General features: G+C 48.4%; 2 protein-coding genes across 2 annotated transcripts; one reads left to right on the plus strand and one right to left on the minus strand.

Annotated features, from left to right (window-relative positions):
• The first annotated feature begins 30,557 nt into the window (after positions 1-30,557).
• On the plus strand, positions 30,558-33,829 carry LOC119391693 (uncharacterized protein K02A2.6-like). Its single transcript, XM_037659354.1, has 2 exons — positions 30,558-31,176; positions 31,737-33,829. The coding sequence occupies exons 1-2, from the start codon at positions 30,558-30,560 to the stop codon at positions 33,827-33,829; spliced, it is 2,712 nt and encodes a 903-aa protein (XP_037515282.1).
• A 436-nt stretch (positions 33,830-34,265) lies between these two features.
• On the minus strand, positions 34,266-56,107 carry LOC125758322 (uncharacterized). The gene is made up of 4 exons (XM_049415373.1): positions 56,071-56,107; positions 55,327-55,466; positions 35,663-35,755; positions 34,266-34,409 (listed from the first exon to the last, which is right to left on the minus strand). The coding sequence occupies exons 1-4, from the start codon at positions 56,105-56,107 to the stop codon at positions 34,266-34,268; spliced, it is 414 nt and encodes a 137-aa protein (XP_049271330.1).
• Between the last annotated feature and the right edge of the window lie 15,982 nt (positions 56,108-72,089).

Genomic DNA, 72,089 nt, shown 5'->3' on the forward strand with positions numbered 1-72,089 from the left:
ACGTCTCGGGGTCTGCTTACGTTGAACCGCGACACTGGTGGAGGTGCTGGACTGCAAGCCTGCCGATGCTCTACACCCCATCTGGGAGCCGTTCATCAGTCCCGACACGCAGTCACCTGTACGACACCAGTGCACCGCTTCAGTCAGCGGTTGCTAGGCCTCTATCTCTGAGCTGACCTCCTTGGACGAAACATTCACCAGGCATTTCTTACCTCTGCCAATGGCCTCCGCCAGCCAGCCACAGGTGGTGCAAGGGATACAAGGCAGCCCCCGTTCCAATCCAGCCCAGGTAACGCTTCTTCAGCCACTTGTACCTAATCGCTTCAGTGGTGCCCCACGTGAAGACGTTGAAGATTGGCTCGAACATTACGAACGTGTTGCCGACATCAACCAGTGGAATGATCAACAGAAGCTCGCCCGCACGTACTTCACCTCGATGACAGCGCTCACCACGGGCTTGAGAATCGAGAAGGCCGTATATCGACATGGGATGGTTTCGTCAGCAGCTGATTGACACCTTTGCTAGCGTCGACCGTCGAGAGCGGGCTCAGCAGTTGCTTGAGTTAAGACTTCAGAAACCTAACGAAACTGTGGCAATGTTTGCTGAAGACGTGACGCGCTGAAGACGCGCTGATCCCAGTATGTCGAGGAAAAGAAGTGCGCTACCTTATGCGCGGCGTGAAGGAAACTGTTCGCCGGCCTTGTGCGCAATGCCCCAACTACCGTGGCCGATTTTATAAGAGAAGCCACTGCCATGAGCGTGCTCTGCACCAAAGATCGATGGGCAGTATGATCGCTCGTCCAATACCACCCCAATCAACGCCGCTTCAGTGACTCTGGACAATCAGGGCTCCCTACGAGACCTGATCAGATGTTGTTCGCGAAGAACTTCAGAAAGTTTGGACTCCGCCAGTGGATACACCAGTGACCGCCGTTGCCGCATTCGTTCGTGATGACTTAGGCACGCTTTCTCAGCAGCTGATCTCGGTCGCGAGCAGCGTCAAATGAGGTTACGCCGACGCTGTCCGCGTCTCACCACCGTCCCGCCTATCACGTCATACTACCAGCCACCTACAGCCGCACCTTTGTCGTAACCTTTGCAGGAGGCTTTCAGACGTCGGACCATGTCTCCGCTGTCTTCATGCCACCAGCCATCACTTGCCGCGCCTTACTCAACACCACAAGAGGACACGGGACGCCCACAATTTCGCAGAACGGACGCTTGGCGCACTGTCGATCAGCGCCCCCTCTGCTTCAACTGTGGTGGTGCCGGCCATATAGCTCGCTATTGTTGGTACCGCGACACATCGCTTCGCCTATCTCGGCCAGGGTACGACGGTCGCCGTGCCAATGCCGACTATACTGTTCACCATGACGACGCTGGTTTTCGAGGACCTCCAACGACGTGTTCTCCATATCACGAGTCGCTTCCCAATCGCCAGCCCAACTCCGCCCACCGGTCACGCTCTCCATCCCCTACACAGACATCGTCACCGAATCGACGTACTTTTGCTGACCTTCGGGGAACAAGGTCGCCCAGCCCTTACCGGGGAAACTAAAGGCGGCGACCTCTCGGGGTAAGGTCGCAGCCCGACCACAAGACGATAAAAAGTCCCCAGTACTGCCGCTACAGAACGACGCGACGTCGACGAATATTAACAGCGACGAAACGGTGAGCGCCGACCTCAATGTACTTATTGATGGAGAGCAAGTGACGGCTTTAGTCGATACGGGTGCTTATTTTTCCATAATAGTCACAAGCTGGCCGATCGTCTTAGGAAAGTAAAACGCCGTGGACAGGACTACATATAAGAAGAGCGGGTGGTCAATTGCTGCTCCCTGCTGAAAGATGCACAGCAAGAATCAGCATAGGAGATTCCTCTTTCGTCGCGACTTTCATCGTTCTCCTAGAGTGCTGCAAGATTTAATTATAGGAATGGACTTTCTCAGGGAGCATGGCGCCATAATCAACATCCCGGAACGCGTGGTTTCGTTTTACGAGAAGTGCTCGTCTGCCTGATTCTTCATCACCAGAACACAATCCTTTCGTCTCAGAGACACGACATAGTTGTGCCGCCTCGATCATGTACCCTCGTTTCAGTAGCATGTGACGTACCGTTCGACGGCGAAGGAGTCGCCGACCAACAAACCTCAGCTGGCTTTTCACTCACGGGATTTCAGTAGCACGAGGAATAGTCAATGTCACCGACGGCCGAACGAACTTGCTGTTGACCAATTTCACCTCCGAGCGACGGCACTTCCAAAAGGCACAAACTTTGGCATATTTTGACGAGGATAGCAGATGTTTGTGACTGCTTTTCAGCACTCGAAGCAACGCCTACACAAGACCCACATGACCTAGCACCTAAACCTTGACGTCAACCCTACTTTAACTCAGCAACAGCGGGAACGCCTCCTTGCGCTGCTAGCCGAGTTCCACGACTGTTTTGCGTCGACACGAAGTTGGCCGGACGTCCTTGACCAAGCAAACGAATCATCACAGGACACGGCTAGACCAATCCATCAAAATCCCATACCGTGTGGCTTCGAAAGAACGAGAAGCGATAGAACAGCAGGTAACAAAATGCTTGAAGACGACGTGATCAACGTCTAAAAGCCCTTGGGCGTCACCTTTGTTCTAGTCAAGAAGAAGGACGGCAGCCTGCGTTTCTGTGTGGACTATCGAAAGCTAAATCAGGTGACAAAAAAGACGCGTACCCGCTTCCCCGCATAGATGATTCGCTCGACAGGCTTCGAAAAACGCACGTTACTTCTCTTCTATGGGCTTAAAGAGCGGATATTGGCAAATTGAAGTCGACCCAGGATCGTGAAAAAAACCGCTTTCGTGACGCCGGACGGACTGTACGAATTTAAGGTCTTACCATTTGGCTTGTGCTCCGCGCCTGCTACTTTCCAGCGTCTCATGGATACCGTGCTCTCTGGGCTTAAATGGAGAACCTGACTCTCTCTCTCTCTATATATATATATATAGAGAGAGAGAGACTAACTATATATATATATATATATATATATATATATATATATATATATGTATATAGTTAGAGCTGTCCGAATAGCAAAATTTTGAGTGCCAATCGAATCGAATATTTCTAGAATATTTCTTGAATACTTCAAAGCGAAATTGCAGAAAAAAAATTGCAGACGATTCCTGAGCATATTCTGATGAGATAGCAACACGAAAGTGTTTCTTTTCGCTAGGTTTATGAAGCGCTGGCGGGGTGGTGTTTGTTTCATGGTTGTCTTATCAAGAATGAGGCAATGTATAGGCTGAATTGTATTTATGCAGACAGCACTTTACACGTGATAGGCAAAGATGCCATTTCCTCAGCCTCTTCTCCTCTTTCAACTTCTGTGGGAGCCCAACTGATATGGCGGACAAGGGTGTGCTACCTCCAAGTATGGAGTTTTAAGTCTGCCTTGTTCACGTCGATATATAAGAACATCTAAAATTTTGGATGCTGAAAAGCTCCGGCGTCCAATTTTTCGGACTTCCTTCCCAAAATTCAGGTCCAAAATAGCATTAATTGAGCCCCATCTCTGCCACATCTTTCATCTGCATGTTGGAACCAGCATTTTCTTGAGTTAATACATTTGCGACCGTAGCGGAGCTTGAAAGACATATTTGCCGCAGCAGAGGTGTGTATTGAGAAGAAGCAAACTAAAAATTACAGCATATCCACGGGGTGAATGATGATGAGTAAGGCGAAGCTCCGGAAGTCATCATCGGTAAACCGTGAATACGAGTAATTCGCCCCACTAAAGTAAACACGTGAGAAATGCTCAACATCAAACTTTTATTGTTGGTTTCCGTGGTCCCTTCATTATCACTGCTGGACCTCGTCCAGCAGCCTTATCCATCCGACGACTCCGAGTGCGCACCAAGAGCGAGTGCCTTTTATGCTCGCAGGCGTCCAATGGCAGGTGCCATATATGACATCATTCATATTTTCATAACATCACATCTTTTCATCATATTTCATCATACTACAAGTATAGTTTTATAACATCTCGCATCGGCTGCTCAACAGTCACCTGTGAAGCGCCGGCGGTGGCCATTTCTCCTGATGTAGGGCTTGGCTGGAGAAGTTCCAGAGGGATGGCCTCGGGACTAAGGCCTCTCAGTCGGCGACTGTAGCGGTGGACAGGAGTATCCACTGCAGGAAACGGTTGCGGGATCAGACTGGCAGAACCGCTTCGTGAAGTGGTGGTGGGGATCAGGCGCTGAAGTCCGAAGAACCGAAGACCCGAGCGTCGTATTCCTCAGAGAAATCGCGGTTGCTGCTCGAGCTTCCCACTTCGTCGTCTTCAGTTATCTAGCCGGCCTTGAACACGTCCGAAGAAACGAAGACCCGAGCGTCGTCTTCCTCACAGAAATCGTGGTTGCTGCTCGAGCTTCCCACTTCGTCGTCCTCAGTTATCTAGCCGGCCTTGAGCCATGTATTCATCATATACAAGTACCGCCATCTAGCGGACACTCCACGAACTAAACGAGAGGTGGCTACTACATACATCGGGGACGCACCACCCACGGCTTAAGGAGCTTCGTTCCTAAAATCTAGGGACAACTTCCAATCGGACGTTCAGTATGTCTTTGCCAAGTTCGATCGCAACAGAGCTTGAGAGCCAGCTTTGCAGCAATACGAGACTGTAGTGAGGTGAAACATAACAAAAATCTGAAAGGGTCACTTTCAATCGGACGTTGACTGAATTTGTCCTTAGAAGTTCGAATAGTTCGAATAGTAAAATTCCAGTGCGAATTGAATAAAAGACTGCTGTTCACGATAACCGCAATGCAGTGAAGCCAACTATCCCTAGAACTGAACAAATGCCTATAATAAATAAATACATTATAATAAATGAATATACTATTCCCACTGTATTTCTTTCGGGCATTTATTGAACGTGCCAATCTAATCAAGCATTAAATGAAATTATTATGGTAACTATTTTTTAACATTGCCTCGGTATTTAAAGTCTTAAAATATGTGAGCTCAAAGTTGACTCAATGGATGGAAAACCTCAGGCCCGACAATGCCTTATTAACACGAAAATGTTTGATGTCGTGGTCTACCAAGACTTCAGTGACGTATTTCCGTCACGGAAAGGGCGTAAAAAAATGCACACGATCAGACAAAAAAAACCTGAAAAAAGTTGCACCAATGGGAGTTGAACCCAGGATCTCTCAGTAAGCGACAGCAGATGCCCGGCATGCTATCCACTGCGCCACCGTCTTTTTTTGCCTTTATTGCAGGGCTTCACTTTTCAACAGTGACAAAAAAGTACATTCTGTATACAATTGTTTCATATGCAACCGTGATTCCATGCGAGGTACCCGGTTTTCCACTGCGCCACCGTCACACACTCCGAAGTCTTTGCAAATGCGCCTTTTATATCTCACACTTTCCTCTGACAGCGTTCTTGGTCGGCGGTATGGTGTTGCCATCAGGGAGCAATAAAGTGAAGTAATGCATCACGACTGTAGCCTTCGCGATTAGCTCCTGCCACGCGTAGTTGCTACGCGCCCGTCCCATTCAGCGCGTTTCAATAGGAAAAATGCAATTTTAACACACCGCGAGGTGGCGACTTTAGCCCCAGCCTCGGCCTCGCTCATAGCATCGATCCATATTAAAGATAGCTCTGCGACGCCCGCCTGCACCGCGTTGCCCGCTTATGCTCACCCAGAGAAAAATCGCGGCCGCGCTAGAGGCTATACACGACGTGCGTTGCGTTTCCCTGTAGTCCGGCCGTGGTGCTCTGTTTACATTTTAGGAGCGAAGCTCGTTAGGCCCGCACCCCTCCGTCGCCGTCGAAGCTCCCTCCTCTTAAGCATTCGTTTCCGTTGCAGTGGCCGGTGATTTAAGAGGAAACGTTTAGGCCATGAGCGGTTTGGTTCTAGCGCACCAGAAATTCGAGGTTAAAAGAAATAAGCAGTGTGCACAACTAGTTCAAATGGTCGTCTTCACATTCACTACCTTTATCGCGGATTGTGAAATGACAACCATCATTATAGCGCACTACGGGCGCTTTGCCGAAGGTAGCAGCAGACGCTCTCCACACCCGCTCCCCACCCTACCGCCATCATGAAAGCCAGCAGCGAGATCAGGCGCATAGTTGTTTGCGTCTCATTTCGAAGGAGCTTCGCTCATCGTTTGTATTCGTAAACGGAAGAACTGCTGATTTTTAACATGCCGCGTAATGGCGACCTCAGCCGACGCAACACTGTCAATACCCGGAAACACTGCCACTCCGGCGTCCCAAAGAATTACGTCATGATGACGTCACCGACACCATCTTGAATAATTTGCTAGTTCGGCGGCCTTTTAAAAGGGGCCGTAACTGAAGGTGAAATTGGCGCTAGTGTTCATGGAGATTCAAAATTAAAGCAGCCAATGGCAGCCTGCCGCCGTGCCGGCAAAGCCGTGCACCCCGCGCCGGCCGCGGAGGCCGCGCGCGCGCCGCGACGCTAGTTTTGAATTCCTCGAAAGTTCCGTTGTAGCACGAAGCGAGTGCTGAGAGCGGGCACCAGGCTGGCCGTGCAGGGAGGCTATGCTTGGCGGACACCTGCAAGTCTCCCGTTGTGGTTAGCGGGTCATTGTTCGCTCTTGAGACTTATCGGAGTGGTCGTTATGTCAGCCGTGCTCCGTCGCCGCCATACAGGAGCCCGTCCTAGTCGCCGGCCTTGATATGAAGTTTCGTGATGATCCGTTACAAGCGAGCTTTGGCCGGCGTGTGGAGTTTTCGTGGTGTTTGCGTGTTGTGCGCTCTTGCCGCCGTGGTGGTTGACGGCACACACCATTCGTACATACATCATGGAACGGTGCACGGATACTTCAAGACCGGCCGAGTTCCGCAAGATTCTTCGAGGTTCCGAAAAACTAAAGGTGAGCATGCGGCTTGCGTTCGCAGCCACACATTTACGAATTGCAGTTGGACAACACAGTTATTGTTTTTTAATTACGGCTGAATCGTGAAAAGCACGATGTTGCAGTTAATATCGCTGTTCCTATAGAAGGAATGGAATTAAAGAACTTGAGGCTCATAGTTTAATTTTTGCGTCTATGACAGAACTGCGTGATGGAAGTGCGTTTTGCTTTTTTTGCCTGTTTATCACTCGCCATCGTTTAAATACGCGTTCCTGGGACTCAATAGGCAGTTTTAGAATAGCGTACGAAAAGCTTTGCGTTGGCTTTTCGCGCAACTGTCATGCGTCGTACGCTATGCTTGCGGGCTCCCGCAGTGACGGAAATAGCGAGCCGCAAACGCTAAAATAGCGTACGCTATTCTAAAACTGCCTAATGTATCGCAGCTTGCACTGAGCCGAGACGACGAAACTACGTTTGCTTCATGCGACTGCGTAGTTTGTATCGTTGGAATTAATAGTTTTCAATTGCTTTATTTCAGGACGGAAACGTTTTCGTAGTATTCGAGAAAGCAAGAACTGATGCGTTTGCCCAAGGAGGGGTTAACAGCTGTAGAATCAGCGCTCTGCGAAGTCTCGATCCGCAACTCAAGTGGACCAGCTTTCTACACTGCCCCCAGTGCTTCTTCTCGGTGCGTGAATATGCTATGTACTTACGACTGAAGAAGTAGTTTGTGTGTTTATATATTGTCTCTGTTATTGCCTATGGAAAAACCGCTCTAAGGATTCATGTGTAGGCATGAGACATGTCCTATATGCAGAATTTTACTGTTTGTGTTTATCACAATGAAGTGCTCAGTGTACCCAACATGACGTCCTCCCTTCAGTGGCGTTATATTCAGCTAGGCATTGTATTCGCGGTGAAAGAAAGCTGCGTATAGGCTTATTTCACCTGGTCGTTGAGTAATACGCTTTTCTTCGAATGTCATGTGCTGCTGCATAAACTGACCATGGCCTGCACCCCGTTGCCACCAACTAACTTTCAAGTAGTGTTCAAGTACCATATATTGTGTCTTGCTCTTTTTAGCGCAATGTACTACTTACTGTGCTAAATCTTATCTTTTTCATTTTGTTTATCTGGTGAAGGTGTCCAGCATTTCATGTATATTTGTGCAAAATCTGAGCAAATATGTAAGTGGTTGTTTTGTGTTTCGTATCATTTCAATGGGTAATAAGTAAATCATTCCAATATTATTTCATATTTACATATTTTGCGCTTCGTTATGTTTTTGTCATGCACTGACATTTCTTTAAACTACATGATTACCTCTCATCAGAGGCTCCTCTGCACTTTGCTCGTGTATTGCACCAAATCAAAATCGTGTTTCTTATATGTGTGTACGTCAAAGGGCCTACACTTTCCAATGTGTTCGATTTTTTAATTTCTAAATTTTACAATGAACTTTTGTGTTTAGTCATGCACACACTGTGAATTCTTCCCTTCTGTTCTCCTGAACTTGTATCGTGCCCCATTACATGCAAATCTTGAGTTTCGGAAACAGAACAATAAAAAGAGGTAACAGAAATGTTGTAGGTGGATTCATCCTTCATGCTCTAGCACATGCTGGCTGCGGGCAAACGCGAATGCGCGGCCAAGCACAGCACGCGCGCGAGCGCGCGCGAACAACAAAAAAAAAAAATCCCGGCGCGGGGCATAGGAGAGGAGAAAAAGCAAGCGTACAAAATAAAAAACGGTGCGCGGCATGGGAGAGGAGGAAAAGCAAGCGCACAAAAAAAATAGAAAGAAAACGGCGCGCGGAGAGGGAGGAAGAGGGGGTGGAGGCGAGCGGCTGTTGTTACTGTTGCCCTGACGACGTAAGCAACGTAATCGCTACGTCATCGCCCTTTGAGCTTGGCGGCCTTCTGCAAGGGGCGTAACTCAATAGCGCTCTCGGCGCTGTCGGCGCTTGCGTCGGCGGAGCGTTTGAATTTCGCGTCCTATGTGAGGTATACGAAGAAACCGACCCTTGACACTGTGCCGAGGCGCTTCTGGCTGTCACACCGCTTCTTCTGATTATGCTCTCACCGTTAACTACTACAGCTACCACAAAGATTTGTCTAATCGTTGATCGTGGACGTTAGTCGTCGCGATGGTGATGTGCCACCAAGCGTCAGCTTGGGTGCATTCACGTTAAACGGTGCTGTAGCTGCCAAACACCAAAACATATTGTGCAAGCTTTGGGATATCAACGTACAGCAAACATTCAACCACTTCTTTAAGGACACGATTTACTTTCGTGGTATACCGATTCCTGTGACGGAGGGATCAACCATTCTTTTTATTAAATACGATAGTCTTTCTTGGGATAATTGAACGCAAAAATTTTGGTCTGTCTGTCTGTCTGCATGTCGGTCTGTCTGTTACGATTCAGCCACCCGGCCAAAGTTTAAGCGTTTGCTGAACGCCCAGCCATCTTGAACTGGTAGCGGCGTTCATACTTGTGAACATTGTCGATAAGAATGCACATATTACGCTTATATGAGGGGCAACATCAATACGTAAGTATTAGGTGGCGTGTTCCTTTACTTGAAAATACATAGATACGTAATTCTAAAGACTCCATAGTGTTTCTTAGGCTGCGCCGAAAATGCTGTTTCTTAGGCTGCGCTGAGAATGCGACGCTAGGAGCCAGATACGGCGATTCAACATACAGAAAAAGGACTCATATTGTACGGCCGGCAGAAGACTATCGTCTTTGGACGAGATTTGCAGCGAAGCACGCAGATACGCGGCCGAGTTTTTCATACCTACTTGCCTAAAGAAGTAGGCAAACTACATACGTCTCTGGATTTACAGTACACTTGTAACGCACAACTAAAAGAATGAAAATTGAGTGGTAAACATAGGGGACTAAGGTGAACCATTACCAATTCACGGGCACGTAGCTTCACGCTCAGGTGCCTCGTGAAACAGTACGCCGTGCCAAGAAGCTTTGTCGAACAGGGTGGTGACTAATGGTTTCAAGAGGCGTTGCTCGTGGTGTTCGGTGTCTCAGTGAATTGCATTCAGCAGTACGACGATACCTGTATTAATCTGGTCTGCTGACGCCGCATCAACCAAATAATCGCGAATAAACCATTATTTAGAGTACATATCAAAATTTCAGAGTAAAATTTACCCGCACAAAGCACTACTGCCAAAAAAATCAACTCCAGCACTTGTCCAATGGGTGCCGCAGTGCCACACTCGGACTGCCGAGGGGGGGGGGGGAGGGGGCACCCCCTCGCCCCCCCTGACTTTAAGCCCTGACTGCATTCTTAAGGTTCACAGCTTGAAACCTTAAGTATGCACAACCAACTAGACCAGTCAGCCACTTTATTAACTGACTACATTGTCTGTAAATCGTAGGTTGTTAAAGTTGCTAAGACATTCTCCGTTATTTCCATTTCTTCCCAATGATATCGTTTGAATACTTCTAAGCATGCAGTGAACATTGGAGATATCGTATCTCCTGGTTGAACCACAATCTCTGCTGCTTTTAATTTGCTTTTCGTATGTAGAAGTAAATTAGCTGTGCAATCTTTGTAGATGTTGGATAAAGTGTTTATATCTATTCTAAGTACTCATTCGTGACGCAATTCTTCGAAGAGCGCAGATACGTGTAACGAGTCAAATGTATTTTCAGTCTATGAAAGCTATATAAGGGGATTGGCTGTTCTCAGCTGTTTTCTCCTGGTGTTTTTTTACGCGCCGTCACGCTGTAGTAAGGGCGCCTAGATTAATTTAGATCGCCTGGGGTTCTTCATGTTTGAGCACATGTGTGTTCCTGTCATTTACAACCATCGAAATACGGCCGATGTGTCCGAGAATCGAACCCGCGCCCCCGGCAGCGCGACGCCTTACGTGTTAAGCGACCCCGGCGGGTTCAGCGGATTTATCAAATATGTGCTTGATCACAAGGCTATGATCCATTCTAGGGTACTCCTTCCTGAAACCGCATTGTTCCTTAGTACGGTTTTGTTGTTAATCTTTCTTACCCATATATATCCTGCGCGTTTTTTCTAACAAACATTCAATTGTTAGACAGCGCTTGTGTCATCGTTTCTTTTTCTCGCCCGTGTTCCGTTTGCGCTGGCCGTCATGAGTATTTTCCAACTCGCCCAACTCGCTACCCTATTACAATAAAATGTTTCATGTTTCACTCACCGCAGTCAACGCTGAGACGCTAGAAAGGTTCACGACGTTGCCTGAAATGAAAGACGCATGTAAATATATATAGGGAGTGTGTCCAGATGGGAATACACACACAGAAAGACATATATATATATATATATATATATATATATATATATATATATATATATATATATATACATGGAGTGTGTTCAGATGGGAAAAACGCAGGGTTGACGACTGATTGTAATTTTCACCGAAGTTGTTGCAAGATGTAGCGCAGCGAAAGCTGTCACACATAGCGCGCTTGTTTTCTCAGCGCACGCCTTTGTTAGTGCATGAAAAAAAATTCACCAATTCAACTCTGCGAAGGTGCTTGATCAGCGAAGCTGATGTGGCGGTTGGTGCAGCTTTGACTAAACACAAATGCGTGGCAGGGAAGACATCTTTCCCGGGGCAATATAAGCTGTGGTTTATAAAAATATAAAGGCTTCTACGTCTTTTATTAGTACTTTATTTGTTTATTACAGTTATTGATTAGCCGCATTCGCTCCGGGAGCATAATAAAGGGGGCTTATATTATATACACAATTTATATACACAATATCATATTATTACAATACACAATGTTATATTATATACACAATATTATATACCCAATTACACATTTGTGAATGTAATTGAAAGTCGGCGTAACACAATGCGAACAAGACAAAACAGACACTCAAACAACAGTAAAATATCGCCAGATCGCTAATTAACGTACACATATAGTAGAAAATACGTATTTGATCACACGAAAGCAACGCCAGAGATCTTCAACACACACATAAATCTGAGGATTCGATACGATGCTTGCATCAGTTGCAGGAAGCTTTTAAATGCGAAGCATTTCTTAGCGAACCTTTGGTAATTTGAGCGTTTCTATCTATCTATCTATCTATCTATCTATCTATCTATCTATCTATCTATCTATCTATCTATCTATCTATCTATCTATCTATCTATCTATCTATCTATCTATCTATCTATCTATCTATCTATCTATCTATCTATCTATCTATCTATCTATCAAGCCGCCTACGGTCTGGGTGCTCTCATGATCGCCTCCTTAACTTGGTGTCGACCGAAATTGACATGGAAGGGTAAAAAGATTTCACGAATATGACTTCCGGGTCATGACATGAATAACGTGAAAATCCAGACGCGTACGTCGTCAAACCGTTTCCTCCGGACACGTGTGGCAGATACCCGTTTATCATGGGCAGCGGTATGCGCCACAGGTGATTGACAGTTTATATCTACCCAGGAACGGCAAGAAGAGACCTTGGTACTTTAAATGCGAGAATGTTAAGAAAAACCGACATCGGCAGCGTTGACTCGAAGAATGGAAAGACTAGAAATTAGGATCCCAGGAGTATTCAAACCCAAGCATTCTGCGTGGCGATCAGGTATTCTACCACAGAGCCATGCCGGGTCTATGAACTGGTTTGGAAAAACAGTCAATGCAGGCGTAATGTTGGTGCAACTTCAATTGTGGTTGAGGTTCTGGCTATCTAATTTTTAAAGGAAGCAACTAACACGATATATATATTACTACGATGCAGGCCTCATATCATATTAATGTCTGTCGTTCCAGTGTTGGCTCCGCTTTTATAGCAGTCTAATATACATTGCATTTGTATTCCTATGATTCGGCAAGCTATATTGAATCATTGCTCGACCCCTGAGTAATATATTAACGAAAGTTGATGTGATATTCACATGTTTGCACCGTCAAGTGCACTTATATTCGATAATACTGACGTAGTTACTGTAACGTGAGGGCTGACGTTACGTCGCACCAAAAGTTACACTTTAACGCAAGTGTTGTCGACGTGCCTGGTAAGTCCACGATGTGCACACAGCTCCTGCACTTTTCAAACACGTCGATTCACCTCGTAATGCTTGGCTAAAAGCTATTTAATACAGCATAGAAATACTCGCTGAATGCGTCGCATTCCCACAAGGTGTGGAATCTGCCTAATATTTTTCATTGAGATGTTCGATCAAAAAATAAATACTGCAGGAAGTTCTTTTTTGCAGTCGTCTCTCGAACTTTATGGTAGTGGCGATTCGAAATTTCATCATTTTTTCAATGCAAGATATTTATATGTTTATATATATTTATATGGTTGTATTCACGTTTTGTAAGCGTGGTTTTGTAGCGTAGTGGTTAACATGCTTGTCTTCGGTGCATAGGAACCAGGGTTAAAACCTGACTGTCGAAGCCACCTGAATGTCGAAGTGATATGGATTCAGCATTTAGCGCCAGCCCCAACAATAAAAATTCGGCAGATTCCACGTACCGTGAGAGTCGACGTTATGCGAAGCATGCGGCAGGAAAGTGATTGTGGCGTAAGTATTTTTTACTGAGCGACACGTACAAAATGACGCTAAAGATTTGTATAAATTTTATACGCGCACATATATGTTGAACAGCCGCATATCTGCTATATAACCAATTTACGGTTGGGTAACCTTGCCAATGGCAACGCGGGTATTACCAACACCAGAAGCGGTAAGATTATTGTAGTGCTTATACCTGTCCCGAGAACGCACGCACGTTTCACGAACCCGTGTGCATGTGCGGAAGAAGTTCTTGACAGTTCTTGAACAAGGGCATCATCACCGTGGTCAGAGAGCACCAGCAACTGGTCATGACTTGTTATAGGATCCGGTCGTGATCGTCGTGACGAGGGGTCCATGTGTAGTGAAGTATGTGGTATAGTATAGCTGTTGGAATTCGTGGATGCCTGTCATTTCGTCGACAATTTGTCTGTCATAGAGCCGGCGACATGACGGAACCTGAAGTCACCCTTCGCGTTGGTGAGGTAGCACTATCCAGGCCTACCAGCCTCGAGGCTGGTAGGCCTGGATAGTGCTACTTAGACCAACATCAGTGGGTGGTGCTTGTCGTATTCGTAGACTACCTGGGCGTATGTGGCCTACGTAGCCTAGTCTACAAAGCGTCTGTCAATCTATCTAGCATCATCCTCGGTCATCATAAGACCATCGCCCAGCCTCGTAAGAAATGAAGAGGACACTGCGTCGTTCTGGCGGACGAAGCGCACTTTACGGTGCGGTGATGTGGATATCATATGTAACTTTCGTTGCTGTATTCCTCCGGGATCGAGCAATGCTTCAATATAGCTTGCTGAATCATAGGAATACAAACGTAATGTTTATTAGACTGTTATAAAAGCTGAGCCAACACTGGAACCACAGACGTTAATTCGATATGACGCCTGTATTGTAGGAGTACACATCGTAGGACTATCATGTAGCGTTTATTGCTTTCTTGTAAAATTAGATAGCAAGCACCACAGCCACAATTGACGTTGCACCGATATTACGCCTGCGTAGGCTGTTTTTCCAAACCAGTTTATAGACCTGGCGTGGCTCAGTGGTAGAATACCTGATTGCCACGCAGAATGCTTGGGTTCGATTCCTGCTGGGATCTTAATTTTCATTCTTTCCATTTTTCGAGTCAACGCTGCCGATGTTGGTTTTTTCTCAACGCTCTAGCAATTAGGTTACCAATGTCTGTTATCGCCGTTCCTGGGTAGATATAAACTGTCAGTCACCTGTGGCGCATACCCGTACACCGCGGCCCATGGTAAACGGGTATGTGCCACACGTGTCTAGTGGAAAGGGTTTGACGACGTACGCGGCAGGATTTTACAGTTATTTATGTCATGACCCTGCAGTCATATTCGTCAAATCCTCTTACCCTTCCATGCAAATTTTGGTCTACACCAAGTTAAGGAGGCGATCATGAGAGCATCCAGACGTAGGCGGCTAGATAGATAGATACGTAGATAGAAACGCTCAAAGTGCCAAAGGTTCTGTAAGAAATGCTTCGCATTTAAAACCGAAAGTGCAGCTATTACTTCGGTTGACATGGAGCATGCTTACACACCGCCAGTAAATTATACTGAGGCCACCAACAGTGTATACTCAGTCAGCGATGAACTTCATAAATTTCCGCAGCAGCATGCGCAATGCCAGCAAAAGCAAATCGACCAATTTAAGCAAGTACGAGTACTCCGACAAGGCCAACTACAACGCTCGGAAGCACATTCGCGGTGTAGAGAGACTTTTGAAAGCGAGTCAATTGAAGCGAAGAAATATTCGAGATGTCTCGGTCAAGAGAAATTTAGGATTTCTCGCTCAAGACAAACATGATATCAAACTGGAAACATATCCGAAGCAAGAAACACTACCAGAGACTCTTTCAATACTGTGCCTTCGAATATAATATATGTGACCACACCGCAAAAAACAATGAACAAGGCGCAAACCCATTCCCTTTCATGTGCGAGAACACAAACAATGTCCCATCAGTTTCGTTCAACGTACACACGAACTGGAAGCACCGCATGTGTAACGGTCACAACAAACCAGTCTTGGACATCCAAGCTGCGGCGCTGCGAAGTGTTCCAATACGTCTCGTTTGTGACTTGTCTGCCAGCAGTGTCATTACCAGCGTACACATGCAGCTCTTGCTTATATGTATATTATCGCATGCGGAACCGCCAGCCTCGTCCTCCAGAGTTTTTCAAGACATCACCGGAATGCTGAACTCTGAATGTTCTGATGAGGTTATGAACTTCGTTTAGACACGGTACTATCTGCCTATTTGGACATTTTTCGCGTATAGGACTCTCTTTGTCCATATTTTGATGATTGTGACCCGTTCCACCTTTCGTAGGGAAGGGGAAACGTGTGACGTAACAAGCGATAACAGGTGAAGATGAGAAGAAAGAAGGAAGTGTGCGAGCAACGGAATAAAAGCATGGCGTATGAACCGCTGCACGTATACCATTAATAGTGATATATATATATATATATATATATATATATATATATATATATATATATACATACATATATATATATATATATATATATATATATATATATATATATATACATACATATATATATATATATATATATATATATATATATATATATATATATATATATATATATATATATATATTGTTTGTTTGGTGCGCTTTCATTGTATTTGTGCCCATGCTTAGCAGCACTGTTATTTCAAATGAAATGAACTCAATTGTCTGCGACAGGGTCCAAGAAAAGAAAGGAATGTTTCGTTTTGCACAAGAGGCTCAAGCTCGCAATAAGCTAGCATAGCAATTACGCCTTGTGTATCGTCCCTATATATTTTTTCTCACAAACCTCCTTGTTACAGAGCTGGTATGTTTATATTTTAAATATTGTTACGCACACTTTGGTAGATCTCAAATATAGCTCCAACGCTTTCGTAGATGCTTTCTCCTAATAATTAGTTCTAGGGGGCGCGAGAGAAGCAGCGCAATCGCAATTTGTGGCATAACGGGATGGGTAGCCTTCGGCCACTATGCCGAGGCCCTGGAAAACAGGTTGAACAGTATACCCTAACCGTTGTTCTATACGGACTGCATGGTATATGGGGTGTAAGGTACATAGCTTGTAGTCGGGAGCGAATACATCCACCCAGCGGTTAGCAGTACTGTCCGCTACATACTTTCGCTTTATAATTCTTTTTCGCTTTTTTCTAATGTGCCATTGGCTGTTGTGAAGAGCTACGCCAGTATTGCACGGTACACATACTTTATTTATCTGTTCTTTGTTGTCCGCTGATGATGATGATGATGATGATGATGATGATGTTCGCTCACAGCCTGAGGCTGTCTGCGGTGGAGTAATGCATAGGAGCGTCACTTACGTTTATCACCGCTCTTGGAAACACTGTATTTATGCACGTACCGGTGGTATAATGAAGTATATCTGTCCAGAGTTCTTCACTCCTAAACATGCATAGATATTGGTCATATGGTCTGGCGTTACTCAGCGTTACGCAGCACTAAAACAACCCTGAAGAGCTGCAGTCTCTCGCAGTAAAAGAACAGCTATGGGCAGTGCAACGGGGCCGCGAAGTGGCCGGAAGGCTATGCCTTTCGGTCCCAACGTGGGAGCGGCACGCTTCGTGCTAGGAAACTAGCGCGAACTAAAGGACCTCGATAAAGTTTTTTAACACGAAAGTGTTTTATGCCGGGGTCCACCAAGACTTCAGTGACGTATTTCCGTCAGGGAAATGACGTCAAAAATTTAAACGATCAGATGGCAAAGAAAGAAAGTTCCGTCAACGGGCATCGATCCCACGACCGCTCGTTCCGCAACAGCAGATGCCGGGCACGCTATCCACTGCGCCACGCTCACAGACTCTAGAGGCTTTACAAACGCGCCTTTTATATCTACCACTCTCCCGGTAGCCGGGGTGGTGTTGCCCTCTCGGCGCGTTAAAGTAAAGTAATTCGTCATTACTGTGGCTTCCGCGATTAGCACCTGCAACGCGTTACACGCCTGTCCCATTCGGCGCGTTTTCAATAGAAGTTCAACTTTTTCAATGCCTTAACACACCGCGCGAGGTGGCCATCTTAGTCCAAGCGTCGTAAAAGCGTTGGCGTCGCTCATAGCATCATACTAATCCGAACCAAAAATAGCTCTGCGACGCGCGCCTGCCTCACCTGGCTGTAACACCGCGTTCCCCGCTCACGCGCTCGCCCCGAGAAAAATCGCGGCCGGGCTGCCGGGGCGGCGCGACGCGCTTTGCGTTTCTAAGGTGCGTTTCCCTCTAGTCCGGCCGTGGTGTTCAATCACATTTTAACATGCCGTGGGATGGCGACCAAGTTCTGCGCAATATGCGACGCTTTAGCCACCATAGCGACGCTCTTGTGGCTATCACACCTCGTTCTCTGATTACGCTTTCACCGTTTACTACAGCTACCACAAGGGTTTTTTAATAATTTAACATGGACGTTAGTCGTCGGCATGGAGATGTTCCACCAAACATCAGAGTGGGTGCATCCACGTTAAAAGGTGCTATAGCTGCCAGACATCAATATACATTGTGCAAACTCTCTTATATCAATTTACAGTAAACATTCAGTTACTTCTTTAAGGGCACGCTTTACCTTCGTGTTATTCCGATTCCTATGATGGAGGAATCAACTATCTTTTTTCCGCCCATCTATTCATTGATAGCTCGAATAATACAACAGAAAGCGTACCTTTGGTTTGACGTAAGTAGGGTATAGCGTTTTTCATCAGGCAGAGGGGACCGCGGAAGTTCGTCTTCCAAGCTTTGTCCAAATCTTCCATTGAAGCGCTTTCAAGAGATCCTCTAGCGCGAATTGCAGCATTGTTCACCTGAAAAAAGAAACTCTCCGGCTGCAGCAAGTAATATTATTATCTCTTTTTATACGCCTAGTGCGCGCCGACGGAAGCGCCATAGGCTGCGAACTCAATCATTGCTCTCGGGAAAGCAAGCAGACGGCGGCCGTGGTTTCCTACGTCGTTGTACGTGTGTTTCCGCATTGTTCACGTTTCCGCAGTGAAATAAGCAACGTTCGTCGTATGTGTGGTGACCGAAACTTCGAGGGATGTCGAATAACAATTGCTGTGGAGTGGAGTGCTCAAACACCTACAAAAACGCGCCCGGAACACGGTTTTACTCACTTACCGCAAGGCCTCCTGAGCAAGAGCGACGGAAGCAATGGATCGCCGCTGTTCATTGGCAAAGACGAGCCGCTTCGTCATTGTGCGGGTTAACACGTCGCTTCTTGTTCTAATGCTTTCGTTCTGTCATATCGGTGCTCGCTGGATGCACTCGATCATGTTGACACTGGTAGACGACCAATGTTATCAGCCTGAGCATGCGTTGGTTCGGTTCGACCGCCGTGCAGGGCACTTCGCTCAAACGTTCTATATTTCAGAAGTGTTGTAGTTCGGGCGAGTTGGTCATCCACGAACTTAGCTTGTACTAGCGCGGTACAAGCTAAGTTCTATATTTATTATTTACAGAAAGAGAAATGCAGCAATGGTTGACTTCAGAAAGAACAAGAAGTGATTGAGACGTCACCTTTGTAAACAAAACAAAGCGGATGTTCACCACGAGCTGCACCTCATAGCTGGATCTTGTTACGCTGGTCTGCGCGACGCACCTTTGATATTCACCGGCATGACGATTCACTCCACGCGGACGTTCGTTCACCTCCGCAGTCAGTCATCACATGTCTTTTCGGCGACCCTCTTGAAAACTTGTCACTGTCATCTCTTGATACTTAACTCACAGCGCTAGATCATCAAACAACAAGTCTTCTGCGGTCGAGCGAACGATGCTATCACTAGAATGACATAACTTCGTCGCCGACTAACTCCTCACTGACTGACTCTGCCCTCGCGGCCCCGCGCGCTTGCTGCTCTTGCATCAATTGCCTGTATCGGCTCGCGCCGGGGTTCGGGAAGGTGCGTCTGATTCGTCTGTGCGTAGCACAGCGAAAGCTAGGGAAAGGGCGAGATCCTCTCACCGATTCTTCTGCGGAATCAGACGGCGCCGCTGGCTCGGCTAGCTCGGCTTTGCTTTCTGAATATCCCGATCTTTCGCGTTCGTTGGCTGTGTCGGTGGCGTCTTCTGCGGAGAGGGTAAGAGGCGCGTGGGCGCGCTCCCGGCGCCTTTTTATACTTAGGTCTCTTCGATTTGGCTTGCACTGCCTGCACTAGCTCTGGAAAGTGCCGTGGCGGTGCGAAGCGGTGCTGCGCCGGTTCAGCGCTTGCACCCTGACAAAACGAGGGAACCGGTGCAGAGGGCGCGCGCGGCACCAGCAAAACGAGGAGGACGGTGCTGCAACCGTTGAACTGGTGCCGCCGGTGCAGCCAAATCGAAGAGACCTCTTGTTTTTTCGATGCGCGCGCTCTGTCGCGCACGAACCGTCGGCGCCAGGCTTTCGTACCGTCGTCCGAAATCGGTGACGTGCGCTTAGTTAAGCGCTCGTTCGTGACAAACATCGTGCACAAGTCCACTTTCGTAGAGGCCCGCGCCTTTCCTGCAGCTGCCAGTGCAGAATTAGTTGGCTGGCACCCTCACGAAGGGGAAATAGCAGCCGCGAACTTCATTGATCTCCTCACAATAAAGCTGTACAAAGCGCTGTCGTCTGCTCGGTTTCCGGCACGTACTGTCGGCGGCGCCCGCTAGGTGGCCATCAGTGGCGCCTCTATAGGCGGTGCACGAGGCGTATAACCGCCACGCTACGCTCGCCACACTAAGACTACTGGCTATGCACACATGCGCCTGTTCATCTTTGATTGCACACTACTTCTTGTCGCTGCTGCCCATGAATCTCAGTCTGCTTCATTTAAGTTAGTTTTGGTTCATCCGTTTTTCATGGCCACAAGAAACATGAGGTGATTGTCGGCATATGAGGATCGTAAAAACAGCGCATACACAACGGACGAACACGAAGGGACATACAGCGCTGATATCCAACTGGTGAATTTGCCCCTGAAACACAGACTTTGTAGCAGTGACGTTACATGGAGCACAGAATTAGTGCGCAGAAATTGCCCATTTTTTTGCAAGAAGAAAAAAACCTGGGGAGGGAGGAAGCATGTAGGGAAGGGTGTTTCAGCTCCACTAACGTGACACATGGGGAGGGGCAAAGCATGCAATGTGCACCGGTGTTTCTCACAGCAAAATCGCTGCGAATGGGCAATGCGAGAAAGAAGAAGGGCCTGGCCGAGGTAATCCGCCACATTGTTTTGAAAGAGATTTCTTTGATGAAGCACTAGTGGTGCCAAACCTGAAACCGGGCATGTAGAGAAGGGTGTTTTAGCTCCACTTACGTCTTCGGATAACTGCATTGGAATGCAGCTTATCATAAGGTGCTTCTTGTTCTTGTTGTTCTTCTCCTTCCCTACCTGCCCGGTTTCAGCTCCCTACGACATGTAGGGAAGGGTGTTTCAGCTCCAATAACGTCGTCGACTATTTCTTGGGCTAGTTTTTGCCCTCTTCATTTTTAGTGGACCGCTGGCGAGTAAAGCCCCATCACTTTGCAGATACGTTTCAAGAAGTGGTGTTTAAAATAGGTGACTTTACCGTAGAGATCCACGTTTCTGTCACTGATTTTAAATAAGACACTTGAGCGCCTTGGTAAATTTCTTCGGGTGTTCTACACCTCTGCTAAACCAGGCCTAATATCTTAGGCAATAACCACGAACGTTTAACTCATAATATGCATAGAATGGACCGGTGGTGAGCAGTCGGATTCACCTAATTTTCATTGCGCGTACCTGTTTATGATGGACCGTGACGACGGCATGACACGCCGACAAGCAAAAACCATAAAGTGCTTCGCCCCTAAAATTGAAGGGGTGCTTAGACAGCGATCACCAAGTTTGTCTGTCATGTCGGCTTCCATAATCTCTATCATATCGGCTTCCAGGAATACATTAAACGTGAGATAATGAAAACTGACATGCGAGACAAACATATTGATCACTGAGTAATCACCCCTTCAATGTTCCTTCCTGACAAGGAAAGCGGATTTCTGCGCATGCTGTAATTCTGTGTTCCTCGTGATGCCAGTGCTATAGTTCTTGTGTTCCTGGGAAATATAATCCAGTTGGTAGTGAGCGCTCGTATGTCTCTTTATGTTCGTCCGTTGTGTGTTCTCTCCTTTCAGGAGAATGAACAACCATATAGCCCGAATTAACGCCCTCGTGAGGCCACGCCAAGTGTTAAAAGAACGTTATGTGCGGCAGGCATCAAGATTTTTCTCATCAAACTAGGTTGAACTACATAGACGGAGCTATTGATAAGGCTTCACCATGGAAAACAAAACGCGTGCAAACACGGACACGAAATAAGGAAGCAACGCAAACGCCATTTTCTTGGCGAAAAGAACAATTTTAAGGTTGGGCAACTTAACCTTCGCACAAAAATAAAATAAAAAGTCACAGTTTGCCGCAACGGCGAAGCAATGAATGCGATAGCAAGAAAAGTGGCTCGTGATAGACGCGCTGCTACGCTGCAAAAGCATCTGCCCCCCGGCAGCAACTACCGCGGGAGCAGAGAGCGGAAGGGCAAGGTTCTCCCTTCGTAAGTATTAGAAGATGTGAGCGAGCTGGCCGACGACTTTTGAATGTGCACGTTGCCCTCTTCGCGCCATATCGCTGGTAATGAAGAGACGCTTATAAGAGCTTGCCGTCTCTAAGTCCTGCCAGGCGTAAAGGGTGTGCATATAACGCTCGTCGTTAGCTTCCTGAAGGATCTGCGCTTTGTAGCGGAGTGGTTAGCGCCTGCGCTCGCTGCGGAGTGAGAAGTCGCTGATTCGATTCCGCACTTCGGGAGCATTTTTCTGAACTATATTTCTTCTGACTTTTATATATATATATATATATATATATATATATATATATATATATATATATATATATATATATATATATATACGGTGCATGATGGGGGCGACGGTGACGGCAATAACTAGCCGAGACTGTCCATATAATTGCTGTCGCAATAATATAAACGGCGTTCGCGCTATCTCCTTCTCTTCCCTTCCCTATTTAAAATATGTGCATCGTCCATCACCGTAATTCACCGTAATGATGGAATGTCTTTTGCCGTCACGGTGGACATTGTAGCGGACATGGTAAATGCATGGTTGGTGATATTTTGTCCCCTTCCGAGCAAGTGAGGAAACTTTACCTCTCCCTCCGGTTCGCTACCCTGAAATGGGACTAAAAATTGCAATGGCTTAGCTCGGCGATACCTGGATATAAGTAGCGTGTGCTAAGGTTGAAGTGATTATTCTTAGCTCTCCTGGTTGTCTAGAATTATCTTTATTATCATGCTTACTGCTGCTTCAATGACGCACACACGGTATACGCATTATGTGACACATGTATATTTATTCTTTGCTCAACGCCATTTCTCTATTGCCGCAAAGACGGCTCGGTGGTCAGTGTAGAAACGCGCTGGAGTCTCTGTGGCCCCAACACTCGTCAGAGCGCCAGACGGGCGCGCCCTAGCTGTGCGCAGCGGAGGCGCACAGCTGGGCGCGCGCCGGCGCCAGTATGTCTGCCGGTCTGCCGCGACTATGATGTCACTCTTCTGGAATGCGCAGATCGGCGAGGCGCGCGCGTCGGCGGCTCCGGTGCGCCAGCTGTGCACCGTGTGACGTCACTGATCCTCGCGCATGCGCAGCACGGCTCTTGTACGTGTTATGAGTGAAGTGCGCGAGTGTGGTGCGTCCGATGGTTGGAGCAGCAAAAACGACGAGGACGACGTACAACGTGCTACTTGCGCGAGCGCGCCGAACATCGAAGCATGGAAAAAAACTAGGGGTGTGCGAATATTCGAAAGTTTCGAATATTCGTCGAATATTACATTCAAAATATTCGTATTCGATTCGAAAATCGTGTATTCGAAAAATTTCGAATACTCGTAAAATTCGAATATGCGATTGGATTATCAAGCATAAAATAACTCGTCTTCCACATTTCTGCTGCGTTCGTATAGCTAAAAACGTTGCCGAGAGGAGCGATACACATCGTAAGTACACGGAAGCACGATATCTGCCTGCGACGAGCGCCCCAATACGTATGATTTATTGCTGTGCATCTCCGACGTGCAGCGCTATTGGCGACCATGTAACCGTACATTTTCAATATTATGCGGCCGTAACGTGCTGCACTACCACTCGTTCACTATGCGGGACCACTTCTGAAGAAAGACAGTGACCCATGTGACTGGTGGCGGACTGTAGGCACCTTCAGATACCCCAGTCTGGCAAAGCTTTGCCCCATGTACGTCCCTATACCAGCCACTTCTGTTCCAAGCGAGCGTGCCTTTTCAGTGGCAGGGGGGTGCGGGTTGTCTCTCTTAGAAGGGAGCGCCTGCTGCCTGATCATGTGGAGCAACTCATATTTCTTCGTGATAACATGTAGTCATTACTTTCATTGTGCCGTGATATTTGCTTGTGTTGTGATGTGCATTGTGCTAGCCTGGACATTGTGTTCTGGAGATAGCAGTGTATGTTATGTTGCCAGTCAGGCTCTTAATGTTTTTTTTTTCAAATAGCTACATGTTAAATAAAATGTTGTTACTGTGGAGACATTTTTTCTTTGATATTCGATATTCGATTCGATATTCGAAGGTGGATATTCGTATTCGATTCGTATTCGAAAAATTTGATATTCGCACACCCCTAAAAAAAACGAAAAATAAGGAATCGCCAAGAGCCACTGCGCCGAAAATGAGAAAGAAGAAGAGCTGTGCTGGCGGTCCGAGTTACATGGCTAGAGTGCGGAATGCGAGCTTGTCGGGCGCTTGTACCCGGGCTCTGAAGGCGTCCACCTAGCCGGCGCAGGCCTGCACGCGGACCTGGCGACCATTCTACCGGCGTGGCTTTTGCTGAGGCCCCGGCTTGGCGTGGTTGTGGTGCTCGGGCTGGAGACAGCACCGCCGATGACGGCTTCCACCGGGAGCGGAAGTGAGCCGTCGGGCTGAGGGCCCGAGCTTGGAGACTTCCACCACCGCGTCCTCCTCACCTGACTGCTTGGTTGTCCAACCCGTTGGTGATCCGTCCTACTCTGTTGCCACATCAGGACTTTCTTGACGCCAGTAGCGTGTGAACTTGCACGACTGTTAAATAAGATTCCCTTATTTAAGGAGAACTCTATGTATTTGTGGTCAGGCTGACGCTTGCTAGTTTACCTTTTGTTCATTCTTGTGTTTCCCTTTCGTTTATTTTCTTGTGTGTGCAAATATATGTTCATTTGTCTGAAAATCAAACGCTCACCTCCGTGTCTTATTCAAGAATAGTATTGCACAGCTGATTCAACTGGCTTTATTAAGCGAACCTGTCACAAATTGGCGTCCGCGCGACAGGACGTGAGCGTTTGACACCCACTTCTCAGTTTTCGCAACGGTAAAAAGAAAATGAGCACGCGAGAGTTGATGGCGCTGGCAGAACACATGGGGTTGGAAGGAGCGGAGTTGCAGGCATGGTTCGACGAGCGAGAAGCGCGAGCGCGCGAGGAACGAGCGGCGGAGAGAGGCAGAGAAAGAACAGCTCGAGCTAGAGGGCCGCAATTTACAGCTGCGCCTTCAAGTCGCAGAAAAGGAGAGCCAAAGCGGAGAGGCAAGCCAGCGACGCTTGGAAATTGAAAAACGGACGCTGCAGCTGCGCCTGAGAGTAGCTGAGACCGGTGTCGGGGAGCCCAACGTGGCTGACACTGGTATCCAATGGAGCGCGTCTGCGGTTGTGAACCCGCATAATTTTATACCAGTTTTTAACGAGGACCGAGGCGATCTCGATGGCTACCTGAAGAGATCTGAGAGGGTGGCGATCGGTCAAGACTGACCACGAAGAAAGTGGGCAACCCGCTCTTAGCTTGTGCCTAAGCGGAGAGGCTCTGAAAGTATTTGGGCGATTGTCACCTGACGATTCTCTATCGTAAGACAAGGTCAAGTTGGCTTTGCTCCAGCGTTTTCGCTTCACGGCTGAAGGCTACCGGGAGAAGTTCCGGCAGACCACGTCTGAAGACGGCGAAACTGGAAGGCAATATGCCACAAGGCTCCAAAGTTTTTTTGACCGATGGATAGAAATGTCCCATACAGGGAGGGACTTCGATTCTGTCCGTGACTTGATTGTGGCCGAGCAATTCATGGTCAACTGCAACAGTCAGCTGGTGCTCTTCTTACGGGAGAAGAACTGCAAGACTCTGGAAGCCATGGTAGATGCGGCTGATATTTTCATTTAGGAAAAGCGACTCAAAAACTTGTTAACAGTTTGGGATAAGTATGAAGACACAAGTGTCAAGGCTGAAGGCAGTTCCTCGAGCCCAAGAGCAGAGGTGCAATGTTTCGTTTGTGGCCGTACGAGGCACAAGGCTTCTGACTGTCGTACTAAGCCGAAGCAATTATATTGCACATAGTGCCGTAGGTCGGGACATGACTTTAAGGATTGTGTGAAAAGGAACAGCACATCAAGGTCAGCTACCTCTTGTTTCCTGTTACCTAACGACGAGGCTATTCCACAACAACCCACGGACGATGGCAAGGAGTCAAAACAAGATGACGATGTCATTGGCACGGTGAAGACGCAACCGCTGGGTAATACTTGTGACATGCCAGTGTTACCAGGCGAAGTCAATGGACAAATGGTACGGGTCCTAAGGGACACCGGCAGTAACATCTGGGATGTACGCCAATCATTAGTACCACATAAAGCGTTCATTGGCACTACGGCTACTTTGTGGCTGGCTGATGGGAGCACCATTGTAATCCCTGAGGCTGAGGTGCACATCAGATCTCCCTACTTTTCCGCGACGGCCATTGTCAAGTGTATGGCATCGCCACTATACGATGTCATAGTAGGCAATATACCTGGGTCACGTGATGCCACCCTGACGACTGCTGGCAACTTTGATTCTCGAGATGAATCCAGCAAAAGAGAGGTTCATTCTGCGACCGAAGATAACTGGCCAAGTTCGCTTATGGTTGGAGTAACAGGCCCCAAGAGCTCACGAAGATTCAAAACCGCTAAATTCCCTGGGTAAATATCTCAGAAGTCTCAGAAGAGGTAGCACGACCGCCGCAGCAAGCAACGAGAACTGAAAGCTGGCGATCAGGCTCTGATCCTGCTTCCAACAAGCAATAACAAGTTACTAATGAACTGGAAAGGGCCGTTTACCGTAACAGGGAAGAAAAGCGACTATGACTATTGGCTGGACCTAGGACACTGCAGAGAACTCTTTCATATTAATATGCTGAAGAAATATGAAGAGCGCCGTCAAGAAGAGCTTCCCCAAACGTCCTCTTTTGTCGTCGTGGAGGAAGAGGAGTCTGAGAAGCCGTTACCTAGCTTCAAGGCCCAAGACAGCTGTGGTATTAACCCAGGCAGGAATGCAATAGTATCCTCCACCCGGTGTCGTATGCCACTCGCCAAATTCAACCTCGCGAAAAGAGATACTCCTCAGTCGAGCGGCAATGCCTGGCGTTGGTTTGGACGATCGAGAAATATCATGCATTTCTCTATGGAACAAATTCGTCGTACAGACCAATCACCAGCCACTGCAGTATCTCTTAAGAACTAAGCACCTGAACAGCAGGATATTACGGGGGAGCCTTGCATTGCAAGAATATTCATTTCGGGTCAAACACATTACAGGCTCTGAAAATGTTGGGCGGAGTATATAAGCCGGCTGTGAGCTTGTAATAGTTCCCTAAACACAAGCTCACTTCTGTGTTTTCTTTTTCTTTGTTTGTTAGAGATGTTCTGTGTATGGACGACACTTAGTGATTTGTCGCGCACTCAAATGCAGTTTATTTTTCTCCGAAAAACAAACTCTTTCAAAAGGGGGACTCTTGTTATGAGTGAAGTGCGCGTGTGGTGCGTCCGATGGTTGGAGCAGCAAAAACGACGAGAACGACGTACAACGTGCTACGTGCGCGAGCGCGCCGAACATCGAAGCATGGAAAAAAACAAAAAAAAATTGGCCGCGTATCTGCGTGCTTCGCTGCAAATGTCGTCTAAAGACGATAGAAGAGGCGCTGCGTGAGATATGGACGCCATCTGGCAATACTTTGGGAAAGACGAGTGCTGTGTTGCGGGCTGGTAGTCCCGGCGCAGCGGCAGGCGAAGACCGGCGGTGACCAACGCGACCGGTGGGGACGCCGGCCAGCCCGAACACGCTGTTTGGCGCGATGCGCCGAAGGAGAAGAAACGTCCGCACTCAAGGAGTACTCTCCACAAACTCTCTTACTTACACGTCGCCTGGGTAAAACAGGAATGCCAGAGCGGCGCCCCCTGTCATTCGTACAATGCAATACTGAACCGAAACCGAAACACAACATGAGCTTGTGCAGAGGGCACGGAGGAAGACAAGTTTCAGCGCAGTCGCATTTTCAGCGCACCTTAAGAAACTAGGGTTGTAACATTGTAGGCCGTGTAGGGCCACAAGGACCGTCACGACGAAAACGTGCCTCCTCAGTCGTATTCGCCTGGAACGTTGGTGTGGCTTCGCGTTCCCTCCTCCGCTCCTGGCCTTTCCACAAAGCTACTGCCTAAGTACGAAGGCCCCTACCGCGTCCTACGTCAAGCATCCCCAGTTAACTATATGATTGAGCCTGTTCAATCATCTACGGACCGCCGTCGTCGCGGCCGCGAGACTGTTCACGTCGATGGACTGAAGCCGCCTTATGACCCACCAGTTGTACCTGTTTCTTAGGTCGCCAGGATGGCTCCTTTTCCGCGGGGGAGTGATTTGTAACATGGTAGGGCGCAGACAAGAACGCCTGCGAAAGAAGAACACGAAGACGGTTGTTGTTAGCGCTCGCGCTTGCTCGGCTTGGACCGCTGATCGCTTCAGCTGTGGCAATCTTTTAATAAACGCGTTACTGTCTCAACGTTAAACGCATACCATCAAGGTCTTTAAAATTGAGTATCTATGTATTTTCTGTTAAAGGAACACACCGCTGAATACTTACCTAGTGATGTTGCGCCTCAGATATGCGTAATGTTTGCTTTTTGATCAACAATGTACACAAGTATGAACCTAGTCAGCCGTTCACGATGGCTGGCCCTTGGGCAAGTGGTTCAACTTTGGCCGAGTGGCTGAATCGAGGGACGTGCCGACAGACAGAAAGACAGACAGAAGGACAGACAGAAAGACAGGCCAAAATCTCTGCGTTTAAGTTCCCCAAGAAAGACTATCGTCTTTAATAAGGAATCGCCGAGAGCCACTGCGCCGAAAAGAAGAAGAAGAGCTGTGCTGGCGGTCCGAGTTACATGGCTAGGGTGCGGAATGCGAGCTTGTCGGGCGCTTGTACCCAGGCTCTGAAGGCGTCCACCTTGCCGGCGCAGGCCTGCACGCGGACCTGGCGACCATTCTACCGGCGTGGCTTTTGCTGAGGCCCCGGCTTGGCGTGGTTGTGGTGCTCGGGCTGGAGACAGCACCGCCGATGACGGCTTCCACCGGGAGCGGAAGTGAGCCGTCTGGCTGAGGGCCCGAGCTTGGAGGAGGAGGAAGTATCTTTATTCAGAAAAATAAAAAATAAATAAATAAAAAAATTAAATAAAATGCAGGCAGTGTGGTCGGGCCCTCAGTCCAGGGCTTCGCTGGCACGAGCGGCTCGCTGGACCTGGTCAAGCAAAGCTATTTGGCTCTGCTTGTCCTCGTGCGCAAGCCATGCCTCCCACTGCCTGTGATACATGTGTGGGCTGTCGATGTATTTGGGCCTCTGGGTGCACTCCCATGTTATGTGGCTGAGTGTTGGTGCTTGTGAACACCACGGACAGGTATCTTTAAACCCTGCGGGAAACATTCTACTTAGATGGTACAAATTGGGAAAGCTATCGGTTTGTATGCGTCTCCAATCCCTGCTTTGTTGGCTATCCAAGTCTTTATGTGGAAGCCCATATTCCCTTCTTTGCTTCCTTTGTTGGAGAAGGATATCACGCGAATTAGGAAGAGGTTCAACGTCATGTCCTGCCGTCCACCGCTGCGTACTCCTCACCTTACTACTTGGTTGTACAACCCGTTGGTGAGCCGTACTACTCTGTTGCCAGATCAGGACTTTCTTGGCGCCAGTAGCGTGTGGAATTGCACGACTGTTAGGCTATATGATAAGATTCAATTATTTAAGGAGAACTCTATGTATTTGTAGTCAGGCTGACGCGTGCTAGTTTACCTTTTGTTGATTCTAGTGTTTCCCGTTCGTTTATTTTCTTGTGTGTGCAAATATATGTTCATTTGTCTGAAAATCAAACGCTCACTTCCGTGTCTTATTCAAGAATAGTATTGCACAGCTCATTCAACTGGCTTTATAAAACAAACCTGTCACAGTACGCGCACGCGAAACCGCTCCGGCTCGGCCAGTGTAGCTAACGCTACAAAAGAACACTTCATGACATCTATAGGTGTACACGGCACGCGTTCCTCCGGCCCAGAGAAGACCCTTACCCTTCCCAGCTGTTACTGTGAACGAATGTTCTTCGCTTTCGCGTTTGCCGAGCCGGTTGGGGGGACGGCTTAAGCCGGATTTATTGGGCCTTCAGTGAGGCACGCATCATCACCTATCATGTCTCCGCCATGTCCTCAACAATAACCACCATTACGTTGGACAACGTTGCATCATAATGGTGGATTATGATAATAGGTGACGGACAAAACATCCAATCGGCTGTGTGCGTGTTTGCAGGAATTATCTTCGTCTATGAGGAGCGCCTAACTAGATGGCTCGATGACGCCGACTGCTTGCGTGGCGAAACCAAATGCCTATTCGAAATATGCCTCCATAAGGCAAGTTCTGACTAGTTACTGTAGAGGTCGCCACATTTCAGCCTTTTGATTAGGCCGCCACTGGGGTGTGGCGCCCCCTGTTACTGCCGTGCATCATACATATGTTCGTGCCCCAATAAAGTCTGGGTTACACTTTCGTCCGAGCGAGCAGCGTGTACGCGTGAGTCTCTGCGTGCCCGTGCCCCTGCGGCACTAACCACGCGACATGGTGTCAGAAGTGGGGTGACATATCGCGTGACAGTAAGTTCGGAGCGTAGGAATAACGCCCCCCAGCCCTAGGCCTTACCACGACGGCACGGCAGCACGATGGACCTCGAGACCGGCCAGCCGCCAAAACTGTACGGCGTGAACCTTCAGCCACCGGCACCGTTCGACTTCGCGAACCCGGCAACATGGTCGACATGGCTCAGCCGCTACGAAGACTTCACCGCGGTTTCAGGACTGACAAAAGCGTCGGAAGACGTGCACGTACGCTCGCTACTGTACTGCATGGGCCCGGAGGCACGTCCGCTCCTCGAGACGTTCTCGCACGACGCCCAGTCGCTCGCCTCGTACCAAGTTGTTGCCGCCCGCTTCACTGAGCACTTCGTGCACCCGGCCAACGAGCTCTACGAGTCGTCGCGGTTCCACAGGCATGTTCAGCTACCCGGCGAAAGCGTCGACACGTACTACGCGGAACTGTGCAGAATGGTGAAGCGCTGCAACTACCAGTCAGCTGCTGTCGCGGAAAGGCCCGTACGCGACCGGTTCGTCGTCGGCCTCCGTGACTCTCGCCTCTCGGATCAGCTGTGCCGAAACGTGAAGCTGGCGCTCAAGGAGGCATGGACACAGGCCCGTCAGTCCGAAGACGCCGACAAAGAGAAGGAGTTGACCCAGAACCGCACCGAGCACGCACGCGAGCTCAACCTCGACGCCGCGAAAGCAAGTAAGTTCGCCTCTCGTCGCCGCTCCGGTGCTAAGCCTACTACGTCGCAGCCGCCAGCCGAGCGCTCTCGCGAGCCGCCCACGTGTGAATTCTGCGGCCGCGCGCCTCACCGACGTTCGGACTGCCCGGCTCGACGCTCCGCCTGCAACTTCTGCAAAAAGAAAGGCCACTTCGCCGAAGTTTGCCGCTCGCGGAAGCACCAGCAGAACAAGCTCGGCTCCGTTCACCTGCATGCCGTGGGCACGCCCGCCGCTGCAAAGTTCGTCGACGTGACCGTTGACAACTACACGGCGCAGTTCAAAGTCGACTCCGGCGCCGAAGTATCTGCTGTACCCAGCGACTTCCCTACGCTGCCTGCCAAGCTCGACCGAGTCGACAGTCTGCTCACCGGCCCTGGAGGACAGCCACTTCGCGTGCTAGGCTCGTATCTGGCACGACTTCGGTGGCAAGGAAAAACAAGCTGCCAGCGCCTATACGTAATCCAGTCACTCACTGTGCCTCTCCTAGGACTGCCAGCGCTCCAAGCCCTGAAAGTTGTGAAATTTCTTGACGAACTCAAGACTCCCAAAGCAACGCTGCACGCCGAGCTCTTCAAAGGATTGGGCACTCTCTCAAGGACGAATACATTATTCGGCTGAAACCCGATGCCGTGCCCTTCTCGCTAAGCGTCCCCCGCAGGATCCCCATCCCGCTGCTCGAGGTCGTCCGCCGCGAGCTGGACAAATTGGAAAGCGCGGGAGTGATCCGCAGGATTGACAAGCCAACTCCATGGTGCTCTGGACTCGTTGTCGTCAGGAAAGACGATGGTTCCTACCGGCTATGCGTCGACTTGACTCAAATCAACAAAGTCGTCCTCCGTGAACGGCATATTTTGCCAACGGTTGAGCAAGTCCTTGGCCTCCTCGGTGACGCAACAGTTTTTTCAAGGCTGGATGCGACCGCAAGCTTCCATCAGGTGAAGCTTTCTGCCGATTCCCAAGAGCTGACGACATTCATCACCCGATATGGCCGATACTGCTTTTGCCGGCTCCCCTTTGGCATCACGTCCGCTCCCGAGTACTTCCAGAAACAGATGGCAAGAATCCTGGAGGGCCAAGAAGGGGTCGCCAACATGATAGATGACATTCTGGTTTTTGGACGCACCCGCCAGGAGCATGACGCCAGACTGAGCCAGGTGCTATCTCGTCTTGCAAAAGCAGGCATCACGTTGAACGAGGACAAGTGTCTCTTTGGGGTATCTGAGGTCTCCTTCCTTGGTGTTGTCGTCTCAGCTAAGGGTATCAGGCCGGATCCAAGCAAGGTTGAAGCGGTCAAGGCTATGGAAGCTCCCACAGACGTCGCCGGTGTTAGACGACTGCTTGGAATGGTGGATCATCTCACCAGATTCCTGCCACACATCTCGGACGTCACAGCACCCATCAGAGCCTTGCTGAACAGGTCTGCGAGTTGGGTGTTGCAGCATGAGCAAGAGGCAGCATTCATGAAAGTCAAAGAGCTCTTGACGTCAGACAGGTGCATGGCAAAGTACCACCCGTCGTATGCCACGACAGTGTCCGCAGATGCAAGCTCTTTCGGACTCGGCGCAGTACTGCTGCAGACTCAACCCTCGGGAGAGCGTCGCCCAGTCGCATTCGCTTCGAGGTCAATGACGAGTACCGAACAGCGTTACAGCCAGACCGAAAAAGAAGCTTTGGCAACGACATGGGCTATCGAAAGGTTCGACGAGTTTGTCCGTGGCATCACCTTCGACGTCGAGACAGACCACCTGCCTCTCGTCTCACTTCTGGGCAAGATGGAACTGGACATGTTGCCGCCTCGTATTCAGAGACTACGGCTCAAGACAATGCAGTACCAGTTTCGCATGCTGCACGTGCCAGGAAAACTGATAGCAACAGCAGATACCTTATCACGTATCACCCACAAGGCAACCAGTCCTGTGGACACGGTGGAACTCTTCGCAGCACAAGTAGTCAGCTGCATGTGGGAAGTCTTGCCACTCCGCCCTGAAGATGTACGACAGGCACAAGAATTCGATGGAGAGTGCAAGGCCCTCATCTCCTTCTGCCAGCAAGGTTGGCCACGAAAGACCAGGCTACCTCTGCATGTGTCGAAGTATGCCTCCGTGGCAGACGAGCTCTCTGTCTGCGATGGTATCCTGCTGAAAGGCCCCCGGATCGTCATCCCATCGTCTCTTCGGCCAGCGGTCTTGACGCTGTTGCACGAAGGCCATCAGGGCACCAACAGGACCAAAGCCCTAGCTCGGGAGTCGGTTTGGTGGCCGGGTATCTCATCAGACATCGCCTCTCTCGTCGCCAACTGCAAACAGTGCGCTTCCACCCGGGTGAACCTTGCAGAACCCCTAGTCTCCACAGCTCTACCTCGACGTCCCTGGGAATTTCTCGGAATGGACTTGTTCCATCTCAATGGCCAGACGTTCCTCCTGGTGGTGGACTACTACTCGAGGTTTCCCGAGGCGGTGACCCTGAGAAGCACTACAGCGCGGGCAGTCATCGATGCTCTCAAAAGCATCTTCGCACGCCACGGAATCCCACAAGACGTCAGGTCGGACAACGGCCCACCGTTCTCGTCGCAAGAGTTTGCGGCATTCGCAGTGTCTTATGGCTTCAACCATGCGACCAGTAGCCCACACTAAGCCCAGTCAAACGGAGAGGCAGAGAGGATGGTACGAACAGTCAAGGACCTGTTCCGGAAGTCCAAAGACCCTCACCTCGCTCTGCTCAGTTATCGGGACACTCCGGGAGTCGATGGCTTCAGTCCAGCCCAGCTGTTGATGGGACGTCAGCTGAGAACCAGAGTCCCGAAGCAAAACTCCCAGCTACGTCCCAACTGGCCGCCTAGGAAAGATGTCGTCGCCAAGGATGTAGCCTACAAGCGTAAGCAGACTGACGACTACAATAGGCATCACGGAGCTCGAGACCTGTCACCTCTCCAAACGGGTCAGCGTGTGTGGGTGCGCCCTGACCAAGTGCAAGCTACGGTCCTCAGTCCGGGGCAAAGGCCAAGAAGCTACGTGGTTGAAACAGACCGAGGTGGTGTTCTACAGCGCAACCGCCGTCACCTAGTGCATTTCATGCCTTCTGCCTCCGGTGAGGAATCGCAGCCGACAGCTGCACAGCAACCATCGCCACTGCAGCAAGTTCCCCTTCAGGAACCTCAGCCTGCCAACAGCGTGGAACCTGCGGTCCCCCAAGGGCAGCCTTTGCAACATTTCCCTGCAGCCAGGGACCGTAGCGATGGTGTTACACGAACACGTTATGGCCGGCGCGTTGTTCCGCCGCGCCGTTTGAACTTGTGACATTGTGATGTGTTTGGCGTCCTCCATCCTCCCATCAGACTTTCTCAAGGGGGGAGATGTAGAGGTCGCCACAATTCAGCTTTTTGATTAGGCCGCCACTGGAGTGTGGCACCCTCTGTTACTGCCGTGCATCATAGATATGTTCGTGCCCCAATAAAGTCAGGGTTACACTTTCGTCCGAGCGAGCAGCGTGTACGCGTGAATCTCTACGTGCCCGTGCCCCTGCGGCACTAACCACGCGACAGTTACCTTGCGAAACTTTTTGAAATTTGTAAAGTACAGCCGGTGAGATAACGAGGCGTACTTACCTGAAACAAATTAAAAAAGAAACAAAGAAAGGATCACAGTATTACGCGAAAAGCGAAATCGCAGTATTTATTATACAACTGGGAAATGCATCGGAACAACAGAGCACCCTTCATTGCCCAAGCCGATTTTATGTCGTAATAATCTGGCAATCTTCTTTGCGTCGTAATGATCTAGCAGTTTTTTATTCAAAAGAACACATTGGTGGGCTAGTCGGTTCATTTAACTAGACCGTAAATGACTATGCTCGTAGAGCGCGCCAAATTAAGCAGGGAGAGGTCAAAGAGAATTCAGCTTGAATTGGAATATTTGAAGTTCTTAAACGGGTCCACTGTGGCCGTGTTCATGATTGCATTGCAGCTGACATGCTTCGTATCTTTATAAAATAACTGATATTAAGAAACACTCAATTCCAGCACCTGAACCTCAAGGATTCGTAGAATACTTCCATTACTTATTTATTTATATATTATTCATATATTTACAAAGCACCTAAGCCGCCCTAGAAATATTACGTAGAGGTGGAACAAAAACATAACCAGTAAAAAAAGATCCCGTCGCACATATAATAGACACATATGCAATGGTCCTTGTAACAATGTGAAATGAAAACATTATAGTTCCACAAATTCATTTTAAAGACATGTAAGAGATAAACACAGTTACTATTTGATACCGTGTACGAATAGCTTATTTGCTTATAAATTTCATATGTTGATGATGAAATTATTCGTAAACTTTCGTAAGGGCTGATGCTTACTTCCTCCCTAGTCATTCCAATTTTTGTACTTCTCTTTCGGTCTAGATATGAGGATAACGCACAGTTTGTGGAATTTATGAACCATTTATGGAGCAGTGACTCACTAGGATGTCGATTTTTCCGAAGTGATTCACTGTCTTCTGCACAACATTTTCGCAGTCCTCTTCGACCGCCATGTCTCCGGGTACGACAAGCACCTGCAAAGCACGATGAAGAAAAATACTAATGGATATAGAAGAATGCCGCTACAGGTGAACCAATTTGTGGAGGGTTCTCAGAGACTTTTGACATAGTAATGGTCGTGAAGTGGCAATATTGATTGCTGTATAAGAAAATAAAAAGAGGGATTGTCGTTAACATTTAGCTGGGTCCCCCTCGCTCTCTGGCAATTGTTTTATTGTGATAGCAATTATATGGACACTCTCGGAGGGTTGTCGCCATTGTCGTCATGTCCCGGATATGTATTCGTATGTATATATATAAAAAGGCAGAATGAAAAATAAGCAGAAGACAAAAAATCCGAAGCACCCGACCGGGTATTCGAACTAGCGACCCCTCGCTCCCCAGCGCGCCGCGTTAGACAACTCAAAGACGCGCCATGCACGCGCCGGCGAAATAACGGCGAGCTATTTATATACATCATTCAATGCTGGTGGAACGCAGATCTCGGAGGAGCTTGAGCATGTTTTCAATGACGCTACGATCCTGCATATTCTTTCAATTTGAAAACTGCCCTTGAGACGGGCACGACAAAGTGGCACTTTCGGTACCCACTCGTGATGTGGAACGAAAAGTTAGAACACGGGCCACACCTTGCGTCATACGCCGAGGGGACCGCAGAGGGACCCCTCCACGTGCCGCAGTTTAAAAGAATAAGAAATATCTAAGAGCGTCTGTTACTCAATAGTTAAGATTTTTTTTAGAACTACCTGGTTCTTGGTCAGTCCCCCAGCGTGGGTGTGTGCCACAGTTTAAAGGATCTACTCTACTCAATTCTCAATTGTCGACACTTGCAGTGCGTTGCTCAAGCACAAAGACGCAACAACTGTGACAGTTGTTAGTGGACGCTTGTCCTGTGTATAGCTGTGCGTCCTTTTCGGGCGTACATCTCTGTGCTTCAGCGTCGCGCAGTATCAGCCTGGTTGTTGTTCGTGTGACATTTCAATTTCTTGCTATCGCATTCATTGCGTCGCCCTTGCGGAGAAACTGTGACTTTCTAACATACCGAACATGTCGTGTACCGAATAAGAAAATAACCAGCTATATATATATATATATATATATATATATATATATATATATATATATATATATATATATATATATATATATATATATATATATATATATATATATATATATATACACAAATATATATATATATATACACATATATATATATCGTAGTGGGAAAAGAATCACGCGGGCCCCGATAGAATAAGCAATGAAGAAAGAAACTACGACTTTCGTTGATTCGGCACTGTATATTTTTACTATATACAGTTATACATTTATATATAGAGTTATACAGTTTTACTATATACAGATATACAGTGCCGAATCAACGAAATTCGTAGTTTCTTTCTTCATTGCTCTATATATGAGCGCTAAAAATTGACGAGCACGAACAGGAGAACAGACAAAGAACTGGCTTACTCCGAAAAGTGATGACGCCACTTTCTGGGATGTCCCTCCATACCGCGAACTCCCAGAGTATTCATCCAGATGTTGTAGCTGTATGCACTGCTCGCGTCGTCATTCAGGACGTTCTGTAGGACGTCGAGTTCATCATAATTGCGGCATGCTCTCACGACGTCATCCTGAAATGGGATTTTCTCTCCCGCCACGACTCGGTAATTCCAAGGCGTGAAGGCTACAAGCGGAGAACAAAGTTGCTGTTTTCTCAGGCGCCCTCTCTTCAAACAGGGGCCCGTTCTCACTCTCGTCGGTGGGCGGGGCGTCTGCCGGTTGACGTCGCGGATCTGCATCTCCGCGTCGCAAGAGACACAGCATCCTTATTGGCCAATAGCCGGCATAAATCAAGAGCGGTGTTCGTTTCAGATGCGCTTGTTCCCGTTGACGCTGTGTACAATAGATGTTGTAGTTAAATAAACAGACTGAAATATGGAAAAACTTTCTTGCGAGTTTCCAGAGAGATGACACTTCCGGCAGGGGCGAACTGTCGTCTGCTGAAGTCAGCGCGCTCGCGCCCTTTCGAACGCAACCTACATTTTGCCACACTGCTTTTTCATTATCGCAGCCTGTTGTGCCGCGCTTGCTTCGATCGGTTTGGATGTCATAACTGGCCTCAAATCTCATAAAACTTGTGCGTGGCGGTGAGTTCTAACGCCACGGATCTCGTGCTGACTTGATCAGTGCGTGCACAGATCGAGTTGCAAGCAAGTTCTTAATTAACAGGTCAGAGAGCGGCCCATCGTGAACCATGAGGGTTGGATTATAGCTGAGGGTTTTAACAGTATTATTCCTTTGACAGAGAACGCACACGATCATTTAACTTTTGGATAATACACTTCACGTCAAAGATATCCCGCAGGTGGATTCAGCGGTAAGTTCGAAATAATATAACCTGAATTTCACTGTCAACTCACTTCGAGTACTCTTGCTTCCAGTCGTCTTCAAAGAACATTCGGCCTGTGTTTAAGCTTACGTAAGGTCACTACATAATTTGTGGGGCGTCATGCAGGCTGAAGTGAACACCTTTGGCTCCGAATTCTTCGGTTCGTCATGTTGTGCCCTCTTGAGTGCTTCTCCATATATCGACAATGCCTTGGCCGCCCGAAATTCGTGGATACCAGTGTGCCAAAGGTATCTTCAGTTGGCTGAACGTATGTGCATTCTATGGACGTATGCTGTTGGGCAATTCTAGTAATTTCTGCCACGAGCTGCACGCGTCCAGTGGCAGAAGCGTGTTCTGAGCTGTTCTAAGACCGCCTGTGTTTCAATTGTAGGGGTGTGGGCCAGCCTCCGCGCAGAACACCTCAGAGACGGGGACGAGACACTGAGCAACACGTCTTTACCATTCCAAGACTCGGCCGCGACTCACTGTCAACGGCGCCTGAGCGCGAGCCGCAAGCGCGTCCGTGTCCATCGTTCTCTTCTACCGTCGGCACGCTGGCGGCTGCCACTCCCGTAGCATATAAATGTTACTCACGCAGACGCCACAGTTGCAAGGATATTGTAATGCGCCAACATTAGGTGCATTTGAAGCGCGCCTATTCTCGCGAGCTGCAAGCAGGGGCAACAGCGCCTCCTGAGCAGCTGAACGATAATCTATTTCCGCAATTAGCACTTATTTGCAATTCGCGCTTTAGCGTGGCATGCAGTGGTTCTCTATAACTGATATTTTGTATTTATTTGCTTTCATACTGGTAGATTACCTACTATATTACTAATTAATAGTTATTATTAAGCATCACACCACCGCGTTAAAGCAAATGCCAAAAGCGTGCCCTGATGACAGGCTAATCTGGTAACGTTGGTAAAGCACGACACCCACAAATTTGCTAGTGACATGTGTCCCGCAAAATAAAAAAGTTAATGCACTTGTACTTCTCCCTTGTGAACGTCCATGTGTACATGGCACTCCCCTTGCATAAATGACGCAGTACGAATTAAAAAAAATAGGTATTACGGTCCTCCTCAATGAAACAGCTGTTCTCCAGAAAATAATGGTTCGTTTGAATTGCTTGTATACTATATTCACAGCAGTAGACAGGTTGGCTTTTTAACAATTCAGAATGTTACATACATAACACAGAAACGCGAGAACTATAGCAAACAGGCAAAAAACTGAAAAAAACTCGGTCATATGTGCACTTCCCCGTCCACCTACACAGTATGTTGAAGTTCACTTATACTATACAACAGGCACCTTCCATTGTGCTACGACTTATGAAATATCACCCAACCTACATTAGATCACAGTGATGACTCTTTGCCTAACTGCCTGTCGCCCATTTCTCCTCCACAGTGTATTCTAATGTGTAAATCATCTGTTCTACTTGTTTGTCAATAAAACACAGGCCGTTACATTGAGCGAGCACTGTTTCACCAATTTGTATTGCATGCAGAAGATCATTACTATCATTTGCATGCAGGAGAAATAGTCATACCTCAACTGATACAAGAAACAGCGTTTGCACTATTTTATTAGAATCAAAACAGTAGCAGTTCTCATGTCAGTGTAAGCACATGTATGTTCCCATTTTTGTGCACAGAACCGGCACCCAATACTGAACATATGGAACAACATATACAGTAGAGCCCAAACACTATATATCATTCACAGCAGTAAAGCAACCTGAAAGTAGTGTGTACAACCTCCTCATAATGACTACTGATATGTGCATTTCGCAGTACCAGTATCTAAGCTCAATCCAAACAAATGGGATGCACAAGGAGCTTGGTGTGAGCCTACACATGAAGGCAACTAAATTAGTACAATAAGGCTAGCTTTGCTTTGGCGAAATATGCAACTATGCAGATAGGCATGTTCTAGTTTTTTATTGCATTAGTTTGCACTAAGCCATCAAAACATGTCACACATGATCGTACAGTGGAGGTTCCTGCAAAAAAGTCTAAAATTGATTGTAGATCCACTTGCCACAATTTATAAAAGCATTCAGCAACGCCCACAAAATGACAACGTTGCCTTCATATATTGCTGCACATACCTGCTCACATATATCTGAAAACTAAGCTAAATTTCTGGAATTATGCATGGGAACTTGTCTGCGTTATCACATGACTACAATGTACCAATGCCTATATTATACATAATTAGTACATCCATGTTTACAATGTATCCATGCCAGCTAGTGCCATCTGCAACTTAAAGTTCATCTTTAATTCATCACTTCATGCTAATGCTTAATTACCATATTGAAAATTAAGCCCAGCATTATAGCTGCTAGTTCAACTTGAACTTAGGCAATAACGTGCCCAAAATTAAAAATTTTCTATAAATAGTGGCTGATGGCATGGCACATTGGATCCTAGGACTTGATATGCCATGAGGTTGAATGAAATTTGACCACGCACTCATAGAGGCTCTAAAGCAGTCAGGACTTAAGTTCATCGTTCAAGTGGGAAAACAAAACCGCAACACACAATGATATGAAGGGGACAGGATGACATCGTTCTAGGAACTGAAGCAACTTGGCCTTTTTAGACATGTTTTTACTCTTTCTGCGACTGGGTGATTCTTTAATTTTGTAGTTCTTTCATACTCTGTGTTTGTATCTTTCTGTTGTTTACATTAAACTTCAGTTGCTAGTAGCGCATCGTCCTGTGCGTTTCATTCTCATTTTCTTGAGCTGTGGGTTTTTTCCTCACTTTCTTTAACCATTAATACACATTACCTCGCCTACTGAGCATTTAAGGATAAAGTTTGCTGAATAAAGCCGGTTCCACTCAGTGTCATTTTCAACAATGCAAAATTTTCAAATGCACAAGCTACTGTAAAGGTTGCACGCAGTATAATGCATAAAACTCTGCATCAATCTCAGTATTTGCTAAAATGCTGTAAGATGTATGCAATTTGCGAGATAGTGTACAGCGAGGCACAGTGAAATGTTCCCACAATACACTGTCTCGTACACAAGCAATGGGCGAGCAACTCTTGCTGCTTTGTCAGAAATGTCTTCCTGAAAATGATGCAAAAAGAAGTTCAATAAGCTTTCTGTATCCATAAAAATCAATTTCTCGCCAAGGACTCACACTTCACTATACTTATTGCAGACCTTTTAACAAAATATGAAACAAATGCAAAATTGTGAGGCTGCTAAGCAGTTTCTTGCGAACTTTTGACTTAAAGTACACAGTGCGAAGAATACACGAAGGTAAAGAAATGCGAAACAACACCAGAAGTGTTACTCTTTTCCTGTGTACAACCATTCGGGTAGATTTCGATATCACTCAAGTTAGCATTACAGTGTAAAGAGGTGAGAATGTTAGTGAGGTTCACTGCGTATTTGAACAAGCATGAAAACAGCATAACAGGAAACAAATTTGGCCTCAATGCACATTTAATCACATGACAGCGTGATAATAGCGGCTTTTTTTTTTGCTTTGGTGTATACTTCTTGTAAGCACTCTGCTTCATTTATGCTTTATCGCAAGGAAGAAAATTATGTTGTACACACATCTTTTTTCAAGCCGCATTCGCGCATCGATTGCGCGACCTTGCGAAGCATGTGCTATATTCACAGGAGTTTCTAAACACGCATTATACATCGTCGCTAGGTGACCTTAATGACTTTTCTTTTCTTTCTTTTTTTTTCGACTTTTCATTGCACTTTTCACGCGCGCAATGTGCAGAACGACACCTACCGCTGCCCGAGCGACGATAAGGACGCACGAACAGAGGAAACATAAGTATTACTTACCATTGTGTTCCCGATAGTACCGCGAACGCAGCGTGCCCATCATCTGTTTGGTAATATATACAGCGGCAGGCTCCGTTGAGCCGCCGGGACATTGTCACACCATATCCCACCCGCAGTAAGACCCGCAGCAAGGCACATTGCACTGTCGTCAAACCACGCACTTCACGTCCAGCGGCGATGGCAGGCACAAAACGCGCGCACACGGCCGACACAGCTGGGCACTATGGGCAGTTCAGAAGCGGCGTTCACAAGGCCAAGGTAATCCCATGACGGCTTTGCTTGGGCATCCCGCACGCTGCTGGGGCCAGCCTAAAACGACTCTCTTCTCGCGGTTCTTTTTTTTGCATTTTTTTCATTTGCAAGCGCATACGTCGCTACACTTTCTCAAATCTCGCTTGTATTCCGACGCGTGCGATTGTCTGATTTCCTCGGCCTCGCCGACGAGCAGGCGGGCTGCAGCCATCCGAAGGTCGGAGGGCATTTTATCTCGTTTTCTCCCGTTCACAGCGGCAGCAATGGCGGCAGCCTAAAAAGAATCTTTTTTTTTCTATTTCGCATCGCGTTTTCGCCGCATGGCATTTTATTCCGTGCGCTGAGGCAGGCCGCCTTGGCCAGTTCGTTATCTAAAAGCGTATACTGAGTGTACACGCCGTGCCAATGGGCTACATCGAGGGCTTGCCTGCTTTTCCTTTTAGTTTATTTTGATTTGATGGAAAAGCGACATGAGCGAAGTAACGATATTAGCAGTGCGAAGTATCAGTATCAATGCGACATGAGCGAAGTAACGACAGTATCAATGCAAATAGATCGCGTCAGCGCTTACAACCAAGACGCGATAGACCGCGCCGCGCACCGAGAAGCAGCCGACTGGAACTATTAGTTCCCAGCAGCAGTCTTCAACACCGCCAAGTTACGCGGAAAGGAAACGACACAACATTGAAGCGAGGTGACGTAACGGCGCTCCCTGTCTTTTCCGGAATGAAGCCAGTTGAGAGGGAGATGAGAGGGTAAATATAGCGATCGTTATATCTCCAGTCCTACTTTAGCTTTTCGAAAACTTCTTTCGGCTATATATTCCTGAGAAGGGTCCGACTCATGCCAGGGTGTTCTTCACGCCAAGCCCGAGGAGTGGTTCATGACCCCTTTAAAGTCAATGTTCGCTTAACTAAAACTCCTATGTTGCAACTTGTTATTAGGAGCCCAAGGCAACATCAGTGGTCGAAATAAAATCTGAACCTCTTTACTTTGCAATAGTGCTGATTTGAATGTGATTTTCTGCTTATAAAGCATGTTTTGAAGAATGCAGCAATTTTTTGCTGCATTTGCACACTTAGGACTGCAGTGGTCATGAATTGAGTCACTGCGTCCTCCGGCACAACACTCTCCTGGGCAGCGAAGGACTTCACTTTTTCCAAGTACATCAGTGCTTCTTTAGCTGAAATCCTTGGTGCTTCCTCCAGTAGGGTTACTTCCTCCCGCTCCTATTCTTCCTCAGGTAGGACGCTCGCTACAGTCTCTTCTGTATACAGAGTGGCGCATGTCTCAACGAGTCACAGGTGATCTAGCCCTCAAAACACAAAGTGCTCTCTGAACCCAGTCTTTCAGGCAATTTCTCATCAAAATGACGCCAGATATGTTCGTAGAACTGAAATGCGCTGTGCACTGACTTCGTTAAACAAAAGTGCGTGAGCACTGGGTCCAATGCAGGCCCGTAGCCAGGAATTTTTTTCGGGGGGGGGGGGCACTTGCTGAATAAATTGACTATTTGAAAAAACACCTATTTTCATTGTTTATTTTTGGTAAACACACCTACTTCTCCAAAAATTCGGGGGTGGGCGGCCTCTAGGCTCTCCCCTCCTGGCTACGTGCCCAGTCCAATGGCACTTCGGCGGGGAATTCGTACAACTGAATAGTTCGTGTAACTGACGTGCGTGGAAGTGGTATTTTGCTATATATATACAGGGTGTCCCAGCTATCTTGAGCCAAGGGTTAAAAAATACAATATTAGAGGCAGGCGAGTGAAATGACTTGCAAATTGCTGACAGCCACCTTGCGCACTACAGACAATTTTTTGTCTTGTAATGAACTAATTTGTTAATTAGGACGATTTAACTAAATTGCTAAATATTGACTTTAGGCAAGAAATGCTGCTTGCAAAGTTCGAGAGCGTCTTCAGAAACCCCAATCGCATCATTTGCGACAAAGAAAGTCTCACGTATACCATTTTTTCCAAGCTGCAAAGAAAGCCCGCGAAATACAAAAAGAACCACGTGACTAGCGCGCTCGCGCGCCGTGAGGATGCTGCCCTCAGCCGTGGTTTGAGCGAACGAAATCAGCTGCGGCCGCGACTCGGCGTCTCCTTTGCAGCGGTAGGCCGATAAGTTAAAGGTGGTTTCTTGGCCCGCGCTCGCTACAACTTGCACCGTCACGCGCGCAGCTGGCTGGCAACGTGCCAAGAAACCACCGCCCACTTATAGGCCTACCGCTGCAACGGAGCCGGCGAGTCCCGGCCGCAGGTGATTTCGTTCGTTCAAGCCTCGGCTGAGGGCAGCATTCTCGCGGCGCGCGAGCGCGCTAGTCACGTGGTTCTTTTTGTATTTCGCGGGCTTCCTTTACAGCTTGGAAAAAATGGGATACGTGAGACTTTCTTTATCGCAAATAATGCAGTTGGGGTTTTTGAGGACGCTCTCGAACTTTGCAAGCAGGATTTCTTGCCTAAAGTCAATATTTAGCAATTTAGTTAAATCGTCCTAATTAACAAATTAGTTAATTACAAGACAAAAAATTGTCTGTAGCGCGCAAGGTGGCTGTCAGCAATTTGCAACTGATTTCACTCGCCTGCCTCTAATACTGTATTTTTTAACCCTTGGCTAAAGATAGCTGGGACACCCGGTATATATATATATATATATAATATATGGTCCTCCCGCCGAAACTGTCAGGGTAAAGTAAATATTTGTTTCCTATATTGCAGTACGAAGTCTTTCACAAATTTTATTACGGTAACCAGAAGCAGCTTTAGTTATCCATATATATATATATATATATATATATATATATTAAGAAGAATTTATTTCGTTAATGATATGAATGAATGCCACAGTGGAAACCATCGCATTTATTTTGACGTCTAGGCCGGGGACCGGCGTTTATCAAACGTGAGTATTGTACATTGGGTTCCTGTGCACATACACATGTCCAATGTGTATATATATATATTATGAGGTCTTGGTTGGGCAGTCGTTTATTTGTTCCGAAGAGCCGGCAGCGAACAGGCACGATCAATCCACACTGATGATGATGATAATGTACACTTGAAGATGTGTATAATAAATGGCCACAATCTATATATATATATATATATATATATATATATATATATATATATATATATATATATATATATATATATATGTGTGTATATATATATATATATATATATATATATATATATATATATATATATATATATATATATATATATATATATTGTGGTGAAGCAATTCGTACTGTTTAACGGTTGCGTTCTCCAGCTGCTCCTAGTGGGTCGTCCTCTTATAAACGCCGCTCGCTCTCTGAGCCCGTGCTCTTGCCCTGACTGTCGCCATAGCGAATTGTCGCCGAGTCCCGTCCAATAAACCGCTTAACAAATTGGTGGAGAGTGCTGTGCTCCAATTTGATGCCTCTGGAGCTTCGATCCCGTACCCTACCAGCTACCATACCTCAACCGACCTCACGTCCCGGTGTCCCTCGTATCCGCGACCCCCCAGTCTTCACTGGCGCAGATGGGACCGACGTGGAGGACTGGCTCGCGATCTATGAACGCGTGAGTGTCCCCAATAAATGGGACGAGGCGGGAAAATTGACCAACTTGGTTTTCTACCTCGCGGGTGTGGCCGGCCTGTGGTACAACAACCACGCATCCGATTTTACGACGTGGTCCGACTTCAAGCCCGCCATCATCAACGTGTTTGGCCGCCCTGCCGTTCGTAAGCTGCAGGCCGAACAGCGTTTGCGAGAACGAGCTCAGCACGCCGGCGAAACCTTTACCAGCTACATTGAAGACATTCTCGATTTGTGTAAGAAAGCCGACGCGACCATGTCGGAATCTGACAAGATGAGGCACATTATGAAAGGCATCGACGACGATGCCTTCACGATGCTGCTGGCCAAAAACCCCAGCACAGTGGCCGAGGTCATCACGCTCTGCCAGAGCTACGAGGAGCTGCGCCGGCAGCGGTCGATGACCCGTCGCTCTCCATCCCGCGACGCCGAGCTCGCTGGCTTGTCGACCATATCCGACCACTCCGCCTTGCTCGCAGAGGTGAAGTCATTCGTGCGCGAGGAAATTGCGCGCCAGTTCTTTCTGCTGGACTTTGCTCAACCTCAGTACGTTCAACAGCCGTCAACCACTCTTCCCCCTCCCCTCCGTCGAGCGATTGAGCAGGAAATCGCGGAGGTCATGCCTGAGTACCACCAGCACCATCCAGCTCCTGCACCACTCAGTTACGCCCAAGTTGTCGCCAGGACGTCCCCAGTAATACCTACGGCTGCCCCACACAGTTACACCGAAGCCGCCGCTAGACATCAGTCCTTCGAAGCGGCTGTGCCGGCTACCTACGCCGACGTCATGCAGAGGCCACGACTGCAGCCAACGATGCAGCCATACCAGTCGCCACCCCGTCAATCACGTCCTGCGCCATGGGCGGGCCCTGCTCCAGCAAACCGATGGCGCACACCTGACAACCGCCCCATATGCTTCGCATGCGGTTACGCCGGCCACGTGGCGCGTTACTGCAATCGCGTCCAACCGCCTCAAGTCGTGTCGCCCGCCACCAGCCAGTCAAACCGCACATTTTACGCCCCACCTACGCCTCTGTCGCCGACGTCAGGCCAGGCTCCATCTACTCGGCGCTCTCCGTCTCCACGACGTCGCTCACTGTCGCCGATGCGCCCACGTCCGGTCGCACGCGACCAGGAAAACTAGTCGTCGCAGTCCAGGAGGCAAGGGCTGCGACGCTATCGAACTGCGAAAGCCCTCAGCGAAGCCCATCGAACGTGATAGACGTGTTTGTCGACGGTGTTCCCGCATCTGCCCTTATCGACAATGGAGCCGCCGTATGCGTTATGGACCAAAAATTGAGCCGATTACTACAAAAAGTGAGGACGCCACTTTCTGGTATGTCTCTCCGTACAGCCAGCTCCCAGAGTATTCATCCTACAGCAATATGCACAGCTCGCGTCGTCATTCAGGACGTTCTGTACGATGTCGAGTTCATTATACTTGCTGCATGCTCTCACGACGTCATCCTGGGATGGGATTTTCTCTCCCGCCACGACGCCGTAATTCATTGCGCACAAGCCGAAATCGAACTCTGCCCGTTCTCAGATCTGACGCCGGCAGACACTTCATCGGTATCGAGCAAGATCCTCGTCAAAGACGATACCAAAGTGCCTCCAAACTCGTCGATGGCTGTGTCAGTCGACTGCGCCGGTCTATCCGACACCATTGCACTCATTTCGCCATCGGACCATGTTTGCACAAGGAGAGGCTTGCTGGTACCTTTCGCGACCGTCCAGGTCACTCAGGGCATTACCGCTATTTTTGTTCACAACCCATCTCCATACATTGTTACGTTGGTGCGAGGGGAATGTCTTGGCAGAGTGGAACCCCTCGAAGACGCACAAGTTATGGACGCACCCGATTACACGCACTGTCCCAGTTCCGGTACGCTCAGTGCTGTTTCCGCGTCCGATTCGTCACCTGCTGATGTGTTTAGGTCCTCCATTGCTCACGACCTCACATCGGTCCAGCGTTCCCAACTTCTGTGCCTGCTGGAAGAATTTCGTTCTTCTTTCGATGTCGGGCAAACTTCTCTCGGCCGCACTTCCGCCGTTACGCATCGCATCGACACCGGCGCCCAACCACCACTGCGGCAACGTCCATATCGCGTGTCTCCCGCAGAACGGCGGGTCATTAATGAGCAAGTCGACGATATGCTTCGACGCGACGTTATTCGGCCCTCGGACAGCCCATGGGCGTCTCCCGTTGTTCTCGTTGCGAAGAAGGACGGTTCCGTGCGGTTCTGTGTGGACTACCGACGGCTCAACAAGATCACTCGCAAGGTTGTTTATCCGCTGCCGCGAATCGACGACGCAATTGACAGCCTGCAAGGAGCCGAATTCTTTTCGTCTCGATTTGCGCTCGAGGTACTGGCAAGTACCCATGGCGGATGACGCTCGACCGAAGACAGCCTTTGTCACGCCTGACGGCTTGTACGAGTTCAACGTCATGCCGCTTGGTCTGTGTAATGCGCCCGCGACCTTCGAGCGCATGATGGACACTGTTCTGCGCAAATTGAAATGGCACACGTGCTTGTGTTACCTGGACGACGTCATGGTTTTCGCTGCGGACTTCTCCACGCATCTCCAGCGTCTGCGGCATGTTTTGACGCGTTTGCGCAATGCCGCCCTCCAACTGAATCTGAAGAAGTGCCGATTTGCAGCACGGCAGCTGACAATCCTCGGCTACGTCGTGTCCAAGGACGGAATCCTTCCCGATCCGGCCAAGCTTCCCAAACCTACGTCCGTAAAAGAACTGCGCAGTTTCGTAGGACTGTGTTCGTACTTTCGACGCTTCATACGAAACTTTGCCACCATCATATCGCCGCTGACGAAGCTCCTTGGAAGTAACGGACCCCTAGATTCGTGGTCGTCCGAGTGTGACTACGCGTTCGCAAAGCTCCGTCGTTTGTTGACGTCTCCTCCCATACTCCGCCACTACGATCCTACGGCCCCAACGGAGGTACACACGGACGCCAGCGGTGTAGGCCTCGGCGCTGTCCTTGCGCAGCGCAAACCAGGGTTCCCCGAACACGTCGTGGCATACGCAAGCCGTGCGCTTACCAGAGCCGAGACCAATTACTCAGTCACGGAAAAAGAGTGCCTGGCGATCATATGGGCCCTTACAAAGTTTCGACCTTATTTGTATGGTCGCCCATTTGATGTCGTCACCGACCATCATGCGCTATGCTGGCTGTCGTCATTGAAGGATTCCTCAGGCCGTCTCGCGCGCTGGGCACTTCGCCTGCAGGACTACGACATCCGCGTGCTGTACCGCAACGGACGCCAGCATGCTGACGCCGACAACCTCTCGCGCTCCCCCTTGCCTGACGACAATGCCCCCTGCTCAGTACCTCATATGGCTGTTGCTTCAATCAACGTTCACACCATCGCTACCGAACAGCGCAAGGATAAATGGATCACGTCGCTGACTTGCTCAATGATCCGTCGGCAACACCATCCACTCGCGCGTTGCGTCGTCAAGCCCACCATTTCGCCGTTCGTGACGACCTCCTGCACCGACGGAATTACAACGCCGACAGCCGCCAGTGGCTACTAGTGATACCCCGCAGTCTGCGTTCTCAAATATGCGAAGCCTTCCACTCTGACCCGCAATGCGCGCACTCTGGGGTATCCAAAACTTACCACCGCATTCGACAACGATACTTCTGGCGTGGGATGTACCGCTACGTGCAGAAGTTCGTTCGCTCCTGCCTCGATTGCCAACGCCGAAAACCTGCAACGCACGTGTCGCCAGCAGGTCTACAACCATTATCTTGCCCTAACCGTCCGTTTGAGCGCGTGGGCATCGATTTGTATGGACCACTTCCTCCGACTTCGGCTGGTAACCGCTGGGCCATTGTCGCTGTTGACCATCTAACGCGATACGCCGAAACCGCCGCCCTCCAAGCGGCTACAGCGCGCGATGTTGCCTCCTTCCTACTACACAGATTCATACTGCGTCACGGTCCACCCCAAGAGCTTCTCAGCGATCAAGGCCGTGTCTTCTTATCAGAAGTCGTGGAAGCCATTCTGAAAGAGTGCCATGCTGTTCACCGCAAAACTACTGCTTACCACCCGCAGACGAATGGCCTAACCGAACGCTTTAACCGCACGCTCGGCGACATGCTGTCAATGTACGTCGCCGCCGATCACACCAATTGGGATGCCATTCTGCCCTTCGTCACCTACGCCTATAATACCGCCCCTCAGAGCATTACCGGTTTTTCACCCTTCTTCTTACTGTACGGAAGGCACCCGTCGCACACTATCGACACGATACTTCCATACAAGCCGGATCCATCTGAGTGTGCGCCTATTTCTGACACAGCCAGGCTTGCTGAAGAGTGTCGCGAGCTTGCCGAGACATTTACGACGCAGGAACAAGAGCTGCAGAAGAGCGTTCGCGGTGGCACCACCACTTCTGAGCCTACGTTCCTCCCTGGAGCGCTCGTATGGCTCTCGGTCCCTACCACTGCAAGTGGCCTCTCTTCAAAACTGCTGCCGAAATACGAAGGTCCATACCGGGTCGTCGAGCGCACATCCCCGGTCAACTACTTGATCCAACCCATCGAACCAGCTTCGGACATGCGCCGTCGAGGGCGCGACATAGTCAACGTGGAGCGCCTCAAGGCCTACTATGACCCACTCATAGTGACGAGCTGTTAGGTCGCCGGACGGCTCCCTTTTCGTACCCGGGGTAATTGTGGTGAAGCAATTCGCACTGTTTAACGGTTGCGTTCTCCAGCTGCTCCTAGTGGGTCGTCCTCTTATAAACGCCGCTCGCTCTCTGAGCCCGTGCTCTTGCCCTGACTGTCGCCATAGCGAATTGTCGCCGAGTCCCGTCCAATAAACCGCTTAACAATATATATATATATATATATATATATATATATATATATATATATATATATATATATATATATATATATATATATATATTATGATGTCTATTCGCCGATCGAAACGTCGGCAAATAAACAGTTTATCACATGTGTATACCTTTTTTCCCATGGAGGAAGGAATACTAAGGAGAGGCCCTATCGTATTTCAATGCATTGCGAGAAGTGTGGCGGAAGTGACGTCAGATTTATGGGGCAAACAAACCGGTATGGGGCAAACAAAACAGCAGACGCCCCGCGGCGTGCTCTCCGCGGTGATTAGCTTCTGCGCAGATTTGTAGTCCCGGCGTAAACTTAGCGCATATTGTGCGGTTCGCACGTAGTAAAATGTTGCAAGCAGATGTTTACCAGGCTGTTCGTGCGTGGCAGGCCCGAGCGCTGCGTGCTGAAATTCTTCGTGGAGCGTTTTTGTGCATCAGTACAGAATACCGGTATGTGCCGTGATCAAAAACGTTCAGCCCCTGCATCATCGTATTCGAACTCACCTAGCAGTGACTTACGCGTTCTGCTGGGCGTTAGGCCTTCCCTTTCTCGTAGCCCGATTTCCCGATCTGTTGCCGGGCTAGCGGTTCTTTGTTCGTGTATAGGGAGTGAGCGTAGTAGCTATTCGGCGCAACGCCAACCTATAGTTGACGTAACTTCACGTCGAAAAGAGGACACCGCTGTATTGTATACGCGATCGTGCACGTGAAGTTTGTAATTCCAGTACGCACACAACAACAAGCACGCAGCGAACGCACACCGCACAATACATACATCACGTAGTCCGATAACAACATAAGTTTATTGCCCTTTCGTTGAACGACACAGCCTCTAAAAACGTACAATGCCTTCGGCGCATGTTATGTACGGCGCGTCAGACGCCAAAAACAAAAGTTCACGTGTGTTCTGAGTTCACACAATGAGTAAGAAGCAACAAAGCGCACATGCGAGAGCTTCGCATGCAAATACCATGCATTAGTGATCAGCAATGAAGCGAACGTGTACGTACACATGAAAAGTGACACCCGGTACTTTCCGCAGTGCACGCGATTTGCACCAGGCATACGCAACCATACGCAAGAGCTTGGCATTGCGTAGCTTTCATAAAGAACACACACAAGGAGCAGCACGCGTGAATCGACTGCGGCGCGGCGCCGCTTGCACGGCGAAAAAAAAAAAAAAGGCTCGAATCGCGCATGCGCTTGCGAACGACACGGCGGAAATCATGGCGGAAATCGTGAAATGTTTCGAGGCTCCTTCGCTAGGAGGCGATGCGGGTGTTTGCGATGTGGAGGCTTCACGAATGTGACGTCAGGGCCTCTCCTTATTTTTCCTTCCTCCATGTTTTTTCCTATTCATTTTACGGCAACCGAAAAGACACTGTCCATAATGTGCGTATATATATATATATATATATATATATATATATATATATATATATATATATATATATATATATATATATATATATATATATACTACAAGCCACAGAAGAAATACGGCAGATCCCACGTACCATGGGAGTCGGAAGTTATGCGAAGCATGCGCGGGATGGCGACTGGCGTAATTTTTCATACTGAGCGCAACGTTAAGGAATGACGCTAGAGAAATATGAAGTGGTAACGCACACTCATATGCTGATGAGTCGCATATGCATTATATAACCAGTTGTTTACAGTTGCGCAGCGATGCCAACAGCAACATGGGTGTTACCATCCCCACACGCGATAAGCTGATATGTAGTGCTTATATTCTTCAACACTGGATAGCGCGAATCCGAACAGCACAAAGACGAAACGCAAATGCACAGGACAGGCTTTACTCGCAACAAAGCTCTGTTTCAGAAATATTATTCTAGATATACACACAGCCAAGTGGCACACGCAGAAGCATTGCGCGTACGCTGCAATCACAGTTGCAGTTCGGTTACCGTTATGTTTATACTTATCTGTTATGACGCGAATGCACGCACGTTTCACGAACCCGTGTGTATGTGTAGAAGGGGTTCTTGACAGTTCTTCAACAAGGTCATCATCACCGTGATCAGTGAGCACCAGCAGCTCGACCGGATCCGTTCGTGATCGCAGCTACGAGAGGTCTAAGTGTAGTGAAGTACGAGGTATAGTAGAGCTGGTGGAAATCCTGGATGCCTCTTACGATGAAATGATCTATGACGCCTCCTGTCCTGCACGTGGCAGCGAGGTCTTTTGATGCCCTGTCCATATTCAAGCCGTGTTTCACGCAGTATACAGACCAGTCGCTGTTCCGTCTTGATAGATCAATGTTTAAGTCATCGATAATGATGAGCGGCCTGGTTCTCTCGGCAGATTTATTGTAGGAAGCATTGACCCCGGTTTTTGCGCAATCGACGTGGTCCACGTTGCGGACCACGTGAACGAGTGCATGGTAGTTGAGCGTCTTCAAGGGGTGTTCTGTTTTCAGCTACCTCACTTTCCTTGAGTCCGCCCCGGTGGTGTAACGGTTACGGTGCTCGGCTGCTGACCCGAAGGTCGCGGGTTCGATCCCGGCCGCGGCGGTCGCATGCAAAATGCTAGATGCCCGTGTACTGTGCGATCTCGGTGCACGTTAAAGAATACCAGGTAGACAAAATTAAAGCCCCTACAATTATTATTATTATCACTTCCCTTGCGTGTCAATGTGTGTGTTCGCGTTTACTGTGTTGGTTGAAAATTTGTATCACCTGTGGCACATACCCGCATAACATAAACTCTGGTATGCGGGTATGTGCCACAGGTGTCTGAGAGAAAGGGTTTCATGACGTACGCGACAGGTATTTTGCGTTATTGATGTCATGACCAGCGAATCGCGTTCACCATACACTGATCGCCTGCTATGCCGATTTTGGTACATTAGAAGTTACAGAGACGACCAGGAGAGCGCCGAGACGTAGGCGGCTAGATAGATAGATACGTAGATAGAAACGCCCAAAGTGCCTGAGGTTCGCTAAGAAATGCTTCGCATTTAAAAACAGGCCTAAATCAACTTTTGTTCGAGGTGCGTGACCGGGAAATCACACCACCGACCCCTGTACTTCGCTTTCACGCCTTCGACAATTGGAAAAACTGTCCAAAAAAGCTGCCTTGCTTGTGTTGTTGTTGGTGTAGGCCTAGTAGCGTGCGCCTAAGCTTTTAAATGCGAAGCATTTCTTAGCGAACCTTTAGCACTTTGAGCGTTTCTATCTACGTATCTATCTATCTATCTAGCCGCCTACGTCTGGGTGCTCTCATGATCGCCTCCTGAACTTGTGTAGACCAAAATTGGCATGGGAGGGTAAGACGATTTGACGAATATGATTGTCCGGTCATGACATAAATAACGTGAAAATTCTGCCGCGTACGTCGCCAAACCCTTTCCTGCATACACGTGTGGCACATACTCGTTTAACACGGGCCGCGGTGTACGGGTATGCGCCACAGGTGATCGAGAGTTTATATCTACCCAGGAACGCCGAGAACAGACATTGCTAATTTAAATGCGAGAGCGTTAAGAAAAAATGACGTCGGCAGCGTTGCCCTGATGAATCGAAAGAAGATTTAGGAGCCCAGCAGGAATCGAACCCAAGCATTCTGCGTGGCAATCAGGTATTCTACCACAGAGCCACGCCAGGTCTGTAAACTGGTTTGGAAAAACAGCCTATACAGGTGTAATGCCGGTGCAGCGTCAATTGTGTTTATGGCGCTGGCTATCTAATTTTACAAGAAAGCAATAAACACTACATATGTACTCCTGCGATGCAGGCGTGTTATCAGATTAACGTATGTGGTTTCAGTGTTGGCTCCGCTTTTATAGCAGTCTAATAAACATTACATTTTTATTCCTATGATTCAGCAAGCTATATTGAAGCATTGCTCGACCCCGGTGGAATACATTAACGACAGTTACGTCTGATTTTCACATGATTGTCCCATAAAGTGCACTTATTTTCGATAATACTGACGTATGTACTTTAACGTGAGGGATGACGTTACGTCGCACCGTAAGCTGGTAACCACGATATGCGCATAGCTACTACACTTACAAAAACACGTTGATCCACCTCCCAACGCTTGGCTCAAAGCCATAAAATACAGCATAGAAGTACTCGTTGACTGCTTCGCATGAAACCGATTCCCACAACGCGTGGGATCTGCCGATTTTTTTTTTCCTTTTCAAATCACTATGCAGATCTTTTATGGTACCCTTGTATTGCAGAACAGTACACTGGCAACTGGGAATTGTGGGTTGCCGATAGCCTTGTATTACGCCTCACACCTAACAGACTCGTTCAGAATATATCTTGCCTCAAAGGGCGAACAGCGATTGGAAAATCTTTTTCGTTACCTCCCCTCTTTAACAGCCACTTTTCTGTATTTCCGTGCTTATAAGTAAACTGTCGGCTATGCGACCTTCCCGTAGAATCGTCGTACACTTTATAAAGTAGAACTATCACCTTTTTTTTTCATAATCAAACTGCTTTATTTTCATTACCTAAAGGCTACTGTCACAAGTCGCGGTTTTGCTAAGATGAACAAAAGTTTGCGTTCGTATAGCTAAGAACTGGTGTCCACCATTGCTATTGCTTCGTTTCGCCACCTGCTTCCACAAACCTTGATTTGGGAGCCAAAAAGTACTTGCCTTGTCTCGAGGAAGGCCCAATGCGCAGCAACCCTTTGCTGCTTTTTCTAGATTATCGGCGTTCCGCGCAAACAGAGTGAGCCAGCAACCGAGGGAGGCAAAATGCTTTGCCGCGCATTCGCCAATGCCTGCCGAGGCACCTATGGACGCAAAGAGGGAGCATACTGTGAAACACCAGAATGCTGGACAGAACTCCAAGCAGCAAGGCGGCTGTGAGAGATACACACAAGCACTAGAAGATTCTCATAACTTTCGGGCGTTGTCGTCTAAGTATCATTTTGGTGGAAGCTACGCTTAGATAACGCTACAGTACGTTTATAATCAAGCCAATTTAATACGTATACATCAACGGGGATCTGAACAGTGAATGAGCCCGAAAACCACAAACATTTGAAATGTTACGCTTTGTTAATATCTGACTGCCACTCTAACGATAAAAATAGTGATAAATTTTTGTGAAGACAGGCATAAGACTGCGATTGCTTTATCATTGGCTGCAATGTATACCCGCTTCTTTAGTTTTGTTTGCGAGATCAAAGGATGTTGATAGGTATTATGGCAATGCGCGACATTTTTAAAATGTCTCACCAGACTTTGACTTATTCAGTAAAGGGTGTCAAGGGATGTCTTGCGTGCTTTGGTTGACGTTAGATTTCCCGCAATACACACTCGGCAGACTGCGCAGCTATCTTATAAAAAGATAGGTCAGTAATTCCTTATCTGCCAGTCATTATGAGAACATACCAATTATGATGGCCACTTTTCCTTCCAAGTCAGGCATGGTGTGGTCAAGTGCGCGTCAGTCGTCGATGCGCTTTAGTTATGTGTGCACTGAGCAGTGCGCATTTATTTAGTGAGGGAAGGTATTTGTGGCTACTGCTGTTATATAAAGTGCTATGGTGCTGCCCTCTACTCTTGGCCAGCGCGTTGCACGGTTGGAAATCGCTCGCCGTGGGTTGTTAGCTTTCGCCTTTCGTTTACGAGTCAGCCGGCATTGCAGGCGCTTCAAATATAATGCTATGCAGAAACTTATGGACGATACAATGGTGATGACTGAAGGAACAGCAAGATTTAGTCGATTTCCGCTCTACACGCACACGCTGCTTTGTAGGCTCAGGTTTTATTTCGACAACAGTGCTCTATATCCTGCCGTATGCGACATGCAAAACGTATTGCGCTCGCATTGAAAGTAAAATAAAAAAATTGCGGAAATCAGGATAATGTTTTTATACAAAGTGCTCTAAGGCCTATTACAACGTCAGTGTAAATGCTCCAATTAAACAGACAAAAATATCCAGCCAGCTCCACTTCGCGAACACTGTAGATACAGCGAAGCTTTTGCCCGTCCTTCATGAGGCTATATCGTATTTCCAAGTTTTTCAAGTCTTCCGTTCGTTGGATTTTAGCTCCGTCCTCTCTTGCGCGAGCATCGCGGTAGGCTCGGAGACGACGACATACTCGTTCTCGCGTTGGCGTGTTCTGTCCTTTTTGGTCCTCCGGACCAAATGACAGGATATGCTTCCTCGTAATGCGGTGGGTGAAGCGTGCGTCTGGCATCTGCACTGGGCACATTCGTAGGCCTGGGCGACGCATCACATTTGTTTGATACACGTCGTGCCTAAAGCCGCTTTTCGTAGAGGCATGGAACATATATCGACGGCACATAGTATGGTCAGTCGCGCGTCTCTGCGGGACGCATCGACGTTGGTTTAAGATTACGCATAGTACTAAAAAAAAAAACATGGTCGATCCCTCCGTCATAGGACAACAGTTATTGTGGGGTAAATAGAAAAAAACATAAATGAAAATACCCCGACCCGTACCACAAGTATAAGGGTTAATAACCAATCACAATAAATAAATAAATAGGGCTGGTGCCAAGAAATAGATTTAGGAAGGAAAAAAAAAACGAAAAGGGAAGAAAGAAGAAAAAAAAGAAAGAAAAGAGAGAAGGAAACAAGAAAAAAGGGTGGGACTACTCCCAGCAAACCACACCGAGGGAACGGGCCCGGCAGCAGCGGCCGTTTATTTAAAATTATTTTTTCGTTTTTATTTCTGTTCTTTTGTGTCTTCAGTCTTGAAGCTTGAATCTTGAATTTTGAAACTTGAAATTGCGGAATTGCGGAGTTTTCTTGCTTCCCAAGTGGCTTGTTCATCCAAAGTGGCTCTTGTCTTGTTCATCCCCAGGCTGGTTGAAGTATAGTGATAGTGGGGTGGTCTGGTAGGTCATGGGCGCTGGTGCTTTCAGCTGCTTTAAGCCTTGTCTATGCTGGGAGTCAGGGGGAGAACCCCACCTCGTTTGGATGAGCACACTTCCAGCTCGACAAAAGACCTCGATTGTTAAAATAAACCTTTATAGATGCGAAGTATCTTATGGCGGAGTTCAATCCGGTGGTGGTGGTGTGCGGCGTGACCACCCTTACTGCGCATGCGCATACCCTCTCCACTCCCCCTCTCCACTTCCCCTATCCCACTCCCCTCTCCATTTACCCTCTCCCTTACCCCTCCCCCTTTCCACTCTTCCTCTGAAACGCGGGCTAGACATGCCGAAATTCTCTCCTGCGCAACGCCGCGATGAGTACCACGCATGCGCGTCCCCTCCTCCCTCTCCTCTCCTACGCTGCTCCCCTCTAGCACGCCTGCCGACCGCGTTCCCCGCTCGCCCTGTGAAAATTAACGGCCAGGCTAGAGGGAAGACAAGACGCGCGTAGCGTTCCTCTTCGCGTTCCACGACGCCAGGTCGGTAGCATGCCCAAAGAACGCCAACGGAACGCGATCGTGCAAGTGCTCCGGCTTCGCATCGCCTCATGGTCCCCTTTATCGGGAAATGGTGTATTTTTTATGTATGATTATGTGGAATGGATTCATTAATGTATTTGATCATGGTTTCGAATGTTTTTAGTTGCTGAATTTCTTTTACTAGTTCTGGTTTATTATCTAAAGTGTTTCGAGTGAATTTCGAAATTTTATCGCTAAATTTAAGTGTATTTTTGCCTGTAGTTACGTAATGGTCAATGTTAGTGACGTTTTCTCCGCTGATACAAATATTGCCATTTATTTTTCGAAATCTTTGCAGGTAGAACGGGCATCGTCCATGCCCTGTTAATAATGGACTCGTATAGTAGTTTGTTGGAAAATGTTGCGGAATGTGACAGACACTTTTAATCCAATTGTGGACTGTTGTCTTTTTATGTTCCGTATGCCAAATTATGTTCCATTTATTAAATGTTTATTTCTTTAACTGGACTTCGATAAAATGTTTCGTTATTGAAACTGTCACCGTTGTCCCTGATCTGAATGCTTTGGAAGCTAATTCATCTGCTAAATCATTACCGCAGTCACCTGAGTGGCCTTTAAAAAAAATGTAATTTTATTTGTTAATTGTACCGAAGGTACCAGTATCTTTGTTTTATTAATAAATGTATTAGTGGTATTTAAATTGTTTAATCATCTAAGGCACGATAAACTGTCTGTGTTAATGTGAAAACTTTCATCATTTTGCAAGTTTTTGGTGTATTTAAGTGCCTTGATTATTGCCACTGCCTCTGCTTCAAAATTTCAGCTGTATGTTGGTAACGCATATTGTCCTGTGTTAATAATTTTATTATTGTTATCCATGTGAATAAATGTCGCTCCCGTACTTTTATCTGTTTTAGAACCGTCAGTGTATATCAAGTGTTTATTGAGTTTGATTTTAATGGTTTCGTGGGGATAGCCACTCTATTTGCAGGGTGTGTACTCCTTATATCATATTTGTTGGATATTTGTTCACTTTTGAATATTTGGCCTTTCCATGTGAATGAATATTGTGGAGGATTGGATATATTTTGATTTCTTTCTCAATTGTTAGGTGTACCGGCGGAACATTTGCAATAACTGGCAACACTATGTTTGATGTTGTGCGAAAGGCTTTGTTATTTAATAAGTGGTATGCGTTGAATTGCTTGTAGTTTACGTAGAATGTGTGAGTGTGGTCTATACCATGCCGGTGCTGCGTATGTAATCAATCTTTCTGTAGCCCTAATATATATGTCTCGTACTTGCTTACTTGACATGTCCCATGTGTTACCAGAGAATCGAGCTAAGTTAGTTGTTAACCTATTTACCTCGTGTTTAATTTCATCTAAATGCCGGAGGAATGACAATTTGGTATCATATGTGACACCTAAAATTTTTCCGTTATTGGAATATTGTATTTTCTTTTCTCCTAGTTTGATAATTGGTGGTCTTTTTAGATAGTGTTTTCCTATAATTAAAAACTTACTTTTCGCCAAGTTGAAGGTCACTGTTTTTTTCTCTGCCCATTGCTGTATTATCTTTAAAGCTTGATTTGATGCGTCTTCAATTGCTTTGCGGGTTGGTCCTTGGAATCGGAATAACACGAAAGGAAAACTTGTCCTTACAGAAGTAGTCGAATATGAGAGAGTTTGCACAATGCATATAGATGTCTAGCAGCCATAGCACCGTTTAACGTTCGATGCTCCCACTTTGATGCTTTGTGGTTGATCTCCATCCCGACGACTAACGTACACGTTCAATGATGAAACAAACCTTTGGGATAGCTGTAGTAGTTAACGGTGAAAGCGTAATCAGAGAACGAGGTGTGATAGCCAGAAGAACGTCACATATTGGACGCAAAACTTGGTCGGCATCCCGCGGCATGTTAAAGTGTGATTGAACAGCACGGCCGGACTAGAGGGAAACGCAAAGCGCGTCGCGCCGCCCCTGTAGCCCGGCCGCGATTTTTCTCGGGAGGAGCGTAAGCAGGGAACGCGGTGATACAGCCAGGTGAGGCAGGCGCGCGTCGCAGAGGTATTTTTGGTTTGGATTAGCGTGATGCTATGAGCGAGACCGACGCTTAACGACGCTTGGGCTAAGATCGCCACCTCACGGTGTGTTAAGGCGTTGACAAAACTGCAATTCTATTGAAAACGCGCCGAATGGGACGGACGTTTAGCAACATGCGTTGCAGGTGCTAATCGCGGAGGCCACAGTAATGACGAATTACTTTACCTTACCGCTAATAGAGGACAACACCACCCCGCCGACCGAGAGAGAACACTGTGAGAGGAGAGTGTGAGATATAAAAGGCGCGTTTGTAAAGCGTCTAGAGTCTGTGACTGTGGCGCAGTCAATAAAAAAAATGACTTTGGAGCAGTGGATAGCGTGCCCGGCATCTGTTCTTGCGGACCGAGTCGTCGTGGGTTCGATGCCCGTTGGCGGAACTTTTTTCTTTGACATCTGATGATGTACATTTTTTCAACGTCATTTCCGTGAAGGAAATACGTCACTGAAGGTTTGGTGGACCCCGGCATAAAACACTTTCGTGTTAAAAAACATGGCTGGTCCCTCCGTCATAGGAATTGGTATAACAAGAAAGTAAAGCGTGTCTTCACAGAAGCAGTGCTTATTGTGCAGTGATATATGAGAGCTTGTACAGTGTCTATTCGTGTTTGGCAGCTGTACCACCGTTTGGCGTGGATGCACCCATGTTGACGCCTAGTGGCATGTCTGCATCGCGAAGACTAACGGCCATGATCATGATTAAACCGTTGTGGTAACTGAATTTGTGAACATATTGCTGAATTTGTGAACATATTGTGAACATATATTTGGACACAGCGGATCGTGAATCTTGAGTAGAGATGACATCAACACGCTCATAATCAACAACGGTACCCGATATGCATTTCTTCGAAACGTCGTCAATTAAAGAGAGCAACGGCACGGTGTGCGTTTTCTAGTAATGGGTAACCGACGCCTGTGCTTATGCGTACACTACCACACTGCGCTTCAGCAACACAGGAGGCAGAGGTTCGTAGCTTGAGCCGCAAACGCGTGCGTCCCGCTGGCCTCTGTCTCGCTCCACCAAGGCACGACATTCGCCCGTAGAAATCGTGTCCTATCTGCAATGCGCATTGCAGCAGTTTTGTTTGTTAGTGGATGCTCTCGCAATCGAATCAGTAGGCGGCGGAGAAATCCCGCATGTGGAAGCCGCACTACTCCGATGAGCGAACGCACGCTAACACGAAGCGAAAGGCAAAGAACGTAACTGCGGGTGCCTCGGCGACGCGAGCGCCGCCAGTGTCCCTCACTTGTATCGAGACCCTTTAACCACGGCCACCTGGATCGGGGCGCGCGGCGGTGTTGCTCCGGCCGTCCCATTCGGCGCGCGCCCCTTTGAAAAAATGTAATTGAGGTAGTTCAGCCGCGCGCCGCGACGCGGCGCTCTTCTCCTACCCCCTTGCGGATGATGCCGCGCTCGCGGCGCCGTAGACAGCCGCAGATGTGTTTGGAAAAATGCACACTGGACATTGTGCACGTGGTGACTGGAATCAAGGTACGCTGTTATGTATTGTTAATCGGGCTTTACACAGTGAGTGTTGTTCTCTGTAGCATATTACCGTCGAGATAGAGCCAAGCAGCGTGCTTAGGCGACTTCGTATGGCGCGGCGCGTTCATATCCCATGACCACGGCCGCTACATAAGTGCCATATGACACATGTATTGTGCCGAGTACGTGATTTGCCGTGCTTCTCATTCTTTCTTTTGGCGCTCGTTTCTCCCACGGCCGCCTGGACCGGAGCGCGCCATGCTTCTTTCTAAAGGAAATACATTTCGTCGTCGTCTGCACTGCATAGCTATCTTCTGCGGTCGAGCGCTGTCTTAAGAGCATCACGTTGCTGGAAAACTAAATTGCGGTAATGATAATGCTGTAGACGTTTTCACCTAGCCGATGCTAGGGAACATTTTGGTGGGCACGTCTTTTTGCATTCTGAAGTTCCCACGATACGACAGTGATGTGAATGAGACGTTCTTATTTAAGCGCAGGCCGCATGTAGGCGAATTTGAACGCGAAAGCGATGAGCGCGCGCTTGTCGCCTGCGAATTAGCTAAGGGTCGGTCGCGCAATGGCCACTTTCGTTTTGGTATCGCTTGTCGTTTTAGCGCGACAGCATGGAAGAATCCGTTTCGCAGTAATTCCGGTGTCGGCGGCGGTGTGTGTGTGTGTGTACGTTCGTGTGCGTCTGTGTATGCGCGCAGATATCGCTGTCGCATTTAACTCTTAAAGGCGAAGCTTAAGGGTCCCCCAATTTCCACCTCCATTATTGCGTGCATGCGGTTTGCCCATTAAGATTCGAACTAATCTACCGGTTCGTTGGCTGAGCGGCTGCTGATAAGGCTTTCTGCGTCTAGCATATATGTTTTCATATGCATTTTCACATTGTCATACCACGTTGACTTCAGGCAAGTAATTTGTTTTTTAGTCTGCGTTGGGATTCCGTGTGTAATTTACCGTGTTTTTCAGAAACGTGCCGTACTGCTGCGTGCCTTACTGTAAGTCAACACCAAGGAATATTACGTTGCCTCGACGCCAAAGTGGCATTCCTTCCAGCAGGTAAAGCTCGCGCACTCAAGGTCGCAGCATCCCAAGGGAAATACGCCAACCTCCTTTAAGCAGCGGAACCAACCTTCGGATCGTTTCCGCTATTCTGGAAGCACTCAGAAAAAAAGGAGTTTTTAATAAATCTCGTGCTTTCCTTCGCATGTATACTTGTTACTGATATGCTGCACTTAAGAACACCAAAACAATTTTCTTAAAAAGTGACTCACGGGTGTTTTCGCTTCGGTCACCATCATCACGACAAGGACTGGCGCACACACACAAAAAATAAAGAATATAGCGATAGCCGCCATCCATTCTTTTATGTGCTTGTTGTGAACGTGGTGGAAGTGCTATGCTAACCCACGGTTACTCTACAGCGATATCTTCAAGGCGCCGCTATGCGCCGCAAACCTTCCCGCATAGAGCGCAAAGGAATGGAGGGGTAGTAGGCGCGCGCCGCGGCGCGGCGAAAGGAGTGGTCACGCCCCTTTCTGCAATTACGCCTCCTCCGTCCGAATGGGACGGCCGGAGCAACACCGCCGCGCGCCCCGATCCAGGTGGCCGTGCTTTAACCATGACCTCCGAGATCGCGCGCAATCTCGGAGTAAGCGCTAGTAGTGTCGATCGTGACGCAATACATCTTTTCACCTCTCACTGAAGGCGGCGCCACCCCGCTCTGCCCCGCCTACCTACACCACCAACAGAGAGCACCGTGCGAGAGAGGATGTGTGAATGATATAAAGCGCGTTGGTGAAATGTCCTTCATTTGTGTGAGGCAATAAAAAAAAAAGCCAAGGTAGCTTAGTCTGTTGAGCGTCTGGCGCTTACCTTCATGGCCACAAGGTCGTGAGTTCGATTGCCAGCGGAGGATCTTTTTCTTGTTTTTTTTTTCTATATGACCCGTTGGCGTCCATTTTATCATTGTGGTATCCTTAACGGATGTACTTGGTGAACCCCGGCATAAAACACTTTAGTGTTAAAAAAATTGAGGGACGCTTAAGCTTCGCCTTTAAAAGTTGAACGCGATAGCGATATCCGGCCGCATCCTCATCGTGCTCTATTTCACTTGTCATTATGTTCAGTCGCCCGGTCTCACACACACGCACGCACACACACACACACACACACACACACACTCGACACCTATAGTAATGGTAACGGTTTCCGCCCACCTCAACAGCACTTTCATTACAACAGTGCACCCACTCCGTGTGTGTAAGAGAATGCGCGCACACATGTGTATGCCCTTTGTAATGGGTGGCATGCTTTAAACTAGCAGAAATTACGCGCGTGATACTTTCAGATCCGAAGTAGCTTTTGCTCGGGGCTGTGTCCGGCGGTGGCGTCCGCGCTCCACTGTGCATGCATCTACTCTCTCCCCCACTCTCCTCCTTTACGCAGGTGTTGGGTCGCCTTCTTTCCTCTCCTCCCCCGCGCTGCAGCCGCGCCGCAGCCAAATACAGCCTAGATGTAACACCAACTATGGCAAATTGACGTCCGCCTTCGCAGTCAATAAATTGTGGAATAACCTGCCCTATACACTAAAATCATCATCATCTCTTCATGCATTCAAACATGAACTTAAAAACCTTATCTTGCATAACTAGATTGACAACGATAATTATTTCCTATATGAAATTGGAAAGTTTTTGCAAATTTAGGTTTTTGTCTTATGGCGTGATTATCTCTACTTGTATATCTTATTACTATGTTCGTGTGTAGCATTCAGGATGCTTTTTTATTTATTAGTTGTTTTTTTTGTAAGTTCACTGTTCATTTTCAGTTGTGTTGCGTATTTTACATACTGTTATAATTACTCCTTTTAATGTTATTGTTAACCGAGGGTCCCACTGCGGTCGCATGAATATGGGACCCTCGTCTGCATACTGCTATCTACGACTTTTGTATTTTGAATTAGTAAACTGAAACTGAAACCCACTCTCTCCTCTCGCTCCCCCATTTCATGTGTATGTAATCGCGTGCGCTCGGCCGGCTTCCGTCATTCTCGCTTCGCTCCCGTTCAGATGAGTTGTAACGTCAGCGTCGGTGTCAGTTGTAGCAGCACTCCAACCTCTGCCGAGATCAAGATCGTCTCGGAGCAGCAGCGCAGGGCTCGCGATGCCGAACGCTATGTCGAAACACTCGGCGCTAACGGAAAGCAACGCACAAACACAACGTAATGATGACACAAACACTAAATACAAAATTACACAATCTCCCGCTAAAGGGGACCATGAGGTGATGCGAAGCCGGAGCACTTGCACGATCGCGTTCCATTGGCGTTCGTTGGGCATGCTACCGACCTCGCGTCGTGGAACGCGAAAAGGAACGCTACGCGCGTCGTGTCTTCCCTCTAGCCTGGCCATTATTTCTCACAGGGCGAGCGGGGAACGCGGTCGACAGGCGCGCGAGAGGGAGGGGGGCGTAGGAGAGGAGGGAGAGGGAGGGGGACACGCAATGCGCTGGCGCTCATCGCGGCGTTGCGCAGGAGAGAATGAGGCGCGTGAGAGGGGGGGAGGACGTAGGAGTGGAGAGGAGGGGGAGGAGGATGCGCATGCGCAGTAAGGGTGGTCACGCCGCACACCACCACCACCACCGGATTGAACTCGGCCATAAGACGCTTCGCATCTAAAACTCACACACTAACGGAAACGCCGAGTGAACGCAACGGAAACATGGTGTGCGCCCCCAATGCTGCTTCCCATCCCCGCATGGTTCCCTTGACTGGGAGATGGTGTAAGTTTTTCAAATTTGCGATGCACCCACTACGTGTTCGTAAGGGAATACGCGCAGTAATGTGTGTGCCTTTTGTAACGGGTGGCCGGCTTTAAACCACAAACTCGTTATGCAGTTCACAAGCATAACGAGTTCACAAGCATAGCGAGCTTGCCACGCAGACGGCATGGGTTTGATTCTCACTCGAATCTAAGATTTTTTAATTATTTATTTTATTTGAATATTTCTCGAATTTTCGGTCACGGACACGATGATGCTTTTTCGCTCACAACCAACGACGCCGACACCGGAATTTCTGCGGAACGAGCTCTTTACCGCTATCGCGTTAAAATTGGGGGAGATACGCACTTGTGTTGCGAAGACTGTGGAATCAGCGGTGCTGCTGGCCTTGCCCTCTACCTATTACTCCTCCTCACCCTCACTACCCTTCCCCACTCGCTGTACTGTAGTATAGAAGACCATGCTATGCTTTACCTTCTTCCCCCTTCTTTCTCTCCCCACCACCACTTTCCTTTCTCGCCCCCTTACAGTATAGTACAGGTTATGCTTTCATTCTCTCTCTATTTTTTCTGTATTTTTCTTTCTGTGCATTTCTTTCTCTCTCCCTGTTTCTCTTTTCTTCTGTCTCATTCTTTCTTTCTCTTTCTCTATACATTTTCTCCTTCTCTTGCCGATAGAAATATATTCATATGGCTCCCATAAATGCTTGTTTTGCTACCGTGCCTGCATAGCCGAGTGGTTACAGCTCTCGCCTTCAGACTGTTGGTTCCCGCGTTCGACTCCCACCTCGCCGAGAAATTTTATTTACTGATTCTCCTCCTTTCCACTTCGCCGAGCAGTTTTCGTTTAACGCTCACCTCCATTCTACTTCCCGGATGCTTGCATCACCGCTCCTCGTTTTACTAGACTTCGCTCTTTCTCACCCCACACTCCAACTTCCTTCCCCGCCGGTCTCCATCATTCTCCTTCGCTCCGTTTTCTCCCTCTAATGTCTTCTCTTTCACTAGCACCTGCTCTACTCGGTAGTGGGGCTTTCCAATTTCCCGTGCCGAATACCCGCCCGAGTTTTCGCCTGAGCAGGTGCTTTTCGCGAACGCCTCGCGGGGGCTTCGGAAGCCTGAAAAACACTGAATAGTTGCGCCTTATTTCTCTTACTTCTTTCGTAGGAAAACTGCCCGAACACATAGTATTGGACAGACTAGAAACCTACGTGGAAGAAGAAAACAAACTTCCCCACTCTATTATCGGATTTCGCTCGCATCTCTCCACCTAAGACCCACTACTGCAAATAAAACAAGAGGTAATGACACCCGCAAAACGTAACTCATCATCCTTGCATTACATATATGAAAGGGACGTTTGCCAATGTAAACGGTTCTGCTGGCGTTGTCTGGTTAGGTCGTCCTGCGTGTTTAAATACCGCCATTATTTCCAATCCCAACTGTGATGCCAGGGCGTACAACAAGCAACGAATTTCTTGAGGGACCATAACGTTATCATAAAATAGGAGATCAGGCCACAGAAGCTCTTCCAATTGAAGGTCGAGGAGCCTAGGAGGTCGCGGTCGTGTCCCTTCTCCTCTCTAATATCGCCCACACTGGATCGCCCCGGCCACCCCCTGCTAACGAGATACCAGGGCTACAACTCGGGCTTTACGCAGGCAACCTTACCGTCTGGTCTTCTAAAGGCTCCACGAGGTAGATGAAGGTGAGGCTACAAGCCACGGCCGATGTCGTCAACAAATATGCAAAGGGGTTTGGACTAGCATGTGCCCCTTCAGAAGTCGCAACTACTAGCGGTCATTTCTGGCAAAAAGCCCCAACCAGATTCACCTACATTAAGCATCCATGCAGAGGGGCACGTAGTTTCCCCTTCTCTAATTAGTAAGGAGCTTGAAATGCACTTCCAGCAAAACAGAACCAAAGTCATCCTAATAAAGGACATCAAGTCGACTGTTGAGCAAGACACGCACATGCTCCGAAGAACAATATCGAAGACGAGATGCACGGGCAAGGCGGCCGCCCTGCAACTGTTTGTCAAGTCATTTCGTTCCATACGAACTCTTGACTTGCATTGACGCCAAGAAAATCGATAGTATCTTGCGCAAAGCCTACAAGCGACCTTTGGGCTTGCCAGTCCGTACGTCTATCGATAAGCTGCTGAAGATAGGGTTCAACAACACCACCGAAGGGCTCGTAAAGACACTCCTGAGCCGTCAACGGGCATGACTTTCTACCACGACAAGGAGGTGAACCATTCTCGACTGACTGGGCAATAACGCGCTGCTGCAGCACCAACCACAAATGACAAATGACAACCTTACTAGCCAAATGCGTAAGGAACGGAAGCCGCTTCAACCGCTACCAGAAACACGCAGCCCACGCAAAAATGAAGGAAGATTTGCAAGGGCTAAAACAATCACAAGACTGTACCGCAACCATACAGTAGTTGTTTGCACCGACGCGACCTCGTACCATGGCAAGAGAGCTTCCACATTCGCCGTCGTCGAGTGCCAAGAACACCCGACAAGCAGCTCCATCTCCAATGTCTCATTGTCGCTGATGAAGTGGCCCTCCCCTGGCGATCGCACGACGTATTATAACCGGACACGCTGTTAAGGTATGTAGCCACCTTTTATGAAATCTTTTTAAATTTATACCCCAGACTGATTGCTTTGTTCCTGCCTTAGGAAGGGCTGTTTAAAAGACATTTCATATATGTTAGGCAGAAACACTGTAACTAATGACAACTTAATTACTGAAATTACCCAAAATATGCCCATCACGCGAAGTGTCATAGGTACCGATCCTGTGCTACAAAATAAAAATCGCTTGGCAGCAATGTAGCTGTACATGCCTGCTGTGAAATGAACTAGAATCTTTGCGCTGTCGTCTATATTAAGTATTGCCACGTGCGTTTAAAGGAAGGAAGGCTGCAATGTGTTATCGGACTCTTTATCCGTTTCAACGCTGTTCCTTGTTATCAAGCGTAGCCGTTCGCCAGCCTGAAGCCCGAACGTGACGTATACGGACTAGATAAGCGATTGCAACATACGCCCCCCAGTCAGTCTGACGCCCGCCGTTCGGCCACGCGGTCGTCTACCGTCCTCGGGTGATTCCTTCATTTACTTTAGGGCACAAGTTAGCCCAATAAAACGCTTCATAAGTTTATTGCCGACGTAGTCGCTGTGTTTTGTCTATCGGGGCGCCGGCCAGCGCGCCGTCACTTACGTGACATTTGGTGGAGGTGCGGATGTTGCGGACAGCCCCATCGAGCCGCGACACCAGCCCAAGTGCCTCTCGAGCGGCAGACACGGAACAAGATACCAAAGAAGACAAGGAGACACATACTCGGTGTAGCCGCCGACAACAAGGACTTCCGGCTGAATTCGGACCACTCCCTGCCGATAGTCGTTCCGTAAACCACCGATCACCGTCACCGATGGCGACCGCCACCACGCCTGTGCCGTTGGTAATCCAGCAGCCGCGACAACCCCCGCGTTTCTGCGGCTCCCCTTGCGAGGATGTCCAAGATTGGCTGGAACGTTATGAAAGAGTTGCAGTCCTTAACAGCTGGTCTGACGAAGACAAACTTCGGCACGTCTTTTTCGCTCTCGAAGATTCCGCTAGCACCTGGTACGAGAACCAGGAGCGCTACTTGACAACCTGGGATGCTTTCAAGAGGCAGGCATCTAAAACTTTCGCAAGCATCCTGCGCAAAGAACGAGCGGAGGCCTTGCTTCAAACTCGTCAGCAGCACCCAAACGAGTCCGTGACCATCTTTGCGGAAGAAATGCAAAAGCTCTTCCGCCCCGCAGACGCGGACATGACCGAGGACAAGAAGCTCCAGTACCTCATGAGGGCCGTGAAAGAGCAACTTTTCGTCGCGCTAATTCGCAATCCGCCGAAGACCGTCGCAGAGTGGATTAGCGAGGCCGCCACCATCGAGAGGACGCTTGAGCTTCGCGCAAAGCAATACAATCGCCAGTTCCGAACTCTTCCGTCAGACGGCAATGACCTCCGAAGTGGCTCTACAGAGTCGCTTCGAGACACCATTCGTGCCATCGTGCGTGATGAGTTACGTAAGCTGCTGCCGGGTTCGCAACCACAAATTTCTTCACTCGCTGACGTCATACGGGACGAGGTACAGCAAGCCCTGGGAACAGTCAATTCAATCGATATGAGCACACCCACATCGCCGCTTTGCCCGGAGCCGGGAGTCCTAACTTACGCCGCCGCTCTGCAAAGCCCGTCAAGGCCAACAAGCTGGCGACGGGAAACCTATACGCCACCACAACGCCTGCAAACCCAACCACCACCGCCACGTGCGCACCAGCCCACACATTCACCTGGGTACTCGCAAACTGCACCGCGGAAGACTGACGTCCGGAGAACCCCAGATCGACGGCCACTTTGTTTTCATTGTGGCGAAGCCGATCACCTCCTGCGACGGTGCCCTTATCGTCAGATGGGTCTCCGCGGATACGGCATCAACGCCCCGCCACCCCTTCCTGGCCAGCGGCCACGAGAAATTGAGGCCTACTTGCGAGAAACTGAGGACGCCGCTCCTCGTCGCTTCAGGTCTCCATCACCGTATTCACGCCGGTCGCCATCGCCGTATCACGGGTACGCGAGAGGGAGATCGCCCAGCCCCCGTAGGGGAAACTAACGTCTGCGACGTCAGGAGGTGACGCCGCTCTCGAGCGAACACCGCAAAACCCTGCAGCGCCCCCGACGGAACTCGACACCACGACAGAAACCAACGCCACGACGAAATCCGAACCTACGACGACACGACTGTTCTCCGCAACGCCTCGCCAAGAGGCTTCCACACGGCACAGCCGTGACCGTGCGAAACGACACACTGCACAGTCGGTGACCAATCGACATCGAAGCCGGACATCAAATGCCGACTTGCAGGTCACCTTCGACGGACGTCCAGTGGTTGCACTTGTTGATACCGGGGCCGACTACTCCGTCGTTCGCGGACGATTTGTGAACTTACTCAAGAAAGTCAAAACCGCGTGGGACGGCCCACAAATACGCACGGCAGGAGGCCACCTGATTACCCCTACTGGACGATGCACAGCGCGAGTGGCTGTTCACGGTCACCGCTATCCGGTGAGCTTCATCATCATACCGCAGTGCTCTCGCGACGTAATCCTAGGGATGGACTTTCTGAACGAAAACTGCGCAGTAATCGACTTGCAGACAAAAACCGTTACACTGACGACAAAGCAGTCAGCACCAGTGCAGATAAATCGTCACCGCGCCGCATGCACCATCGTTGCCGATCAGGTGAGCATCCGCCAAATACGAGCGTCATGGCAATCGTCGAAACCAATGCGCTGTCAAGTGGTGATGCAATCGTGGAAGCGAACGTGCAGCTCCTCCTCGATCGACAAGTTTGCGTCGCACGTGGTGTCGTCCAGCTACGCCAAGACAAAGCAACTGTGCTTGTCACCAATTTCAGCTCGGAACACAAGCATCTCAACAAAAGCACAGCGGTCGCTTTCATGGAAGACCTGGACGACCCAGCAGAAGTAAGCGACGCCCTAGCGCTCTCCGAATCATTGCCAGAAGCGCCGTCGATGGAAACTATTGAGGTGAATTTCGATATAAACCCCGACCTGCCACAACAAAAGGAGGAGAAGCTACGTCGAATACTTGTTGATTATGCCGAATGCTTTTCAAAGTCGTCGAAAATCCGACAAACGCCGTTAGCGAAGCATCCCGTAATTACTGATGAATCAGCTGGTCCTCTCCGCCGAAGTCCCTACCGCGTATCAGCGCAAGAACGCGGTGCAATAAAGGGACAGGTTGAAGAAATGCTCCGCAATGACATCATTCAACCTTCCAAGAGCCCCTGGTCGTCACCCGTAGTCTTGGTGAAAAAAAAAGACGGCACTTTATGCTTCTGCATAGATTATCGGCGCTTAAACAGCATCACCAAGAAAGACGTATACCCGCTTCCGAGAATCGACGATACGTTAGACCGACTTTGTGGAGCCAAGTACTTCTCGTCGATCGACCTCAGGAGCGTCTACTGGCAGATCGAGATGGACGAGAGGGACCGTGAGAAGACTGCGTTCATCACACCGGATGGGCTTTACGAGTTTAAGGTCATGCCGTTCGGCCTATGCTCAGCACCAGCGACATTTCAGCGTGTCATGGACACGGTGTTGTCCGGGCTGAAATGGCAGACATGCCTCGTCTATCTCGACGACGTTGTCGTTTTTGCATCAACCTTCGACGAGCATCTTCACAGGCTGCAGACCGTGCTAGAGGTGATTAAGACGTCGGGACTCACTCTGAAGCCGGAGAAATGTCGCTTCGCCTATGAAGAGCTACTGTTTCTAGGACACCTAGTCAGTTGGGAAGGCGTCCGCCCGGATCCCCACAAGACGGCAGCCATCGAAAGCTTCCCGACGCCCCGTGACAAGAAAGCTGTCCGTAGGTTCTTGGGCCTCTGTGCCTACTACAGGCGTTTTGTAAGAGACTTCTCACGAATAACCGAACCGCTCACACGCCTTACGAAGCCCGACGTGCAATTCAAATGGCAGAAGCCCCAAGAGGACGCGTTTCGCGAACTTCAAAGACGCTTGCAGTCGCCGCCAATACTAGGACACTTCGACGAACGC

Source organism: Rhipicephalus sanguineus, chromosome 4, assembly GCF_013339695.2.
Source record: "Rhipicephalus sanguineus isolate Rsan-2018 chromosome 4, BIME_Rsan_1.4, whole genome shotgun sequence".
NCBI classification, from domain to species: Eukaryota; Metazoa; Arthropoda; class Arachnida; order Ixodida; family Ixodidae; genus Rhipicephalus; species Rhipicephalus sanguineus.

Bases quoted from the DNA above. Each gene is read 5' to 3' on its own strand.
- LOC119391693 (XM_037659354.1), top strand. From the start codon at position 30,558: ATGGACCTCGAGACCGGCCAGCCGCCAAAACTGTACGGCGTGAACCTT. The intron at 31,177-31,736 runs GTAAGTTCGCCT...GACGAACTCAAG, and splicing joins CCTCGACGCCGCGAAAGCAA to ACTCCCAAAGCAACGCTGCA.
- LOC125758322 (XM_049415373.1), bottom strand. From the start codon at position 56,107: ATGCCTGACTTGGAAGGAAAAGTGGCCATCATAATTG. The intron at 35,756-55,326 runs GCAAGTACTTTT...CGTGCTTTGCAG, and splicing joins TGGGCCTTCCTCGAGACAAG to GTGCTTGTCGTACCCGGAGA. The intron at 34,410-35,662 runs GTGAGTCACTGC...CCCTGGCTGCAG, and splicing joins TCGGAAAAATCGACATCCTA to GGAAATGTTGCAAAGGCTGC.